This window comes from Blennius ocellaris, assembly GCF_963422515.1.
Source record: "Blennius ocellaris genome assembly, chromosome: 2".
Taxonomy (NCBI): Eukaryota; Metazoa; Chordata; class Actinopteri; order Blenniiformes; family Blenniidae; genus Blennius; species Blennius ocellaris.
Window position 1 is genome coordinate 15,811,057 of NC_137651.1, and position 72,089 is coordinate 15,883,145.

General features: G+C 41.7%; 2 protein-coding genes across 10 annotated transcripts; one reads left to right on the top strand and one right to left on the bottom strand.

The window, feature by feature from the left end:
* The first annotated feature begins 25,651 nt into the window (after window positions 1-25,651).
* fli1 (Fli-1 proto-oncogene, ETS transcription factor) lies at window positions 25,652-55,796 on the top strand. Of its 9 annotated transcripts, XM_080509407.1 has the most exons (11): window positions 25,652-25,767; window positions 27,241-27,348; window positions 36,781-36,795; window positions 36,883-36,992; window positions 37,299-37,450; window positions 38,348-38,551; window positions 45,556-45,624; window positions 52,039-52,098; window positions 52,503-52,562; window positions 53,448-53,495; window positions 53,585-55,796. In XM_080509407.1, the coding sequence occupies exons 2-11, from the start codon at window positions 27,283-27,285 to the stop codon at window positions 54,112-54,114; spliced, it is 1,314 nt and encodes a 437-aa protein (XP_080365533.1). In that variant the 5' UTR covers window positions 25,652-25,767; window positions 27,241-27,282; the 3' UTR covers window positions 54,115-55,796. The 9 variants fall into 9 exon arrangements, with proteins under 9 accessions (XP_080365533.1, XP_080365527.1, XP_080365528.1 ...); XM_080509401.1 differs by having other exon boundaries at window positions 36,781-36,992; window positions 37,296-37,450; XM_080509402.1 differs by having other exon boundaries at window positions 36,781-36,992.
* Window positions 55,797-60,807: 5,011 nt separating this feature from the next.
* LOC308134710 (ATP-sensitive inward rectifier potassium channel 1-like) lies at window positions 60,808-61,939 on the bottom strand (the record flags this gene model as incomplete). The annotated part of the gene is made up of 1 exon (XM_080502483.1): window positions 60,808-61,939. One exon carries the CDS (start codon window positions 61,937-61,939, stop codon window positions 60,818-60,820), a length of 1,122 nt encoding a protein of 373 aa, XP_080358609.1. The 3' UTR covers window positions 60,808-60,817.
* Window positions 61,940-72,089: the final 10,150 nt, after the last annotated feature.

Consider the following 72,089-nt stretch of genomic DNA (forward strand, 5'->3'; position numbering starts at 1 on the left):
GTCTGAAGGTGCCACAGGCTGGGTGCATGCCTGCTGAGATCAGAGACTTTACTGGGGCGGGAGTGGTGTGTGTGTGTGTGTGTGTGTGTGTGTGTGTGTGTGTGTGTGTGTGTGTGTGTGTGTGTGTGTGTGTGTGTGCGTGTGCGTGTGCACACTGATTGTGTGCATCTTGCTCTTTTCCCTTACATTCCAAAGTCTCCTCTGAGAGCGTGGATTTGTGTGTGTAGGTGTGCTCGCTCCGCTAAACTATGTGCATGTAAGTGCACTGAAAGTAGCAGGGCCTCCCTGAACAAAGGCTCAGCTCTTTTCTGAACAATTAGCTTCGCTAAAAAGGACATCTCTTCCTCCATTAGCGGCACCACGTGCCCCCCATCACTCCATTGTGCAGATAATTCAATTATCCCCACCCCCCTCCGAGTCTCTTTGCCTCCCAGATCTCCGTCTACTCGCCATGCCCTCCCCCTCCGCCCTCCCCCTTCCATCCCTTCTCTCTGTTGGTACTGCGATTGCAGTAAAAAGTGCTGCTTATCCTCACTGCTAAAGGGAAAGTATGTCATTCAGCAGTTTTAATTAATTTCTTGACATTTAATGTTATATAAACTATTAATGTTTCAAAGAATTGTATAGTTTCAAAAGAAACTGATTAAACCCCAGACATGTTCCTCCTTTATTTTATTTGTGGGGGGGGTTAATTGTTAAAATTATTGCAATTACACTGAGTAATTCACATTTGCTCACACCAGGGTGGAGTTGGCAAAACTAAAATTGCAAAGACAATAGAACTGCTGTACACTCATTCTAGTTAACAGTATGGGGATATTGCTGAGCTCACAGCTGAAACATTCAAACAATGGGAGTGCTCTCTGGGGATGCATTAAAGCGCCACCTTTCCTGATGAGCTGGCATATGTTGCATCATCACCCATCACTGATTGCATGTCTTTACGAACATGCAGTTCTCAAAGTAGAAGTGGTTTGAAATTAGTCACCGTGCTACCAGGAGGAACTTAGCAGACACTTCCGAGAAGTAAAGCCCGAGCAGCTCAGAGAAAGGGAAGTTCAACACTTGGGCATCGGGCCGAGGCTTTAAAGCAGAGCAACTTTTCAAAAATCTCAAAAGTCTCAAAAGGCTCAGAGGAATGAAAGGTCTTATTTTTCAAACAGATTGGACAGCAAGTAGCTGGTATAGATACATTTGTTCAGGGGAATGGCATATTTGAAATAATATGGATCTAAATATATCATATTGATAAAAATAAAAAAAAAGTAGCATTTTCCTTCAGACTTCAGTTCACTAAAGCAGATTTATGAGTAATTGGATACCAGAGTTATTAAAGACGCAATGCGACCAGCACTTAGATGTCTAATGGTAAAATCCACTCAAATAGCTCCAATTTCTAAAAATAAAATCCACAAATGTACAGTTGAGTGGTAACTGATTACTTCTTTCCTCTGCTTACATGCTGAGAGCTCTTGCTTCAGTGCTATCATAACACCACGCAGTTCAAATATAGGCCCCCAGCAGTTGTGTAGCCCATTCCTCCACAGTTGTCTGTTGCTTTTCCGTGTTTCCCTTCTTGTTTTGTTTTATTGTTGGAGGGGGAAGTGTGCGTCGGCCTGATTAGCATCACCGTTTCCTTCTTTCCCATAACCCTCCAGACCCCCACAGGCTGCCTGTTTACTTTTAGAAATAAAAAATGGGCCTGCGCCCGTGAGGACGTGCCCCTCATCAGAGGCACCCCCCCTCCTCCTCTTTCTCCTCCTCCTCCCTCCACCCCCACATCTCAGATCCTCCTCCTTTCCTCTTCTCCTCCCACCGTCGCAGTCCCAGTCCTGTGACTTATCCCTTTGCTTATCCATCCTCTCTTCTCAAACTGTATTCCGCCCACTCTACTTTTGCTTTCCACCCCGGTCCCCTCCTCTTCCAACTGTCCAGCTGTCAAATCACATCAAATAAAACACAGGCCAATGGTCCCTGAGTGCCAGATCACAGCTGTGTCTGTGTGTACTAAATGGGAGTGCGTGTTTAAATGTACAGTGAACCCATGAGTGCATGGGAGTGGAAGTGCGTGCGTCTGTGTGTGCGTGTGTGCAAATGTTTTATTGAATGGAAGGATGCTGTAATACAATACACACCAGAGTGCAGGGTGTGAATTTAATGAATGAATATGCGAAGTGTGCATCACTGCAGGATGTTAGTGGAGTGTGTGTGTGTTTGTGTGATAGTTGTGTCTCGATGTCATAGATATCATGCAGAAAAATACCCCCTTATTTTTCTTTTTTTTTTCCCCACTCACGCATACATATAGTGAGTTTCCAGAATGGGAGTTTACAAAAGGTTCTGTGGTGTGAGTGTTGGATAGTAAAGAGTAGAGCTGGGTTAGTGTAAACAGCACCATGGCATGGCTGTCGTCAGGAAGCACTGTGTGTGACATTGGGCTTTGGGCCAAACATGCGATGATCCTTTAACATCGAACATCTCCTCCTCACATCTGCTCTGCAGTCTTTCCTTCCCACACCTGCACATTTGAGTTTGCAAGCACCCAATTCATTCACAAAAAAAGGACTTCAGCTGAAACATGCCCACTTTATAATATGAATAAGATATACAGACAGATTTCAGTCTAGTTTCTCTGACAAGTGAATTATCAGAGAAACAACGAATTTGCATTTACTTTTTGATTTCATGACCGCACAATGAAGCCATTTCACTTCTGGATTTTGGATCTGAATTCTATTAGTTAATGACTAATTGAGAATGATTTAAGATGGTTCCTGGCTTGTTGAAACAAAGGATTTGTAGTCTCAATAAGTTTTTAATAAATATTAGGTTTTTTATAGTTGAATTACTTTTCAGTTTATGTAGCTATTACAGTTATCAGTAATACTAGCTTCAACTTTTTCGTAACCACAATAGTTCACATGTATGCTAATTGGTTTGAACATTTTCACTCCATTGTCAGTTCAGTTCACATGACCTGAAACAAGATATTAGAAGAATATGGTGCCTGTGTCCTAACCTAACTGGTTGTTAAGGGATATTAATTTATACAGCAGTGATTTTCAAAGTGTGGGAAAACCCCCCGACAATATTTTGCCGGTAGTCTGCATATGTTTCTGTCAATATGAATCGTGCATCTTTCATTTGACCGCCGGAAGAACTGGATGACACGATTGATGACAGTATGCTCCAATAAAAAAAAAACTTAAGAAAACAAGTCATTTTAATAACCAAAGTTGTGACATTCCTATCCTATTTGTATCACAGAAATGCATGATCAAATAACCAATAGTTCCATTGCTCGTCTCAGGTAGAACAATTATTCAACACTTCAGTTCAAATCATACATCATGAGGCTTTATGAAAAGTTGCACACACACCATGAAGAACCGAAAGGAAACTGTTTTCAGTTTGGCAGAAATGAGTCAAAGGATTGACTCAGGGTGTGCAGACCGTGTCAAAGGCTCTTCAGCTACTTCTGAGGTTAGCAGCAACTCATAAATGCTGGTAGCACAGAAACCTCAATAGCTCTATGTAACACCACTTACTGAGGCTAAATGACTCTAACAACATCTCCAGGTGGCTTAAACGCTGTTAAGACTTGTGTTCGGCGAGGATTTAAGAGACAGACGAGAAAAAAAAGGTCAGTGCTCGGTCATTTTTTTCCACTCAGCAATGTTTATGTCAACGGTTTAACGCTGGGAGGAATGAAGAGAGGGCTCCAAAGGAGTGTGTCTCTGGCAACAAACATCAGCAAATCCCATCAAATCCTGACTCCCTCGCATACAGCCGCTACACACACACACACACAGATACTCACTTAGCCCCTCCACCTCTCCAGAGACTGAGCCAGAGGCTTGGGAAAAAGATGGCCGCCCTTTGGCCTCGTCTTGCTCCCTGCATCCAGCTCAGGGAGGTGACGGAAGAAAGCCTATGCCCCCCAGCACCCCTACCCTGCTCCCGTGGCGTGTGTCCCAGTACACCAGCATCAATCACTTTTGAGGATTACAAGAGGCCGAAGTTAAACATGGGCAAATGGACCGGAAGGAATGTTCCAGTTTAAAATAAAACTCATCTTTAGAACAATAAAAAAAAAAACACACACCCACACAAAACAATGAAAGAGAGGACTGGAAGCGAAAGCATATGCAGCTCATTTGATTGTCACTTGCAAGAGAGTGGGAGAGGGAGGGAAAGGGTGCGGGGGCGACTGCAGGGTATCTGGTAAAGGCATTGCCCTCAGGGTCAGCATCACCAGCTTCTTTTGTGTTGCAGGCACAAAGCAACGGCCAAGTTGAGACTGAGTAAGTACGTAAGTGTGCGTGTGTGTGTGTCCCTACATGTGCATTACTTATGTTATGGGAACTGGGATCTGTTTAAAAGCATTCCCTCAGGTGGACTCAGCACTATTATGGAGAACATAGCCATGTTCATGGTGTAGCATGGTTTTAGGCATTGAGCCGTCTAGCCAATTTACAGAAAAAGACGGCTGAAAAAATAGCAGACGGGTTGCTCAACACCATCTAAAATATGTGTATAATGGCCGTCACTACTTGTCACCATCTAATTTGGCCTTGATTAATCTTTTCTCACCAAAATACAGTGAATCAATAGCTCAACTACACGACTCGCAACTGTTTAATATTATGCCCAGTAATGAGTAACGTGATTGGTCAAATGATACCATGTGGTCTATACATTTTGAAAGGCGGCCTCTGATTGGTTCATAACTCTCTTACTCATCCTGATGCGTTCAAATGCTGGGGCCGAGGGGAAGAATTTGGACAAACTGTCTTTCCAAGATTAGATATGCTGACTCTACACAGGTGGAAAGAATTCTATAGATCTAAGATTGATCTAATTTTTCATTTCCAAAATGTTGACGTATGATTGGATAACTGCACACCATCCATGCTTTTCACTGAAGAATAAAATATTCTCTGCTGTGAAAATGCTGATTTTGATTTAAGTATTGGCAATCATACTTGTTTCAACCAATTTATGTGACACTCATAAATATTATTGGGATGGACACCCAAAACACAGATTTCTGCCTAAAACCATGTGGTGAAGTAACACATCAGCTTGAAGGTTTTGGTTTGGGATTAAGACTGCGGTTCAGCTGGATGGGGTCATGATTATTGTCATGGGTAAGGAAATGAAGGCAAGTTGATGGGATGTCCTCTGAAGTGTGAAAACAAAAGACACTTTCACACAAGCTCTTTGCCCAGAGGAGCAGTGTATGGGGAAGAAAATGGGTTGGACATTTGCACTCCAGCTCATTCTGCAAACACTGTCTACAGTTTATAAGAAGTTGAAGAAAAACTATTTTTCATGGGGGGTTGGGGAAGAAGTGTCTGTCTAGATTGGCAGACATGAATGCAACCACGTGAATGATTGCCCATTTAAAAATCGATATAACACAAAGTCCTTTGTTTCCTCTGACATGTTTATTCACACTGAACTGGTGCAGCTTGTACAGTGTGAGAAAAAATTAAGGGAAATTGTATGTTGTTTTATTCTTACAAAGTTTTTAACAAACAGTTATTATGAATTGGTTATAAATACATGAATTCATGTTTTTTTCCTCGTGAAAGGAATAACTAATTGAGCATACTTTTAAATATTCCTTAAGACTGAATATGTTACAGCAGGCTTGAGATCAGACTGGGAGCTTACCTGTTGGACAGACGTCATGTCCATCAGGCACCTCCTGCAGGGGTATATCATGGGGGTAAAGAGGCTGTGATGGATAGAACTGCTGCTGAGGGTGAACCACGCCTGGGAGCTGAGCTTGAGGGCCGACTGCCACTCCTCCACTTTGTCTCTGGAAACAAACAACACACCATAAAGGCGATGATTATAGCGTGTAGTGGTTTGGATGAAATGGGCATATTGGACACAGGTGACTTTCTCATAAACCCACACAAACAAGAGGACTAACAATTTTAGGAAAATAGTTTAAAGGGGCTTCAACAACTGAATGATTAATTACAGAACAGTACTGCTTGAACTATTCTGTGTGAAAAGAAATGTGAAAGTGTGAAAGGTTAGATTGTTGCTGTTTAACCAATGAAAAAACATTTCTTTACCACCCCAAGGATATAATAAAGCTGAGAAGGGCCCAGTAGCACTGGCCGACAGTGTAATCTTGGCGTTTCAAAACTGTTTTTTCCTTGTTTTCATGCAGAGATAACCCTTGTGGCTAAATTTGACTCATTCAGTTTATCTGTGCTGTGTTGTTTTATCCTGCTTATCACACAAATGGTCACGTAAGAGGCCACACTATGGGGGTAGGGGAGACTGAAGTCAGCACTTGACAGTGGAGCCAGAAGAGATATGACATTCTATGTCGAGAGAGAAAGAAGGAGGGGGGGGGGGGGGGGGGTGTAACCATTTGGCCATATTTAGCTAATCAAATCCACTATTTAATGGCAAACAAAAGCCTTGGTAGATATATTGTTCACAGGAATGCACAAAGCCATTCATACTGTGTCCTGACCTAACTCTGTAAAATGCATAATAACGGTCGCTTTTATAGAACATTTTCAAGGTAAAGGAAGGCCTGACAACACTCTCCTGCAGTGTGGCACTCGTACATTTTGACTGTCTAAACACAGTTCATACTCTCTAAGCACATGCATTTTCTCACACTGGACTTCAGTTTTCAGCTCAATGCTGAACTGATTTTGCATTAATTATTGTAATTAATTTGCTTTAATTGAAATAGCTACTTACTCACAATCATGATTGTACATCACGGCCTATTACATAGCCTTAATTATATCACTTTTATTTGACAAACTCATATCCAAAACTATGTTTTATTAGTAACTGTAGATTTAAAACCTCTCATTTTTTCTTGGGATGGTTGGAAAATCATGGAGCATATCAGGAAGCGGAGGATAAGAAAAAAAAATACGCAAGCAGTCGCTGCAGCTGTCAGGGATGATAGAATAACTCAGCATTGAGTAAGAGTCTGTCTCCGACCATTATCAAGCTGCTTTAAAGCGCTGATCCCTGCATTGCTCAGATAGAAACCGTGTCGATCTCTTACCCTCTTTCTCCTGAAGACAAAAATCAAAACCTGAGACTGCTCAACAAGGAACCTAAAAGAGCATTAAATCCCCTTCATGACAAATGTAAATTATAATTCAGTTATAATATAGTTCAACTCCCAAATAATTTATATATCCAGGAGTCGAGGTTAACTGTAAGGATACAACATGCTTCTTTTCTTCTCACTTTTCCCTTGTGTTAACAGCACAAAGCTATATTTGCACAAATCACTCAAGATCAAGCATCATTTGTTAAATTCTGTTGGCGATGTGTTTCCTCAATTCCTTTTTTAATTATGTCGAGACAGAAGTTAAATTAAAAGAAGCCTATCAAGAAGGCAACATAATGCCGATAGAAGGTTTCAGCCACTTTCACACAAAAGCTTAAGGTTAGGCTCCATTACAGTAGTAGTCAAATGCCTTTAGTCTTATAGGTGTTTTGTTCTTAACTATCACTAAGTGATAAAAAGTGAAAACCTGTAAAAGTTGAACACTATCTTGACATTTTCACATAAACAAGGAATAACTAAAATGAAAATACTTGCTACCTCCTTGAATTTATTCCAATCACATGGATAAATTGCAGGAAATACAAAGAAGCACATATACATTTTAGGCACCAACAAATAATCTAAAACATAGTATTCCTCTTGAACTTTACGCTAACTGTTGAACTTTCCTTTCAAAACGTTTCTCTGACTGTATCACTCTACAAGTAAAATTTCAACTTAATACATTTCATGTTCTGTCAGAGAGAAAGTGAAAGCCGCATCGCCAGACCTTCACATGTCATATGTCATTCGTCATGTGCGTTACTGACAGCCCGGTAGCAGGAGTGACTGCCGATCTGATAAGCAGCCCCCTGTTCAAGCACAGCAGCATTTATCAGTAGCCATCCAGCTTTATGGGTGGGTAATGTGACCATAGGATCTGGGAGGCCAGTTCACAGGGTTTTTTTTTTTTTTTTGGAGGGAGGTTTACATGTAACGCTGCAGTTTCCTATCAAACCAGACAGAAACGGGGGAATTTAGATAGGCAGGGAAGGAGCCACATGGATGAGTTATGGATGAGACAGATGGACGGTCAGAGATAACAAGGCTTGATAACATCGACATCACAACATTATATGATCAGCTTAAGTATAAAACATCTTGAAATGCAGATATCCGTCACTTTGGAGGACATATTTCAGCCAGAGCTTGTACACAGAATGAAACAGAGAGAATGATCTCAGAATCAACAAACACTGTCAACTCCTCAACATTTCTGAATCTCAGAGTTTGGTCAGGTACTTTTCTTAGGTAGTTTAATAGCAGTGAGGCCCATACACTTCAGGTGGCCTTTTGAACTTTGACTCCACTGTTAAGACTTTATAGCAGTGGAACCTGCCTCTCGATCGCTTAACTTGTTTGTTGAGTTTCATCATTCCTTTCTCCTTTTCCACTCATACCATAATTGTGTTGTGATATACCCATTTGTCTTTTTTATTCATTGTTCATTTGCCTGCACTGCTTTTCTTGTTTTGTTCATTCTTGCACACAGACAGACAGACAGACAGACAGACAGATAGATAGATAGACAGATTGATATAGAATAGACATATGTTGAAACTGAAATACAAATACAAAAGAATACATACTTCATACACTGCACATACTTCATATACTGCTCAATCTGCTTCAACTTTAACAAACCTTATCAGTAGTCAGCTACTGTTCAATGAATGTGACAGAAGACAGACATCATCCTCTTAAACATGACTACAGACATAAGTGACATTGTCCATAAAGACATAAAGAGTCAGGAAGCCCAAACACGTACCACATAATGAGTAGCTTGCCAATATTCATAATAGAAAAATAGGATACAAAACACAGATAGCCTTGAGGTGTTCGTGCATATGGTAACAAGATAGAATGTGACTAGAGAAAAACTCAAAAACACTTTCTCCTACTTTCAGTAATAATCCATTCTCTGTCCCTCTGCAAAACTCATATGGCTTGACTGATCTAGTTAAAGATTTGGGAGAAGGAGCTTGCACGTTTAAAAGTTAGTGTGTTTATCATACCATATTGTGTCTTCACATTTAAGCTCCAAATGACCTTTATTGATTTGGAGTTCATTGCTTGTTAAGACTTTAATCTTCAAGCACTTAACCCTCATTGACCTCAATGCCACTAACTGTGTGATTAAAGATATTACATACCATGTTACTTTATACTGTGTTTAGCAAAATGGAAAATCATCCGCAAGTCATTGTTTTCAGGACAATATGCAGTGTTCATAGATAGCCAGCAGGTGTAATTTGTTGCACCTGCCCATTTCTGCGGTAACAAAATGCAAAAACCTGCCACAGACAAGTCTTGAATTGTGATGAAATCTCTTCCGTTGATACCAAACACCGTACTTCATCTCGTGTTCACGACATTGAGCATATGAGATTTATGCGCTATATAGTATACTAAAAAAATACCACAAAAAGTCATCCTCATTTCACGGACACTAACTTCTGCCATTAAACCCACAATGCATTTCCTCACATTTGGATGTAAAATTTACAGTCACACATAAAATGATTACAATCTACAGATACCTAAAATGTAATACTGACATATGATTTAACTCCATTTTATAGTGGAGTGGGTGACACATGAAGGCAAAAGGAATGGCTTTTGTCCTGCCTGCCTTTGTGCGATGACTTGGTTCTTTGACAATGTTTTTGTTTATCAAAATAAAATAAATCTAAAGGTTGATTGCATGTAATTCCTAACCCAAAACATAATTCTCTTGAAAGGTTATATAGATTTTTTTTAAAAAGTCAAATGCTCATTTCTCTGAAATTTCATAAATTACATTTGAACTAACATTACATCTTTTAGCTGCTGGTATAGAGGCTCAGATTGTTTTCTCAACTCGTCCCTGTATGTTGTCTTTGTGGAGCATAGAAGAAAATTTCTGTATATAATTAGCAAACATAAAAAAAGGGATGAGCACACCAGAACCTCTGCTTTGTGCAGATAACTCATGTAAATTCAAAAGAATAGAGCGAGTGAGGTGACACCAGTTCACCTTTTGACCAGACTGCCCCGGTATACAGTAGTCTCAATTTCAAAGGCAAGCCCCACCACCTGAGCCAATTAGGACACAGGGAGCTGTATCCTTCTATGTTTTTTATCAGACCGGGGTGGGGTTGCCATTTGCATGTAACCTCAGTCTATTACCCTAATGTGCTGGTGGTCTGCATACAAATGGAGGCATTTATTTTGCCGCTCCTTGGCCTTCACCCTTCAAATGCTCACCTGACAGGAATCCCAATGTTCCCCACTACCACTGTCTCCGACTCTGTATTCAGCGCTCTCATTTGCAATGCGTTAGGAGCCTTGGTGTTCTCGCAAACACGCCGCTGCAAAGCAACAGCCGGGTGGCTCATCGGAGAAAGAGGTGTTAGTTGGTGGGGATTGTCAGACTCCAGTTTGATTGGTTAGTAGCCAGGCTGCAGGCCTACAGGTCTTATTATTTATTGGTTCACTTTCTAAAGAGAAGTACATGATGCAGGGTGGTTGTGCAACCCAGTGGAACATTTATAAGAGGGATTTTCAAAGAGTGACAAAAAAAGAAAAAAAAATTATCTTGTACAACTGCTCTGTTTCTCAACTTCTGAGGAAATCATGAGGAACACCATGTGCAGATACAGACATTATTAGCGCAATTCTGGCAGACTGAAAAAAAGATGTTCAGATCAAGTGCAACTCTTCAAGGTGATGGAAACGAGAGTTGATACAACATGTTGCAAGACCACTACTGCTACGCTCCTGGTAATTCCTGTGCTGCCAATGTGTCTGGGCAACTAACACACACACACACACACACACACACACACACACACACACACACACACACACACACACACACACACACACACACACACACACACACACATTCCGTCACACCCCCGATCTGCTGTGTGGTAGGTAGGGAGCTGAGGCAGCTTTAACACAGAGATAATTTACGAGGGAGGTCTTACCATTGCGCCCAGACGGTCACAGGGGTGAAGGGCTGGGTAGGTAGAAACTGGATCCATGTAGTAACTCATCACGGATGGCGTGGACAGGAGAAGCAAGGCCTGCTGGAGGGATCAACGTGCGCAAACAGTTGAAGCAGGGTGGAGCAACCTATCTATCACACGCTGTTTACACGCTGTGTGCAACTGTGCGTGCGTTTGTGTGTGTGCGTGTGTGTGTGTGTGTGTGTGTGTGTGTGTGAGGAAGAGAGGAAAAGATTAGACATGGAAGGGGGCAAAGCAGAGAGAGAGAGAGAGAGAAAAAAAAAGAGAAATGTGAGCTGGGTTTCCATAACCTGCAACATTAGCCCCTCTGTGACATTACTGGGGAAAGATCACGTCATCACATCAAACATTGCCCTGATTTATATCATGAGGGATTTTTTCCCCTCTAATAACATCCATTTAAGTTGCACATTTCGGTGAATTAAATCAAATGATTTCACATTAAATTACAGAACTCCCTACAAGCTGAAGGCTTGTCAGCCAAACATTTCTATTGCAGCTCTCTCTCCCTCACCATTACGTTTAACCCTCCTCTTTTCATCCGCCTCACTTCTCCCTCCTTATCTTTTCCTTCCTTCCCCTCCACCTCCACCTCCCATCTCTCACCCCTGCACACTTTGCTTATCACTTAACATTGTTTACTTGGAGCGGCATCAACAAAAGAGACTGATAACTGAGCTGGGGGTTTATATAAGAAGGGTAGATGGGGTGTATATGGGCAGTGGCATGTGTCATACTTGCCCCATCCTCCTCATATTCATTCATATGTTAAGCAATTGGCATATCTAGTTGGTAGCAGCTGCTGACAGACTGCAGCTGGAAGACGCGCCAATGCTCAATGCTTGCAGATGTTCTTCTGCTCAAAAAACATTCAGATGGTTTTGTTTCATGCAAAAAAGTACTCACACAGAGAATGAATAGAGCTCAAATCAGTCTTGTCATTCAAACACTTGCTCTACCTTTCCCTGAATCTTAAATTCTTTCACTTAAACGTCACTAATTTGGTTGTTAAAAATGCATTAAAAAAAAAAAAAGTTCTGGGTAATGCATGTATAGCTGATATTAAAAACATTGGCACAGATACAAGTTTATATTTTGAGGTGAGTTTATAACTTGAATGAAATTAACATATCTGACGCTATATTTAAAATAAAAAAAATTCCCTAAAAGAAATTGTGCGCGTAAAAATTAGCAGATGTGAAACGAGTGATGAGGAGCACTTCTCTATTTAAAAAAAAAAAGCGCTCCACGCTCTGAGAATTCCTGACGGGAAAAAAGAAGAAACTTTGAATCAAACGTTTTCCACCTTTTGCGCATCAAACGAGTGCCGACCACCTAAAGCAAATCGGGTCTTCTTGTTCCTACACTGGGTTTAAAGTTATTTCTGAAGGAGAAACTTTGCACTTACCGTCCGCGGTGTGAGAAGTTTGCAGGAAAGTGGAAGCGCTTTACAGCTGAGTGTGACAGCTCAGCGGTGAACTGCAGAGATGCTGTATACCTGCTCGGAGTGAGTCCCACGGAGGAAGGATTATGCACACTTTTAGTCCCTCCCTCAATCGCACGGTGATCCTCTCAAAATCCCATCCCCCCCCCCCCCCCCCCCCCCCCTGCATACGTTCTCTGGACTGCACATGGAGCTGAGGTTCACAGGTAGATTAATAACCTGTAGAGAGTCTATCCAACTTCCTTACTATTTTCCCACTATATACACGGCAGTCATATCCAAAATCAGAACGTTCGTCCCAAATTTTGATTTATTTTTCTTTTTTTATCATTACTTGGCCTCTTTGGGCTTTTAGAAGAAAACGTAACTGTGTAAAGATCAATATGTTTAATGCAAAATACAACAAAACTTTTCAACACACAACACACAAAATGTTTGTGCAGGAGTACGTGTGTAGTATGGACACATATTGCATGTGAACATGCCTATATATATGTGTATGTATCGTGCAAATATTGTTCATACACACCTTTACAAAATGTACCAAAACATGTTATGGTGTAAATGTTTTACCTGATATAAATTAACTAAAAAAAACTGAACTTGAAATAAGCATGTTCAATCAAACAAACAAACAGCCACGAGCAGAATTTTACAGCAGGGGAAAAGATTGATAAATGGCAGGAAAACGTCCCACCATTCCAAATGTTCCGGTGATATTTTTTCAGAAGTGTGTTTAAAACATACATCCCACATTTCTTCAACTAAAATCCTGATGTTTGATATTTTCTACGTGTCTCCTCCACGTAATCACTTGTATTTTGACACATGGTAAATATCTGAAAAGCGAAATAAAGGCACTGTCAAATCAGTTTTTCTTAAAATGCACCAGGGACGGACCTGCCGCTGCATATTTATTTACTGTACATGGCTGACTATCATATCTCCTTCAGTCCCTAAACCCCGAGCAGCCGCTAATGCATGTGGGACACTGATTAAAGCTGTGACAGAAACGTTGACCACTCTTCTGCGAAATGAGAAGTTGTCCCCCTCCCACCCCCACCACCACCACCAACAGTACAAAGCAAGACCCGACACCCACTTGCTCTGATGGAGGCTTGTGATAAACAGGTAAAAGCACAGGGGTTTATCTATCTGCCTATTTATCGCTTTATTTGTTTATTTATTTCCACGCTGCACGCTCATGAGCTCCAAACAACATAGGACATCATCACTTTCTCTCTCTCTCTCTCTCTCTCTCTCTCTCTCTCTCTCTCTCTCTCTCTCTCTCTCTCTCTCTCTCTCTCTCTCTCTCTCTCTCTCTCTCTCTCTCTCTCTCTCTCTCTCTCTCTGATGTTTCCCCACTCTATCAGTCTAACAGTCAACACTTGCGAGTCATCTGAAACACCTTGTGGCTCCGTGATAATTCCCTGACCCTGGCTCAGCATTTGTTTGAATTAGAAAGTGCACGGTTCAAACCTCCTGACAGCCACTGCGCTTACCAGTAAATCTTGAGTGTGGAGTAAAGAGGTGTGTGAGCATGTGTGTGTGTGTGAGTGGGGGGTGGAGGGCTTTGGGAGGGGCAGGAGGCAAGGGGGGAAGAAGTACCATAAGGGGCTCAGTGGCAGGCAGCCTGCATTTTCTCAAGACCTCATCTGAATCCCTCTGCGTTATGTGGGCCTCAGCAGCCCCTTCGGGCCCCCAGGGGACACAGATGGGCAACACGTCGAGGGCAAAAGGCGAGGGTATGACTTATTGCCATGTGGAGAGAAAAGCACGGGACGCGCCCCCGTGATGAGACCAAATTGAATAGAAGCCAGGATGAATGCGATCCAGATCTTCGGCCGATGCCCCGGCAATGCGGTTTCAATTAGCTGGCTCACCAGTTCAAAGGCGAGGCCCTCGATACACTTCTGCTCCGCATGAAGCTACTATCATCACGCTGCCCCTCGCCTTTCACCTCCCCGTTACAACAGTGCCATCTTTTTTCCGTTCAGAGCCCCCGTCCGTCGGTCTAGCAGCCGCGCTCATGTTTTACATTAAACAGATAGTGAACGCCTGTAAAAGCCATCAGTCAGAATACCTGCAGGGGTTTTACAGCCTTCACTAATACTCTCTTAGTAACAGCTACTCTTGCATATACATAAACTCTGAAATAGACTCGCATTAAGTCATTTTGGTCTGAAGATTAAAAAAAAGGGGGGGGGGGGGGAGCTCAAATTGAGGCACAGATTAATTACCCTTCGCACTTTAATTTCTCCTATCTGACAGCCACATTTCTCACCTTATAACATGGGAAGTTAAAATCTTGACCATAAACCCTGAAAGAAATTATTTGTGACGGGGATCATTCTCCACCTCAAAAGATACAGTAACAGGAGTCATGTAGGGGTCATATTTTTACAGTAAACATCTGTGTAGAGGTCACACTCCTACAGTAACACAGTCAGATTCAAACCAAAATTAAAATACACATATAAATACACTAATAACTGGAACTTAAACTTAACCAGGTCCAGCAAGATTCCTCAGACATTAAGTTCCAGCTGAGATTTTCTTCTCAGTCACAATATATAGAACTGTTTCTTGACTCTTTCTGTTGCCTTGATGAATTTCAGTCCTTGCTTTATTTAGATCAGCGGACCGAACCATACCGCTGTCTGTCCTCCACCGGTATCCTACATCTTGTTGAGCGGCTCCAGACTGTGAATACTTTCGTCTCATTTTCTCATTTTGGATCTTCCAAAGATAGCGCTGACAGGTGATATTAATGGTCTTTTATTAGCATCGTCCTGATTGCCACAGATTTTTGGAAGCAGGAGATAAAGGGAAAGAGCGCAAAGGAGGAGGAGGAAAAAAAGACAGAGAGAGACAGGGAATATGGAAGTCCTCCACCCACCGCTTCTCACAGGAGATCGCCTCACTCTTTGATAGCCTGCCCGAATCTGTTCCCCCCCATACAAACTGCCCTGCAGATGTTGTTGCTGTATGCCGACTACAAAGAAGGAGCCCTTTATGAGAAGAACATCTATTTTGGGCCTCAGTGTTTCCGCGCCGTGGTGCTCAGTGAGAGGAGTAAAGGCCCAATCTTTCTGCTGCTGAAAACTCTGTTTTATTCCCTGCCCGTGATATTTTTAGATAAAAGCGCAGTTCTAATGACTAAAGTGAGGATGTAATATTTTATGACAGTATCAATATGCCATCACCGCGGTGGGCTCGAGCCTCAAACAGTCTGCGTTGCTATTGGCATAGGCAGAGAGAAAAGAGGGGGGGGAAATGGGGCAGTAACCTCAATGAATCTCAGAACACGGAGAAGTCTTTGTATCAGGGCTTGACTGTGTTCATTTAGAAGTAGTTGTGGTTGAGACTCTCACCCTAAACCACAGAACCGTGACTTTGTTGCAATGTTGACTGTGAGGCAAAGGTCTTGGGGGCAATATTAGCTCTTGATATTATTTTTAATTAAAGCACCAATCCCTCAGCCAAGTTGTCCAAACAGTTCTAAATGGGCTCTGTAAATCAGACAAACATCCTCGATATTTGATGGGTTGAGAGTGCGCGCTGCAGCCTCCAGATGGTTTGTGTTTCTCAAGCGTTTCACGAGGGATGGTACAGGACAGCGATCTTCTGTTCAAGTGTGCCTCTTGACAGGGCGAGTTCCTCCAAATCACATGCTGTGTCGTTGGACTTCTGCCTAGGTCGCTCTCTTTCTTTCATTTTCTCTGCTGCCTCTCTTCGGGTTTATCTGGAGGTTATGTATGTGCATGTTTTTGTTGGTGTGTGTGTGTGTGTGTGTGTGTGTGTGTGTGTGTGTGTGTGTGTGTGTGTGTGTGTGTGTGTGTGTGTGTGTGTGTGTGTGTGTGTGTGTGTGGTTTTTCGCACCCAAGTGATGCTACATGGTGAAGTGGATACATTTGGGAATCTCCAACAAAAATCCAGGACAGCGAGCAGTGACAGTAATTTACATGTAATTTGCGTCACACTCCAAAGATTTTCTGAGCTCAAATTGTCTTTAATAACTGTAAATGTAGATACTTGGAAAAAGACACTGACGTTTCACCCCCACACTGAACTTTTGGGAGAAAAAAAAAAAAAAAACTGACAGTGCAGTTGGATGAGAGGAAAAAGCAGTCAGGGAATGGAGGGAGAGAACTCGATGCTAAGTCCAGCTTTCCCCGGTTGATAAGCATATGGCCTGGCGCCAGAACACCCCCCCCCCCCCCCCTAAAACACACACACACACACACACACACACACACACACACACACACACACACACCACACCCAGTTGTGAGCATGAACCCCCCCGCCCCCCCACCCTTGCCTTCCCTCCCTTTTTCTCCCACCATCGCACAAACACACATCACCACCACTCCAGTGGCGTCTCCAGCTCGCTATTCCTCTTCATTAGTGTCCCAGAGCAAGATGCTTGTCATGTAATTAGCAGAGGAGGTTTTTCTGAATGCCTGTGTAACACACACGCTCATTAGAGAAGTGAGAGAAGGCTGGGCAAGAGAGGAGAGGTGGAGAGGCAGGCCTGGGAGGCATGTAGAGGGAGAGCAATCAGTGAGACAGATGGGGAGAGGGGAAAGACTGAGAGACAGAAAGAGAACATGGGAGCGGGGAAAAAAGTGTTTAGTGCTGCAAGAAAAGTAGAAACTTGCATGTGGAGTGGTGAGATTTCTGACTTGAAGACATGCAAAGAAGGGGAGACGTAGTTGGTTTGGTCAGGCTTGGCCAAATTTTAATGACTTACCTCAGTGAACTGGTATTCTCATTAATAGTCCTACGTACTGCAAAAAGCACTGAAGCCTACACGTATTCAAGGTAACTCTGAAGCATTCAAATGTCTGTATAGAAAAAAAATGGGAAACACTACACTTGTGAAGGTGGCCTACCTTGAGACGCTCAGATATTTGGATGAGTTAGCTACCCAGATGTGATTGTTACAGTTACAGTAACTAGGAAGTGCATTACGTCAATGGGAAAGACCAAACAAAGATAGTCCTGCAGGGAAGTGTGAGCCTGCCAATTTCCATGCGTACGTGTGTCACTGCTATTACTACCGAGAACAGAGAAGGATCACACAAATATATTTAGAACAGGCAGGTGGACTGTTGCAGGCACAAAGTAGTGAATGGCCATGTGAATGGTACCATGTGGTGTCCAAATGTGTCTTCATTCTTTATTCACAGAACTAACCCATCAATTCACCCTCTCCACCTTTTATCAAACTGAATCTATCTATATGTAAGTAAAGAGTCTGCCTGGATGTTTTTTTCGGTCACTTTCCACGAGACAGGAGCATCATTAGCTCAACCACCTCACCGTCGTGTTCACACCGATAAAAACATCAGTGCCACTGGTGATGCTGTCGGCTTCACTCAGTTCACTCAGCCCGTGATGAGGTGTGGCTCAGGCTGCAGAGGAGGGCTTATCAGGGTGATGAGAGGGAAGAAGGAGCTGCTTGTCAGTGGCTGCTTTTCAATGGACTCTGTGTTGTGTCTTCCATCTACTCTCCTTCCCTCTGTGACACACTTCACCTTCATTCCCAAGCCAACAGATTATTATCAAAAAGTATTTGAAAAGACACGTGTGCATTTTTTGGGGGGAATAAGTTTGAAGTCTGCTGGTTTGAACAACTTGGAGACATTTGGAGGAATCTTCTTGCAAACACTATTAGCAGCTGTGTCCTTTACACAAATGTTATACCGTTACACCTTCTTGGGGAGGATGTTGTGACATAGTGTAAACCAGTAGTTCATACCCAGACCCCTCTCTCAAATGGCCAATGTATTACAGTAAATTCCAAATGTAGGTGTACACGCACGCACACACACACACACACACACACACACACACACACACACACACACACACACACACACACACACACACACACACACACACACACACACACACACACACACACACACACGTACCTGAAGTTGGGGACCAAAAATATAAACTGTACACATTTCTTTAATTAATCCTCAATTCATCACATTTTTCAGCAAGTTTACACAATCGATTAAACATGCAATGAAGTGTGGTCTGTCGGAACCTACTGTGGTTAAAAATATAACTGAGCAATATAAAAGTGGGCAGAAGCACAAAACTATACAGTACATGTGTTTCCCATCTCTCATGTCTCCGCTGAACAAAACCAAACACAGATTCGAGAGATTGTTTAACTTGCCAGTATTGCTGGAGTCTGGTCAAGATCACTCACTTAATGTTACAAATACAGATTACATATACAACCAAGAGGCACTTTATGTTTGTGGGTATTTGAGGTGTATGGTGTATGTATGGTGTCTACATGAATTTCTTTATTTCTGTATTTTTTTTAAAGGTGGCAACAATAATAATTATAAAAAGTATTAATATTAATATTATTGTTTTTATACTACTACTACTACTACTACTACTACTACTACTACAACTACTACTACTACTACTACTACTAATAATAATAATAATAATAATAACAACAATAATAATTCTTATTGTATTATTTGATCATAGATGTTGTGTGAATGATTTTATTCATTTCAACTTGCAGAACTGCAGAAAGCAGTTGAATTAAATTCAGATCACCAAATGAGTATTTGGAGAACCAGAATGGGTTGACAGAAGGAAAATGATGACAGACTTTTTTTTGGGGGGGGGGGGTTTTCTCTCTTCCACTTTCACTCTCTGTCTCCCTTTTGCAGCTCGTCTCTCTTCACAGTGCTGTCTGGTCGGTTACATCTTCTTTGTTTCTTTCAAGCTTCTCACACATCGTCTCAAGCTCTGAGTCCAACTCCCCACGGCTGGCCACCACCACCACCACCACCCCACTCACCCACCCACACCTCACTCAACCTCGCTCCCACTCCCAGCGCTTAGTGTGCAGAAAAGAGGGTTATTTTTAGAGCCCCGTTGATGGTTTAAGGATGTTAAATCCACATTGTGAGCTGGATTTTCAGTGAGGAAACAGACTGTTTCTCGTTTTGCCCCTCACTTCCATTCATTTCCTATTCTGTATCCTCTCATCCCTTCTGAGAAACCCCTTCTCTTTACGCGGCAGCCCTTTACACTTTCTCTTCCCTCCCACCAGCCTGCCCCACTCTCTTAAAACAAACTGATTGTCAACACAACGCTACCACCATGCTCTCACCTCCCTCCTCACACCTACACAGTTCTCTCGCTTTCTCATTCTCGTCTTTGGTTGTGCTCTTCCTAGCAGTGAGCTTTTTTTTTTTTTTTTTTTTTGCTGTTTTTGGTTCTTCTTCCTCTTCATGAAATCTGGGCCTGTCATCTCTAAAACTGTTCAGCCGCTCTGCACCCTGTGGTCAAATGGAAAAGGCTTTTAGTATGAATTGTTGAACTCTGTGTTCTCCTATGTACTGACTTTGTCAAGTTGAAGAGTGTAACTCAAACTATAAACCAGATTCAGGAATCCACCTCAGCTGACCACATATGAAAGTTTGGGAAACAATTAGTTTGTTTATCTTCAGTAGCTGATGTGAAGTGTGAAAGTTAACTTAACACAAACACAAATTGTATGCATGTTTTCATCACTGCTAAACTCAAAGGTTTGTGATTTGTAAAGATTTTTCAAGCATGATCTGACTCCTTCAAGCGCCTCCTCACAATCTTTTCGCAGCTCAACTGTGCCCTCTATCACTAGAACTCTGAAATGCAGATGCAGTTTGTAGTCTGATTCAGATTTCTTCTTCAAGCTGTGGCAGAAATAAACTGCATATCTGTGTGATTTTTAGAATGATTCTAAAATATGGAACTTTTTCGAAATTCTTACACCAAAAAAACTAATTCAAGTTGCAACTTGTTATTTAGCTTGAGCTGGCATTACCTTCGGTCTGAATGCCACCAGACAGCTGGCATGGCCACCTACTGGCTCCTGTGTGTTCTACCAGCCTTCTTGAATAGCCTGGGCCATGTGTTAACGCTTTACTCCCCTGATACCCATGATGACTGCGTGGCTCTGTCTCTTTAAGACCCAACCTGGAATGCTGTGGTTTGCCTAGGCGTTTGGGGTAGTGCCCTCACCCACACATAAACACAACCCTAAAAGTGACTCATTCTCACTCCCTGTGCTCTTTCATTCTTTCACGCTCTTCTACACCATGTGTTGGGATGTTTTTCTCTGTTGTTTTGTGGCCCATGCTTTTGTTTTCCTTACTCACTGGATTTAAACGGCCTCCTGTCCTCATCTGGCTCTGGCACAGTGTCAAACACACAGCAGGAGCATGAGTCCTGTCTGCCATGTTGGTTTGTGCCGCAGGTGGAAAGGGTATGAGCTGTTATTATAATTGGCCTGGAGGCCTTCATTGGTCTTTTTGTGACATGTTTAAAACAATGCAGGATAGGAAGTGACCATCTTGAGTTGAAGGTGTCACAAACTTGAGGCTGCATCTGTGTTCAGTCTGTTCACTGGGTGTCTGGTTCATGTTCAAAGCAAAGGAATCATCCTATGTTTAGTAACAAATCACCTTTGCATATTTATTGAAATAGTAATTCACTTCACTGCCCAAAGCACTCATGACCAACAAAAAGGGACACAAACATTTCAATGGGCCACCTCAAGCTTGAGCCAGAGAGCCCTCAAGTGGTGAGATGTGGCACTGCTCTTCACTATGAATAGGATCAATAGGCAGGCTCCCTTTATTAGATCCAGATTTGACCGTCTGAAGGCACAGATGAATGATTTTGTAGTCTGGTGAGCAGCCCACATCGAGTTCAGCCTGTCAGACATGTCTGGGGGGGACGTGGGGGAGGAGAGAGAGAGAGAGAGAGAGAGAGAGAGAGAGAGAGAGGAGAGAGAGAGAGAGAGAGAGAGAGAGAGAGAGAGAGAGAGAGAGAGAGAGACACTCGGGGCCTCAAAGTAAAAAGCCTTGAGAATGCGGGACAGGGGTAAACCCTAAACCTGAGAGCTCAGCTCAGGCTAGCAGTCTTCCAGGGAACAACACTTTTCTTATTGAGCCAGCAGGCCAGACCCAAATGAGAGGTGACAGCATATTCATTTCACTCTGTGTTTTTCTTTAAGGGCTTTTTAAAATGCTGTTGAATGATGAGCGGTCAGTGGATTTATAGTTCATGGGATGATTTAGGCCGTCTAAATGGCGCTGCTTTCCCCCTGCTCCTGCTCGCCTTGCTTTTTTTTTTTTTCCACAGGAGCACTCACTTTTAAGGGCTTTATTTCAGCCTCCTGTTGTTCATGTAGCACTGACTACCTCTTGGCAAAAAGAGACTGGTTGAAAAATGTAAAGGGAGTACCTTGGTTTCCCATGCCCAGTCTGGACTGAAGGCAGGGCGTGCCCACATGCTTATAGCTGAGCTGACATCAGGAAGGTGGTCTGGATGATCTATGTATACATACCAAAAGAGATCGGCATTAATTTGTGGAGTTAGGGTTCAGCTTTGAAAAGGAATTGAATTCAACCAGGGTTATATAAATCACGACACTACAAAATAGAGAAAAATAACACAGAAGGTAACTGAAGCATATTGTATGTATTGACAACACTTTGTCTCAACACCACATGTCCTTGCCTATACCCCCCCCCCAAAAAAAAGGTAAAAATACCAGATGAGGTCATGCAGTGGACATATCAGGGCATGCTCTGGACCTGATGAGTGGCAACACATTGAGAGGCATTGGGAGGTCGTTAATTTATAGGGATGCTATTACCTTCATAAATGTTGCCTCATAAAAGGACTGCCTTGCTTTAATTTAATACTTCCTCTCGGTAATTATCACTGCACACACACACACACACACACACACACACACACACGCACACACACACACACACACACACCACACACACACACACACACACACACACACACACCAGTGAGCTGCTGTCTGCCCCCTGCTTTGTGTAAAACTTTTTGAATCGACAGCATTAACTTTGATATGGTTCTTTGAATTAGGCCATTTTACATCCTTGTGGATTTAATCCTCTCGCCTTGCAAACACTTTAAAACGTGTTCCTGGCAATCAAAAAGGCTTTACTTTGACATTTCTGCAATATGTTATGAGCCAAGTGTTCACAGGGACTACAGAGGTTTCGAAACTTCCTGCGAGAACCACCGACATTACATTCCCCAAATCAGCCTCTCTTAAATCATTCAAACTGTAATCCAGTACTCAAAAATGATACAGCTTGCAAGGTGAGATGACTCCCACCCGTTTGAACACGAGCCCATTGCTTATACTCCAGCCTTAAGTCTGGCCATAACTGCCTGGAAGCGTGCGTGAAAAGATTTGATATTCTGCCCTGCCTTCCCTGGTGCCATGCTGCCATTTTCTGCCTCCCTGAGGAGTAAAAATTGGGGGAGTTGAGAATGGGACCAATCTCCATCTCCAGATCATCTCTCAGTAGCCCCTTCAACTAAATAAATAACTCATTACAGTTCAGAGTAGGGAGCTTCATTTACTCCAAGCGATGTAATCACTGATGTCTGTAGGTTGCACACATCATCTCAAATACAAGCGCTTTTCATTTGGTCCAGTCCCTGGAGAGTGCACTCTGAAATGTTAACATACCAGTGAAGAGAGACTGGCAGTTGAACTGTATGTGGTCAAGTACTGATGGCAGATTGTTTGGCACGACTGCAGAGAGGGATTACATCTGCTTGTTGAAGCACACGGGGAGGATTCTGCCATTTGAAAGCATGGATGTTCAACAATCCTGAAAGAACATCAAGGCATACAACAACTATCAGGAAGTTTGTGTGAGTCACTGATGAATCAGACAGGGAAGCTGAGGCTTCTGCAGGTATATATAATGTCCTGTAATAACACAAGGGAGGGCGTTACCACACAGAGGCAAACAATCGGCAATCAAAAGATTTCCAAACATCCATCTTTCAAACATGGAGTCTACGATCCATATCTGCGGGGCTAAAGTCAGTCCCAGCTAACCTAGTCATGCATGGGGAGAACATGCAAACTTTATGCTTAAAAGTTCCCAACCAGACTCAAACTTAGAATATTTCCACTCTGGGATGAGATGGCTAACACTTTCTAAAAGTGTCGATAATCACATCAGGTCCATTTATCCATCCCTAATCACAAGTCTCGCACTATTTGAAGAGCCAACATGTTTTCCACAGATAGTAGTCTAATGTATAAGCACTATAAAGGCAGTTCAACCTGTCTCGTTGTTTGTACAACCTTTGCTTTATATGGATAATAAAACTTTTGGTTTCATGTCTCATGTTTCTCATCAGAAGTTGCTCTCAGTTAAATCTGGACCTGTTTGTGGTCCTCTCAGAAAGTTGTATGTATTCATAATAATAATAGATCAAATAAATAAACCCCCACTCTTTTTTTGTGAGGATTTAGTAGTTTCTGTTCAAATGTGTTAAAGAACTCCTTATACTGTATCCTGAGGAAGGCAACACAGCAGGCGCATGAATGCCACTTTTCAGCCAAACGGATGTTGGGATTTCCGTCCATTGTTTCGTGCTGGGAACACCATTATCAATGTTGTTGTTCTTAATCATTGCATTAGGAAACGTTGCAACAAACAGAAGGTCTAGCCGGTGATGAAAGAGGATCTTTTAACCAGATGAACCCCAAAACAAAACAAAAAAACGAAAGAATTTTTTTTTTTTTTTACTTTACGTCATTTTTGAATTGTATATATATTTTTAACGATTTTTTGTGAATCGAAAAACAACGTTTAACTGGCTGGAGGTAAACTTATTGATGCGCATCAATGGAAATATTTCCAAATGCATATTACATCCAATTAAGCCTTTTTTTTTTAATGCAACACGTTGCATACCACGTATGCTTCACGTTGGTTGCTCTGCTTGAAATAGCGACCTTGATGAGGTTATAAAATGCCACGGTTGGGCGACTTTTCCTCACCGTGAATTGCCCCCACATCCTTTGGTAGTGGTGCAAAGGGGGGGCTCTCCGTCGAAGATGAGGGCAGCAATGTAAAGGAAATGAAGTTAGTGAAGTGATCGGGGTCAAGTGAGCCGGAAAAGACAAACCACGCTGCAGAGGAACGGTTGTATTCCTGCGGGAGTTTCTATCTGCACAGACACTGACAATAACAGGGACCAGTGGGGGTTTATTGATCAGTAAAGTGGGTGTGTATTTAGGGAGAGAACAGGTGTGTCAAACTCGACTCAGAAAAATAATAATAGGGTTTGTCCATAACAGCGATCTTTCAATAATTTTTAATTCTAGCGTTGTACAAAATAAGACGAACCACTCTAGTTTATTTACTTGTGGATTTAACGTAATCGGCGTGCAGCTTACGTTTTTAAATAAGCGAAAACTAACGTCTAAAAAAAAAAACATCGTAAATATATGTATACAAGTTGATGCTTTTGTATGTCTAAGGGGTTTAAAAATCTTATTTGTTTAATTATTTTAAAGAGCGCACTTGGACACATCACAACTGCATCACTCCGCCTCAGTGTGTGTCAAACGTGCAATGACGCCAATACTAAAATTAGCACGACACCAGCGATGTCTATTTATTTACACATATATGTCGCTAGTTGATTAAGGTGTACCTTAAAGGGAAAAGAAATATGAAGAAAGATTTTATTTATCTATTTGTGTTGGTGGAAACATGCTCTTTTCGAGTTGTTGTTTTTTTTTTTTGCTCAAATGAGTATCGGATTGAATATCAGTCGGTATTCTTACATTTTGGAACGCTTATAGAGGACAACAGTAAGTCGATTGTGAAGAAAGCGTTTGAGGTTTGTGGTTGTTTTGAGGCGTTCTGTTTACACTTAAGTTACTCCACCTGCAGCGCGCGTCTGGTTCAGACATGCGTAAAGGTCTTTTTTTTATTTTCGTGCGCAAATTTCTCTCGACTGTTTTTAATCTGCACTTTTCTTTATAAATTGAGAAGAAATGTGAATGTGTGCGCTCTGTTCTCCCCTCATTTCACGGTTCAGTGGCCTCACTGCAGGAGAGGGGAGGTTTTCTCTCTCCGCTCATTGGTCGCGGCTCTCCCATCACAGCAACATTTCCATTCATACACCCGGCGCTCCTTTTCGCCCCTTTCCAAATAACTCACTGTCATCTGCATCATCATTGGGAAAACGGCTATTTCCCCCCCACTATACGGACAGGAGCGATTGTTCTTGAAAAGTAATTGATAAGGAGGAGTGATCGGCCCGAATCGAAAAGCAGATCAATCGAGCTGTAACGACAGGTGAGTGGAGGAGAAACGAGAAACTATAGCGCCGATTGTGTTTCACAAACTCAACCTGCACGCATCTGCTCGGTGTGTCACATTATTATCGATACTTTGACACGGTGCAAAAAAAAAAAAATAGAGAGAGATCGATCAAAAGCGGAATGTTTCGACTGACTGAATCGTTGTGTCATGCAAAATGAAAACCTTGTAAATCGAAGATTTGTAATCGAAAGTTTTTAACATCGGGAAAAATAGTATTAACAAGATAGATCGAGTATCAATAGATATAGATTAACAAAAAAACAAAACAAAAAACGAAGGGTGTATAAGCAGAAAATCAGTTGACTTTCCTTTATGATGGATAACAGCGAGGTAAGATGCTTAAAATGTAACACTAGAGGGGTCCCGGCCCACGGGGCTGTCTCGGAGGAAGGTTCACGCCGTTATTCACCAGTCCTCCTCCGCCTAATTGGCTGCAGATGCGGGATCCTATGCTCTTTTTACCGCGTAGAAATTGGATGCATTTGGGGAACTTTATGAGGCGAGCACTGCGTTTTGCCTGCAGGAGCCGAGAAGACAAAAAAAAAAAAAAAAACAGTGGTTCCCACAAATACTTTCACCGTGCCACGTTCATAATCCCTCTACGATACGGGGCAGGTTTTCAATGCAACTTAAAGAATTGTGGAGCCATTAAAATCCAACAAGAAAGTTTTATTTTTCAAGGTTTGCACGATCCACCAGAATGGCACAAATAAAATGATTGAATTTGATTGAAATTGACAGCCAGCAAGCCACTGGGCAGGACAGAGATATCCCAGAGGCCTTGTTGGAATATGCTCAACTTTTAATGGTGCCTCCTGGATTTTCCAAAATAGAGGTTCATATACTTGATCACGCAGTCTATATAACAGCCATTTGTGATGTCCTGTGCCACTGCCTTCCTAATAATTAGAGAGAGGGAAGGGCTAAAAACACCGTCCTCTAAGTGCCCTTTCACCCTGGACTTTGTAAGCTGCACTTATTAAAGCGAAAAGTGTTTCAATATGTGGTAAGCTTTAGGGGAAAACGTGATGGGGGTTGGGATGGGGCCCTCTCCTTTTCTTGTTCTTTTTTTTCTTCTTCTTCTTCTATTTGCTGCCCAGCTTCTATTGGGCGACTTGGAGTAATTCATCCATGTTAGCAGTAGGTCAGTGGTGTAATTTCCATCTATTGGTGTTGTTAAATATAGGATAGAGGCAATTAAAACCCACCCGGATCTAATACCGCTGACCACCGCTGAAAAATGAGTGTTTTATGAATGAACCTACAGGGAGAAGGGTGAGGAGAGGAGGGGGGGTTATTTAGCTTTTAGTGGAAGTGGTCACACTGTGTGCCCAAAGAGTTCGTGACAAGTGTAACTGACAAAAACGTATACACAAAATAAAAGTGAATAAATACATAAAGAAATGTGATCCTTTTCTTTCTTTCTTTCTTTTTTTTCCGATTTAGAGCCCACTGGACACCCAGCACCCTTGGGCCTGTCTTTCAAAAATGTTTCAGACTGTTCCTGACACGTCGTCTTACGTCAAGGTAAGACACCACCATCCCTCCCATCAGGTAATGTTGGAGTGACAAGCTGGGATCCTTTTAATTTAAGTCTTATTTCCAGCAAGAAAGAAACGAAAAAAGTCTCACTCACTGTTACAAGAATGATTAAACTCGTATTTTCCCTATATTTGCATTATGGGTCACGTTAGTTAACTGATGGCTATGCACTTCCTATTCATTTTATGAAGTAGAAAAATGTACATATGTATACAATAATACAATAATAATAACACAATAAAATACATATTTGTGCAATAAAATATACATTAGCCTATCACCTGCTGCTTTACATACCTACATGTTTACAATGTTGAACTGTTGCTCTGGTGTGGTCTGCAGTGGGTACCAAGATCGATTTCACTTTTTTTTGTTTTGTTTTAAATGCTAAAAGGAGGTACTTATGACCCATTATCATGTTTGACGTCACTGGATTACCTGCAGTATTCGCTCTCTCTCTCTCTCTCTCTCTCTCTCTCTCGCTCTCTCTCTCTCTCTCTCTCTCTCTCTCTCTGTCTCACTCTCTCTCTTGATCCAGAGAATGTAAATAAAGCAAACAGTGAAACAGTGCACATCTGGTTTTCACATAAACGTGTCACACATGGCGCAGCATGAATATCTGTAACAACTACTGCGCATATATATATATATATATATATATATATATATATATATATATATATATATATATATATATATATATATATGCGCATATATATATATATATATATATATGCGCAGTAGTTGTTACAGGTATTCATAACGTTTTGTCGTGGGTTGACTGCTCGGATTGTGCCTCATTAAAATACTCCATTGTGCAGCAGAGGAGAGCTATGGCAATATCTTCATAATCAAGGTATTTTTCCAAGGGCGACTTGTTAATGTTTTGAAGACTTATTCCCCCTTTGAATAAGGGCTCTTTTCATCCTGCAGAGACTCTGCGTTTCAGGGTTCAGAACAATTCTTGATTTGTTGGGGGAGACTTGAATAGCAAGGAATGTTTGAGGAGAAAATAAGAGTTGAAACGAGTCTTTCTGTTTAAAAAAAACAGAAAAAGAGGAGAGGTTAGCGCCGGAGTAAAACGTGTTTTTTTTCTTCTTAATAATGAGCCTCATTTTTACAGTGACTGTGTCTCAGTCTTCATGATTCATAGTAAAAAAAAAAAAAAGAATTATGTTGTGTTTGATCTCATTTGACTGCATCTTTTCCTTTTCTTTCTTTTCTTTTCTATTTTTTTTTTTAAATTGTGGATTCATGCTCTGCGTGTGTTTTTGCGTGCCAGTCGCTGGCTGGCTCGATGGCATCCAGGGAGATGTTGGTCAGAATGTGGCACGCCTCGATACAAGATTTAAAAGAAATATTCCCCATTCAAGCGAATCCGCGTCCCAGCATTTGGTTTTGTTTGGTTAAGGCCAGGCGAGACTGGAACTCTCCAATAAAAATAAATCTCAAATTAATTATGGCCTGGAGCGAGGGGCCAGACAGTTCGTGCTTATGCGCGCTTGCAGACTCCACTTCTTTGCCCTCAGTATTTTGACTCGGGCTGTCTTTTAGCCCGAGAGAAGGAATGATCCGAATACATGTCTGCAGTCTAATAAACATCAACCTCGGGCTCACATGGACTGGGACTGTTTCATCAGAGGAATAACACTGCAGTTGCTCACAACAAGCAAGATGTAATTTCCCAATTTAGAAATAACCAAATGAGGATATTTTTTTTTAATGCGTGTCAATAAGACAGGAGTGACCAGCTTTTGTTGAAAAATGTCAAACACCATCGAAGTACAAGATACACTCTAAAAATCTAGTCTGTTATAAAGCATGAAACAATATAATCGAAACATTTTCATTTAAGAAATATATAATATTGAGTTTTCTTTACATGCACCAAATGATCTCATTTATACTCTTCAGCAAATAAATCCCATTGGGACTGATCTGATCGTCTAAATCAAATTGTCTAGCAGATCTTTATATCGGCAGAAGAAGAAACGATGGGCTGAACAGTTGAAAAGCTGCATAAATGCACCATAGTGTACGCCCACCTCTGGCTTGTTGCCCCAGCGGAGAGACAGAGGAGCTACTGGCTCGTGGTGTAAGAAGAAATGTCTGGCTGTCTCGTTCCAGCGTCAAGCCAGATGTTCTGTGGCTCACTGTGTAAACCAACTTGCATCTGTTTACTGGCCTTCCAAAATGTTTGTTACCACTGTATTCATTATGATCTTTGTGGATCCTGCCCCCTCAGTCGCTCTGATAAGCTCCAGTGTTGGAAAAGCAGGTACTCTTTTAAAGGGAAATCCGGTTGAATGGCAAGGCGCTCGTTTTTTGTTTGTTTGTTTGTTTGTTGGGGTGGGGGTGAGGGGGGGGGGGGGGGGGGAGGGTGTTAAGTAAGTATAATTAAAACAGCTTTGTTTTGGTTTTTTTTTGTTGTTGTTGTTTTCTCCACAAATCAAACTAACGTCCAATGTGCATTTTGGAAACGGCTCAGAAATCTCAACAACCTCAAGGTTGAGCTTGAAGTCTAAAACGATGCATCACCAACCCAAAATCCCATTATAAGCCCTTTTTTTTTTTTAATCTCTTCTTTTAATACCAAACCCCCCTCTAATAAAATGATACAGAAACCCCAGACGCTGGAATGTAAAGAAAAACAAAAAAAGAAACCAAGGCAGCCACTGAAGAGTTAAACAAGGTGTCTCCCTTAATTACACGAGCCTGAACTGGCCTCAGGCAGGAGAAGCCTTGACCCTTAGCAGGATCCAGATGTGGTGGTCCCAAGGGTGGGGGCCCACGGCCCCAGCAGACCCCCAAGTTGAGAGCAGACAGGCTGGCCCTGCTGTCAAGACGCTGCGGCGACGCAGGCTCTGTTTGGCCACTTTTGAGGCCGCTCCCCAAGGCAGACGCACCAACACTGCAAAAATATATATATATATCATCGAAAAGTGTCAACCACCAGGTCTCTTGACACAGCGAAGTTTATTTTGTAAATTATAAATCAAAACGGTTGCAGTTGCATGGAATAGTCAATTCTGAGGAATCTAGACGTTTTGACGCCTCCAAAGTGTAATTTACCTACTTGTGGTCAATTTATTCCACTTGTCTACAAAAAGGCGAAATGTAGTAATGGAATTGTTAGTTGTTTTTGCAGTGTGATCAGTCTGGTGACGTTCAGACCTGGCTCCACGTCCAGCATCTGCACTCAAATTGTTCCTGAATTGATGAGGGCAATTTCATCGAGTAGACTGAGCGGGGGAAAAAAAGTAGTCTACCTATGTGGGGGTGGGGTTTATATGGAAGGTTTTAGGTTTTTTTTCTTCCTCCATGCCCATGTCTGTAGTTAGTACAGAGAGAAGTCAGCCACTGGCAATGGAAGACAAAAATAAGGAAGATGAAAACAAATAACAATAGCAACACGTGTGCGCATCGGTTGATGCAGGCTTTCTTTTCCTCTATTCAGTCCTGCGTGGAGAGGCATGATGCACACGTGTAGCGCAGACATTCAGATTATAGTGCGGTTAAGAGCTGAATGCTTGGGTTTTTATTAATGGTGTCTCAGGGAAACTTCACAGAGGCTTCATTGCAAGCTGTAATAAAAAAAAAAGAGACTGGGTTGCAAAAACCATAGGTGTTCAAATGTCTCCCCTGTTTTGATTTAAAGCTCCATCCACAGACACATCTGTCGGCATACAAAGACAAAGTTTATTTAACGTATCACTTTCACCATGAAATATAGAACAAAACTGTGGATAGTCTGATTTACAGAGGGATGGAGGGCATGGCCAGATGAAAGTCTGAAAGTGTAGGCGTGAACTCAAAAAGCGCTCTAAAACATGCCATCACACAAAGTTAAGACAGCAAACCTCATTCTAGAAAGCCGTCGCGTCAAATGTGTGCAGAAAATAATTCACAACTCGGGACAAAAAGTAAACCCCTCCACACCATCTGTGGCATTACTGGGAAAGCATAACACACACTATTCTAGAGCAAGGCTATACGCAGCAATGGCTGTGCACAACGCAGGCAGCCATCCTGTAAATATTTCCGAGCAGAAAAACATAACAGCGGAGCGAACACTCAATTGTTTTCCCTGCTTATCTCTCTGGGACAGTATCCTGCTTTTTTGAAGGCAGGGCTTTCGGTGACACACAGCTTCCTTCTCAACCTTCTCAACAGTGGTGACTTCACTTCCCAAATTTAGAGGAAAGAAAAAACTCCAATCCGGTAAAAGTGTCTCTTTCTCTCCGCCACATACCGGGGACTGGAATTAATTCAGGAGCGTGTCATGTTTGGGATATTGTCGGGGTCCGCTGAAAATTGCGCAAAATGGACGGAACTATTAAGGTAAGGGTGGAGAACGGGGTGTATGAGTTTGTGGGAGACTGCTTTTTCGGAGTTGCGCCTCCTTTTTTCAAGCAAAGGGCTGAAATGCCTGTCTGTGTCGGTCTGTGAGCTGGGACCTCCAATCTGGCGACGATGAGCGGCTTTTCTCTCTTGGTCTGAAAGCGGTAACCAGATTTACTTCTTTTCTTCTTGTTTTGAATGTATCCCTCTTCCTTTTTTCAAAAACGCTGACGGCTTGTGAGGATGAGTTATGGCGCGGACTTAAAGCGAAATCAGAGTCACGTTTTGGACTTTGTGGCCGAAGCGCACAATTACGCACGTCTGGAAAAGCATAGAAAGTGTTGTGGTTTCTTTTTTTTTCAAGAAAAATAACCTATGTAAAGTTAACTTCCCAAGAGCTTTGCGTCGTCAGTAACTTCGTTGATTTCGTTTTTATTATGGGCAGCGGAGGTTGAGCAATAGTAAAGTCTGGATGTACCGTTAGATCCGAGGTGTGGAGCTGCGCAACAGCGGTGTGGCACGTCGCCGGCTCGACTCGAAGTTCCTGTCGTGGGTCAGAAACGGCCATAATCTGTTTGTTTTTTTGGGGGTTTTTTCCACCAGAACTGTTCTTTCTTTTAGTGTTCCTGTTGACTGTCATAGCTCCCGTCTCTCCGTTGGAGGACGAAGGGTTTTGTCACAGAGCAGAGAAAGCTGTCATTTTTGGCAACTTGGTGCGGTAACTGCAGAGTTTGCAACACTTTAAGCCGCAGAGCTTCACAATGATTCCGTGGTTTGCTCCTTTCGTAGTTACACAACTATTTTGAAATGGTATGCTGGTAGTGGCGGAGTCTACATTAACATTGGCTACTGGCCCGCGACAGTCAAATTCCAGATGCATTATGGCTGCAGCCAGATGTTAAATGGCATGTCCCGCTTAGTTCTGTCCGCGACGAGTCCAGCCTGTGTCACAGTGTTAACAAGTGTTATGTCGGGAAGAATGCACAGGCATCTGTATTTGCTCTTATTGTTGTGGAAACGTGATATGACTTGTTCACTTGTGGAAATTTGAAGTAGCTGGTTTGTGGTGTCTGGGTGTGGTGTGAGATCTGGATGAGTGTCATCGTTGGCCAGACAAAATCTGTCAGGCTTCATATATCTTATATTCACCTAAATCCCGACGACTTTCGCCCGGAGTGCTATGATTGCGCTGATATGCACGTGCATGAGAGCACGATTGTGTCAACCTGTTCTTGTTTTCTTCTTACAAAGCAAGGAGCCGTGGCAAATTATTGTAATCATAATTGAATCCTTGAGTATAAATGACTGGCTGTTAACTGCATTCATGCTCGCAAAAAAGAAAGGAAGGACTCTCTAACCATGAGAGTTTCCTGCTCCACACAATCTTTTCCTGACAGGTTTCCTCTTCCTCCTTAAACAAAAGACAGGAATGCCCCCCTCTGGGTGGCTCCTGCGAGATGGCTGTGTGTGAACGCCAAACAGATACACGTGTAGTCTGGGATGCGGAGCGACTGCATATATCCAGTCTGCACCGGGCGCGTCGTGACGCATTTGGGGAGATAGACTTGGCTGATGTAAACAGAACAGAGGTTGCTCCCAGCAGGTGTCACACTCACACAATGCTTCTAATGGTGGCTACAGCGTCACGACTGAGCTATAATTTATTCACCGTTTTTATTTTCTTCTTCCTAATTTGCAGTGATGAAGTGAAACTGGAAAATATATTTTAAAGAATAAACTGTCTTTTTTTTCTTCTTCTAATTTTAGAAACTTCCTGAAGTATTTGTGGTCAGGATTTAACATATCTTCCTTCAAGAGAGGTTTATCTATAGTGTCTAAAAGGGTCCCACATATTATCTTTTGGTGTTTCGAGACAGACAGACAGAAAAGTGTGTGTAACCGTCTGAAACCCTCACTGGTATTAAATGTGTGTTCCTTGCAGATACTGGAAAGAAAACACAGCAAACTGGCACTGCTCAGTCATCGTTTCAGCTTCTCTGAGCATGGCGCGCTTCTATTTTTAAAAGAAACCACCACAATCTTGATAGGCCCGCACCACTTGCCAATCATTGCTCCAATTGCAGGGGCTGATATGTCATTGTAAATATAACGAGCAACAGTCACAATAGGTCGCAGAGCCTTTATCGGCCTAGAATGAGACATTCCCTCACTCTTTTTACACTTTATCATCCACAGACTCGCTGCTGTGCTCAGCTCTGATAGTGTGTCTTGCCATTGTACAGACTGTGATGGATCCACTGATGAAATCACTGGAAAATCTCATTCTGGCAGCTGGTTAAATGCTCTGGAGAGGTTCCACTTCTATATCCACCCCCAGAAACCTAAAGAGTATTTTTTTTTTCATGAAATCCCCAAAGTTTGTTTGCCATTTGTCATGTTCCATAGGATCAGCCATGTCTAATCGCATAAAGAAATATGTATGACTCAGATTGACTTGATAATTCAGTTCAGCATATTGCTTAAATACAAACAGGTTTGTACTTGATTCACAGGTGTTCCCAGAAGATGATCAAAACATGTGAATAACTGCCACAAACACTTGTTATTTTATCACTTTTATTCTTATTTTAACCTACATTGTGTACACACAGTCAGGTGTCGGACGTTGAAACAGAAGACTATTAGATTAGATTAGATTAGATTAGATTAGATTAGATTCAACTTTATTGTCATTACAAATGCAACAAAATGCAGTTTAGCATCTAACCAGCAATAATATCGTCAGATCCGATCACTGGAGCGATCATTACAAATTGAGGTATTATACTACTAAGAACAAGCATCACACAATATATAGTTCAAGTGAAAGTAGCAATGTCACGTTATCTTAAAAGGTTTCCATCAAAGTGTTTCATGTTTCCAGTGATGTGCAGTAACGACTGAAATGATTTCATCCTGTGAGTTTAAGAACTCTCATTTTACTGAAACATGCTCGGTTTAGAGTTCTCAGATATGTACACTTTGAAATGCAGGGTATAAAGTGCCAATGTTTTGTTTATAATGTACATATGATAAAGTACAATGGGATTTGCAAAGTTTTGAGAAAATTGCAGCATAGACATTTCAGATTTTCTTTACTCTGTATTTATCATTTACTTTTACATCAAATGTTCAATTGTACCAGTGAGACATATCAGCTTGCTGTACCAAAGACATTTATCATTCAAAGTAGGGATAAGTGGAAACTTTCCACTCGCATGACATGTCTTATGTGAGATCCAGAGGATTTCACTTTCATAAAAGTAACATTTTAGAGAATGCAACGGCAACATGCTGGAAATATTGATCAATGAATATCAAGTGGAGTTTTTCCCCCGGAGGCAGATATGTGGCATGTTGGAATGAAATGATTCAGTCTTCAAGGATTAGACACGTCTCGGTCTAAGCTTTGCCATCAGATCCTATCAGATCCAGATGTGCATCAGATCCGAGCCCAGTCCTCAGAGGCACATGACTGTAATGATTTCACTTAATATTTTTGACATATTGGGGGGGTTTTTTTGTTTGTTTTTTGTTTTCTTTCTTTTTTTGCCTATTTTCTTGTGTTCACTGTGATGTATGGGACTGACTCACCAGTCAGTGTCAGGCAGTATAGTTCTGTCATCCTATAAAGGTTTGCGGCTGGCACACAGCTGAGTCGGTGCCGCTGCCCGATCTCTGTCAAACACTTCAGTGGTGACATCGTCATGTTCAGGTCCGACCCGTCAAATATATAATCCGTGCTTTACTTCCAAGACATTACACGGAGAGCGTGTTGAAGCCATGCAATATATTGTCCAGCCCAGAGTTTCTGCGTTTGTTTTCTTTAATAAACTTACATTGCTCCAGCTGAGCCGCTGCAGAGGGGTCAGAGTCGTCGTGACCCCTCCTGCTTCTGTTGAGTCTTCGGCTGTGGAGGGAAGCCCGACGCTCAGACAAGACAGACACACCAAGGCCTGACGGGGGATTTTGGGGTCCTTGGGAAATTATGATGATACTGATCATAAAGCAAATGATGGCAACTGGGGATTCAGAGATATTCAGATTAGAAGATTGTTAATATTCAGTCAACACATATTTCTTTTGGCACTTGTTGAACAGTGGGTGAATATTTATATTTGATGATCATGTAAATTAGCACGTCCTCAACTCAACGTCATACAGCTCTGTCTTACGAGGCAGTGGGCCTGTTTGAAGTTGTACTAACATCAACAGGAAGTTGCAGTTGCTACGTGGGCAGTATACACAAACGAGTGAGGATGCCAGACTGCGATATGACCTGTAACTGCACATAATTGCTGTAAACAAAAATACACAGCAGATCAGAAATTTGACAAGTTTTGGGTAGATGTCTAACAAGAAACGAGTCATAGTTACTCATGTTTGTGAGGGTTAAAAGATAAAATTTAACATTCTTTTGGTTCAATATAAGGCGACAGAGAGACAATGCTTAGCTTTAAGGAAGCAACCAAAGTGGGGTAATCCATGTTATAGCGCAAGATTAAAAAGAAAAAGAAAGCATTTTGACATCCCGTTAAACAAGGTGTGTGTTTATTGATATTGTTGTATTTACATATATATAATGGAAATTGGCTCAGGTTGTAGGAGAATGTATACCTGATTTGATTGGGATGTTTGGGAGCCAATCATGTTGTTTGTATGTTACAATATCTGAAGCCTACACTGCTGTTGGTGCAGAAAACACCAGCGAGGCGGCGTATCTCCCCCATTTGATTGGCCATAGAGTCAGGAATCATGTTGAGGGGAGGATGATTCAGCACACGTTACATTGTTCTGAAGAAAGAGAATAGAAGGAAATTGGTCGTCAAAATAAACCAATTGTCGACAATTATTTGTCACAGATAAATTAATAGGTACCCTAAAGACCCATGATGAAAAAAATATATACATTTTAGGTTTATTGGGCCTTATTGACTTTCAGACTAACTTTACAACTGAAAGCCCATATTATGACTTAAGTACTAGTAAAATATGTAAATTTAATTACATTTCTAAAAAAAAAAAAAAAAACCAAAGTATCCTTTTAAATGTATATTTACTCCAATGGTGGTGTGTAACATGCTATGTCCCATCTTCCTTCAGGAGGCGCTATCAGTGGTGAGTGAAGATCAGTCCCTATTTGAGCCTCCATACGCTGCTGCTGCCCCTCTCCCCAAGACAGACATGACTGCATCTGGCACACAGGACTATGGCCAAACCCACAAAATCAACCCCTTACCACCACAGCAGGAGTGGATCAACCAACCTGTGCGGGTCAATGTCAAGAGAGAATATGAGCACATGAACGGATCCAGGTAGGACTTAACAGGAACATTCTGCATGTGACACGCTTTAAGCCCCTGGATGAGTCTTTTGAAAATCAATCTGTCATTAGACAGACTGGAGAGTTTCTTCCGTTGTCATTTGTCATTCAACAAGTCATTTCTTCACCACAGCTAACCTTCACTTTTGCGTCTAATCTTTGATATGCTTGGCCCAGGCAAGTGGAGGCCCCGAGTGTCTCATGCCAAAGTCAATGGCTAGAAAGAAAAGCCAACAACACCCAATTTATCTTTTGATAATATTTTCAAAACTTGCACGTCTGTGTGATTGTGTAGCAGGGAGTCTCCGGTGGACTGCAGTGTGGGTAAATGTAATAAGCTGGTGGGGGGTAATGACACATCCCAGATGACCTATGGAAACTACATGGATGAGAAGAACGCTCCTCCACCCAACATGACAACCAATGAGCGGAGGGTCATTGTACCTGCAGGTAAAAGCAGTTTTGAAAACCAATATGACAAAACATGATTACTAATAAATCAGTCCGACTGTACAGTATGTGTTCTACTATGTTAGGTGATGCATTATAGACTCACTTCTCTGTTTTGGAATGATTTGCCAGTGTTGTAAATGCTTTATGAGTGTTATTTTTTTTTCTTAGCTGCTTCACTGGGTAAAGCATTGTTCAGCTATTTTACACCACCCATGGGGGTATGACTGAATTGATGCCGGCTGAGGCGTCTGTTAGCATGCCAGAGCACTTTATTTCATCACTTCTTTCACCAATTCAGTCTTTCAGTATGTGAAACAAGAGTGTTCAGGGTAACAAGTGCAGTTTTAGGGTTCAAGTTTTTTCATTAATGTGTAAGCTGATTATAGTGTTAGACATAAGCCTGAAAGCCAAAAATGACTGTATTTTCCCAAAAATGACCACATCTAATTCATTTAATTAAAACTGAGTGGAGCCTTGGTAAACTTTCCATTTCAAAGGCTGTGCTGCTAGTATGAGTCTTAAACTGAGGCAAAAGGCAACTCATCTATTAACCTGATAGGAGCTCCACGTGGATGCACCTCCTTAACCACATGTGGTGAGTTTGGGGTTAAGGTTTCCCAATTGGCTGTGCAGTGTTTTAGACTTTGGTTGAGCAGCATATTTGCATATACTGTGTTTATTTGTCTTAACCAAATAAAAATACAAGATTTTACTGAAGACAGTAATATACAATATACAGCAGTAAAACCATTAAAAAGCAAACATAAACTGTGTTGTTCACCAAATAAAAACAAAGATAGCCTAGACTTCCCAAGCAGCTTTCTCTCATCTGCTGAAAACAAAGCATTTTATACCACTGATAAACCTTCTGTCCTCTCTCCTGTTTTCCTGCAGACCCATCCCTGTGGTCACAGGACCATGTGCGCCAGTGGCTAGAATGGGCCATCAAGGAGTATGGTCTGCTTGAGATTGACACGGCACTGTTTCAAAACACAGACGGCAAATCGCTCTGCAAGATGAGCAAGGACGACTTCCTCCGACTGACCACCATGTACAACGCAGAAGTGCTTCTCTCTCATCTCAATTACCTCAGGGAAAGTAAGTACACATTCAGTAAAATAAGCATAGGGGGAAAAAAAGAGTGAGCCATGAAAAAGTGGTGTGTGTGTGTGTGTGTGTGTGTGTGTGTGTGTGTGTGTGTGTGTGTGTGTGTGTGTGTGTGTGTGTGTGTGTGTGTGTGTGTGTGTGTGTGTGTGTGTGTGTGTGTGTGTGTGTATCAATATTGGTAGAAAACAGAATAGAAAATATTTTTTCAACATATGGACATCTTTTATTTTGTGTGTTTTTTTGTTTTTTATAACAGTAGATAGACAGCAATATTCCTGCATGGAGCTCTTTCTGTTTTACATCCTGCTGTTGTGCCTGAGGTGAAGTCTGCACTCACATCTGTCCCAGCCAAAGTCTGAAAATCAAAATTGACTTTTAGTCAATGCACAAGCTTCTTTCCATATTACATATTTCTTTTACTTTTTTGGGAAGAAAGACTGAGACTGAAAAGGAGCTCCTGTAGCCAGACCAGGGATAACAACATGACACTTTCTTTTTGCCACCACACTATTTATATTACCAACAGTAAACAATGAAACTGCTTTTACTGGAAATTCATTTTCTTCAAAATGGGTACCCCCGTCTTAAGTGGGGCTGTGGAAACCAAGAGGGTTTCTTTTTCCTCTCAAGATAACCATCAACCACATCCCCCCACTACACTTTGCAGCGCCTTATTCCACATGGTCCACAGAAAGATGAAGCCCAGGTGCATTGCCTGGGGAATCACGCTAGGCCTGTATGTTCAGTTCAGCAAAGAAAGTTGATCTGCAATTTGCAACGGAGGCAACTAAATGTGAGCCTCCTACCTTTGAAGAGTGCCCCGGTGTAATCCTGCTTCATATGTTCGGCGGAGAACCTAAGCCTATTTTCTGAAGCAGTATGCAGATGATATTTTAATATAAGATGCAACATCTGGTACAGCGATGTCTGGGTCAGACACCAGGTTTGTCCTCTGTTTGCGATCAAAAATGTGGAATTCATGACGGATGCAATTGTTGCACAAACTGAGAAAAAAATTTTTTTTTCATCTTTGAAACATTTTCTGTACCTCAAAATGGTGGGAGATACTTCTGCGGTTGGGACAGAATACCGTGACTGCACGCTGGGTGGAGTGACTGATGGCTCAACTAAATTTAACATTACTTTAAAAAAAACAAAATGTGATGGGCCTCGATATGATGTAATGGGAACTGCATTTTGTGGGTGTCAACAGTTTTCTCTCTGCACTGTGCCTGAGCAGAGAGAGATGCTTGTCATGAACATAACAGCCTCATTGTGCAGTGCTGCAGCGGGTGGATCTGTCTGACCGCCACTGGGCACACTCCACAGAACAGTTTTCATTATGGCCGCTGGCTGTGGGACCACGGCTTAGGCATGCTGCATCGCGACTCTGCCCGTTGCTGCCCTTATTTTTTTTTTATAGACCTTGTGTGTTTTGGAGATGGAAGGGGTGTCTTGGGAATCCTCTCCATTCGCCAGCTGAAATTGCTTTGGATCTGTTCCCGACAATGGAAAAGACAAATGCTCTCATGCCTGGGCCGAGCGACCTGTGTCGGGGAAGCTGTCCGAGGCACAGGCAGTGCATATTGCTGGCACGGGAAGCTTGAGGGCAACGGGAACTGTGTTTGGAAATGAATGGCGAGAAGGGAGAGGAAGGTGGAGGGCTTTACGCCGACCGTGCAGGGCTGACGATTTGGAAAACTAAAAAGGTTTTTTTTTTATCTTCGTCCCCTACAGCACAAACAAACACAATCATAGATGAGGAGAAACCCCATCCAGAAACGAGACCGCTGGTTTCACTCATGAAAGCCGGAGCAGGGGCAAGCTTTCAAAATCTACAAAAATGAGAAATAGAAAAAAACAGAGGGAAATGGGAAAGACTGAGGAAAGCCCTGAAAGTACAAGTGATTGCAGGGCATGTGATGTATTCATCCATCCCTCGCTCACTATTCTTTTCAATATCACCCCCCTCAGAACAGTCCACGGGGGTGTTGCAATAATTTCATACACATCTGTGTGCACCATGTGTGTGTTTGGTTCTGTTTATTGAACCTCTGATTAACATTCCTCAAAGTCATTAGCCTTGTATGTACACTTGGCAAAGGGCAGGGACACACTTCCCCACCCTACAGCCATACCATACCATAACAAAACATTTCTGCCACGTCATGCGCAGAAGCATCATTCGGACACCCACGCTCCTGTGACTGCAGGCACAACCTGAAGATCTGCCTGGCAGCCCAGCTGTTCATGGTAAAAAGAGGTAGTTGCCCGCGCATTATTCCGGACTCATTGTTGGTCACTTGCACAGATTTTTATAAGTGATGGCCGCCCACACCCCAATGTGCTTTCAATTTAGGGTGCAATTTGAGAATTTGTTCAAATTAGTCTGTCAGGGAGGGACCGCGAACTGTTTGCTTTATCGCACCCATGTAGGTCGTTTTGATACCACATGTGCTGGAAACAGAGCAGGGAAACAAACCACAGACAGCGAGCCAGTGTACTTCTGACACAGAGATGCCAGAAGAGAAGGAGAGAAAGGGAGAAGGGAGAGAAGATGTCAGAACCAAAGGGAGGAAGTAAATGGGAACACGTAACAAAGCAGACAAACAATCTGCCGAACTAGGGGAGCCTTAGAGTAGATATTAATGGAAGAAATATATCTGACTGATTTTACAGTAGCTATTTAAGGAAAAGTGCAGACCAGTATGAGGAGGCGAAACAGTTACAAAGGCGAGTGTGAAATTGGGTAAAAAAAAGAGGGAAAAAGTTCCAAACTGAACCTTCTTTTTAGAAGCATGTGGAAATGGTCCGAGATGGTAATGATTGAGTGCCATTGGAGACTAGCAATGGTTCTGTTTCCCAGCTGTCGCCAACGCTTGAGAGTCTGGATGGATTTACAGTGAGGGAGTCAAGATTGTAGAGCGAGGGAGAAAGTCACAGAAAGAGAGAAGGAAAGTGATAAGTCTGGGCTTCTGCACTGCTGCTGCTTGCCCAAGAGTGGGGGACATTCTCGAGCCCTCAATAGTTTATACAGACCATAAACATCTGGGCTCGCAGGCTGAGTAGGGAAAAAGGAGGTCTGGAGCTCTTTCTCTTGCTGCCTCATTCTCTCTCGCTCACTCTCTCTCTCTCTCTCTCTCGTTCCCCCCTCACAACATTTTTATTGAGCTCTCTGTGCATTAGTTCTTTCTATTGGCAGATTATCACTAGTGCACAGGGGCTCAACAGCCTGGCTCTGCGCCCTTTACTCCTTGCTGTCTGCCATTAGAAAGCAGTCTGCGGCTGCTCTCATGACTGCCAGGGTTCAGACACTGTGCTGGACAAGAATTTATGTACATATCATATTAGCATAAGTGGATGTGGATAATAAGCAGTTACCGTTCCTGTAAACACGGAGATGAGCTCAGCTGTAATTTAAGCTGGATGGATAATGTTACATAATCATTGAACTCACAAACCAGTAGCCAGTTGAGAAGGCTTAGGTTGGAGAATTCTGTACACTGAAGCTATAATGGCCACTTTAGCAGTCTGAAGGCTCTTTACATGATCAGTCGCAATCATACATTCACACACACAATCATTCTCACACACACCAACGATGACGGCTGCCCTGTAAGGTGCTCGTATACCATAGTGGGCAAATTGGGGATTAGTGTCTTGCAGAATTCCACACATGGTCACGGCAAGGTGGTGAACTGAACCGCTAACCTTGGGATTGGAAAGACTAGCTTGTCTACAAAGGAAGCCACATTGGGTAAAGTTAGGGAGAGCCTGTGGTTTTCCCAATTGAATATTTGGCTTGGTGAATGACTGTTTCTGAAACACTCTCAGACACCTTTCCCATCAAATACTAAGAACTTACTTAATTTTCCAGAAAAGATTATTTGAAATTCAAACACACTCCATGTTATGCACATTACAAGGTAACGCCACACTGTCTGTCCAGGGGATTGCGTAGGATGTATTAAAGATACATCACACTTGATACTTCACACTGAAGCAGTGGTTCTCAACCTTTTTCACACGAGTTCCCAGAGATTGCTTCGAACAAAAGTTCCAGACCCCCATCACCAAAGGCAATTGGTGACAGCCCCGACCCCAAGCCTTCACCAAGCAGCCCCCTTCAAAATAAAAGCAGTTTGTAGACTCATTCTGCTCTAGACTTAAGAAAGTTTGCATGGTTTTCTTTTACATATGGAAAGTAATTCTAACAATCCAGGGCGGGCAATGCCCACCATCCAGTCACCCTGTATTGTCTGGTGCCACGAAGGGTTCCCCGGCCCCAGGTGTAGAGTCACTATTTTAAAACATATATTTGTTTTTCAAGATCAAGGTCGAAGTGGAAGCTTGGCATGACATTTCTATGTGATCTTCAGGCACTCACTCAAACTTGCTGTCTACCACAGTCCTAAAAATGTTTTGCTAACATTGCATTCAGTCATTTCTTTGGTGACGTCCACCTTCAGAACAAGAAATCAACGTCTTACTTTCATATCAGACAAATTGAAAAGAATTCAAAAGGAATTCACGTATTTTTTATATGTAAAGAAAACCGAAGGTAAACAGTAGAAAAAGTGTCATTCGTCACAACTCCCAATTTATAGATTTGAGTTTGGCACCATCACATGACTCAGGATTACAGTAGCAAGTGAAATGACAGATTACATATCTGTATTCACTTGGCTAACATCAGTTACTGTTTTACTTCATTATTGGGCCAATAGATTCACTCACTTTTTGATCCAGTCTGGATTATTTTAGCTCAAACCATGGGCAGAAGGTGTGGGAAAGGACTGAGCCAAACAAAGGCATAAATTGAGCATTTATGTGCTTATGTGGATAAAAAGTGCCACTTTTGTAACATAATTCAGTATAGTGTAGAGAAGATAGACTGTTTGTGGACTTGATGATTTAAAAAAAATCATCATTATTATTATTATTGTTGTTGTTGTTGTTGTTGTTGCAAGATTTTTATTTGCTGTAAAAATGCATAGCTGGTATGAAAACAACCAATTCTACAAATCAGTGCAAATTAATTCTGCAGGACGATGGGTGCCAATGTGGTAGCGAGATGCCTAAAAGTGGGCGATAAGTTTGTTGACAAAGCTCGGACCACATGTTTGAGGCAGTGGTATCATATAGCTATACAGAGTAAACAGCAGAAGTCTCTGCAGGAAGTCCATCAGGATTTCAACAGGTTTCAAAGAAAAAACACCCATCAATATTTTGCGGACGGAGGTGGAGGACAGAGCTTTTAAAAAGAGCCCCCAGTTACAGAAAGTAGAGAAAAGAAAATTGTTTGGAGGTGTTATGTAATCTGACAGAGCCTGAGCAGATGTGACTTGAGAGAAAAAGAGAGTGAGGGTCTTACAAGCGGAACACTGGCCAGTCCCCCCACTGTGCTGTCAGATTACCGGGACATGTTTGTTTTCTGAAAGAGGAAGAGGCCGTCCAAATAAATAGGCAACGTGGCCAAGTCTCCCTCTACCAAACTCAGCTGTGGTGTCTCTCTCCCTCTCTCACTCACCAACCCCTACGCTCTCACTTACTCTCACTCTCTCCCCCATACGGCAGTCCTGAATTTCTCTGCGGGATGGTTTGAGGTTTTCTCAGCAATGCTGCCTGTTTGCCTGTCTGGGTCAGCCCACATATGTGGCACACAGTAGGAAAAAGGGTTAACAGCCCCCTTCCTCCTTCCCTCGCTCCCCTCGTCTGTTCATCTTTCCCTTACACTTTCTCCCTCATTCCAGAGACGGCGCTTCGCTGGCTCGTTTGCTCCTGTGCGCTTACACTCCGCGTGTGGAATTATTTTTCTATGGAGAGCTGCATTTGATTGCTGTGCAGGGACTCTTCCCCATACAATGGCTCCCCTGTTCTGTGGCCCCCAGCTTTCCAAACTAGACCCAGAACCTTGGGGGTGCCACGGAGTAGGTTGAAACGGGAGGGGTGTGGAGGTGAAGGGAGCTTGGAATACATTGGTGGAGAACCCCACACTCTTCCCCCCACCCCACCCCAGGCCACCCCCTAAAAAAACAGACCCCTAGTCTGCCACCATGGGCCCCAACTCCACTCCATGCAGCAGGGAGTGAGTTTGGGAAGGATCCAGCATTAAATCCTAAAAAACATCACAAACGTGAAGATTTTTTCCCCCCCCTCCGTTTGTGTTCCAAGCCGTCTTTCAGGTTGGCTCCATTCAGAAAAGGTATCCTCCTCCCCACCCGCCAGCTCCCTGCAGCCGCCTCAGCGCTAAATCTTCCCTGCACTCGCCATGTACTAACGACTCTTGTGTTTTCTCTGTGCATTTTTGGGTCTGTTTTTCCACTCGCTGATTTATGCCTGGGGGCAGCTAAAATTAAGAGAGCATTTTGGTGCCGCCCAGGGTGCCTGTGTAAGTGGAGGAATGTAGTGCTGAGTTCTGCTCCATAAGGTGAAGTGAATAGGCAGCCATACGAGGACTCTTGTCTCCCTATCCTGCTCTATTCAGAAGAAGCACATGTTGCTAAAAAGTGCTGGATTACTCCGGCATTAAAAATGGACTATTTTTGAGGTTAGTTTTATTTCTAAAAATGTAACTCTTTTTCTAAATATTATAATAAAAAAAATTCTGATTTAAAAAAAACCCATTTCAAGTCAAAAATGTGTAAAGTCCTCGACACAATGCTGTTTGACAGTCATTAAGTTGAACAATTTGCTGCCACCTGCTGGCCTTTATGAGACTAGTATTTTGTCGCCCAGACGTCACTGATGAGTGAGCTAAGGTTGCTCCTAATGGCAATTTCCTGCAAAGCAAATTCATCAAGATGAACATTTAAAGTCCAATTTGTAAATATCCTGAAACATAAGAAACACGAGTTTTCCCAAAGCAAACACAAGTGTCTGAAACGAATTACTGCAAGAATTAACTTTTTTCTTATGTTTTTTTTTTTTGGTTGATTTTTTTTATTTGTTAAAAGACTTGAGTATCCCACTGATTTCTCTTCTTCTCTTCACAGGTAGCTCATCATTATCCTACAATACACCATCTCACTCGGATCCATCACCACGCCTTGCTGCCAAAGAGGGTAGGAACACGTGTTTTAATTACCAAGGTTTCACTCTAATATCTGCCTGTCTTGAGATAGATTTGAGTTTATGTAAATGTTGAATACAAGTTGTGATAAAGTCAGAGGGGAACATTTGTATAATGTTAAACACATAGAAGAGCGATAAATGTGGAAAAATAATATAAATTCTATTTAAACATAGAGCTTTACAACTTCCTTCATGTGTTCTGCATGTGACAATGATGAATTTTATTTAGAAAATATGGTAAATCTGACAAACGTTTGTAAGGTCCGAGAGGGAGACAGTGTGGCGTGCATGTGAGTTCAGCTCCTGATATTTGTCATGTAAGACCCAAGATAATGGGGGATACGTCCTTCCACCTCCTCCTTGTAAACCTCACCTTGGGGCCATGGTGAGATAGTTATGACATATAAATGGAAGCATGCAAGTCCATGTAAAATGACCAATTCTACTAGTGATATAGCTTCCTTCAAACTGACAAGACAAAAGAAACTCTCAAAATGTACTTTAGTAAACAGACCTTCGCAAAATCAAAGCAGATGTCCTCATTGATTGCTACCAACAAAGCTCTTGGCAGGTGCACCCTTTGTGTTGTTCAGACAGTACGAGCTGAGCCGCTGCAGCGGATGAGGTGCAATTCATAGAGGCTACCAGAATCACTGTGGCAACACATAGTGGTTCTGAGAGGCAACAACCGCGTGGGGGCATAATGACAATGAGACAGCGACAGAGTGCTGATGACTTCTTTCCGTGGCAGCAGCGACACAAACAGACTGTGAATGCAGTGATTAGGTGAACGAGGATACGTGAATGGGGTTGTTTACTGGAAATACAGACTTCACAGACAGGTGCTGGAGCAACAATGTGCATGGTAAACATGGCAGAGAGAGACCAGACCGGAGCAGAGTACATGTATGCGAGTCTCCACTGAGTGAAATAATGACAGAGAGGATGATGGAGGGTTAACAGGAGACTGACCATAAAGTATGTGCTCGGCCGGCTTGTGTTGCCACTGCTTGTAATTTTGGTCCTTTTACACTTTTTGGACGACAAAATTCCATTTTTGCTTCTTAGGATGTGACTGTTATGATTTTTGATGCATATGTCACTAAGAAACAGTTAACCGTGTGACAAAGAGAAAGCTAAAAGCAGGCCTACATCATCACACTTCACACTTCTCATTGAGGAAAAATATATACATTTAAATTGAACTGTCATTAATGTTGCATATTTATATACACCAATGAACTAATGCCTATTGCAGTATTTGCACTGTTGGCCTTTAAAAGCTGCTGCAGAGTCTCTCAGAACAATGGCCACAGCAGGTCAGGATGACTGTCCCTTTCCTCTTGATACCTTTTCACTCTACAAACACGAGTTTGTGCTGACACATCCTGAATGGACAAACGCAGCGTATCTGTTTAAAAAAAAAAAAAAAAAAAGGAAAGAGCTACACATCCTTTACATTGACTATACAGTGTCACCACCAGAGACTGGAGAAAGGACTGCAATAACAGTGATAGCCTTGCTCACAGGATGAGGGGCCCTATCAAGGCAGTGGGAGAGGAAATATTAGGTCCGATAAGTGTCACAGAATGCCCTTGCTGCTTCTCCCTGTCTGCCCCCGCTGGTGAGAGTTACCAGGCCACGTACTTGTTCTCGCCCCGGCTTCAAACTAATAGAGCAATGGGCAGGACAGATAAGATTCTGCTCAGTCACCCCCGACCTCTTTCTTCCTGGTTCTCAGCACCAGGTATTTGCACTGGCAGAAATTAGAGGGTCACTCCCTTCAACAGCATTTCCCTTTCACAAGTGGTGATTTCTATTATGGGCTCTTGTAACACTGGCTCGGCCTTTTCTGTGTTGGTTAAGTTTCCAGTACAGGGAATGCAGACATGACATCAACGTATAACTAGTTTAAATGTAATCATCCTTAATTCATGCAACTTTTTAGTTACCGCAGAGCGTTTCTTTTTTCTTTCTTTTTCTTTTTTTTTTTTACACACAATGAAGCGAGAACTTCACAAGTCGATTCGGTGTCACTACAGTAAAAGGTATCTTGCTTCAGGAGAAGCCTGCATCAGCATTTGCTCATAGATCAATGCTGCCAGATGTTTGAGTTCATATTGCCTTTCGAGAACAGTCAAATACCGTACAGGCTCTTTGGGGTAGAGTAAGCAGGAGCGTACAGCAGGAGACAACCCTTAATCTGCTCCAGACTCTGTGGTGTAAAATGCAATGTTATGAATAAAAGAGAGCATATAAAACACGGAATGCAGCAGCTATGGACGTGTGTGTGTGTGTGTGTGTGTGTGTGTGTGTGTGTGTGTGTGTGTGTGTGTGTGTGTGTGTGTGTGTGTGTGTGTGTGTGTGTGTGTGTGTGTGTGTGTGTGCTTGTGTGTGTGTGTGTGTGTGGCTCTGTGTGAATCGTCAGCCTGCGTCTACTGTTAGTCTGGATAGACATGTGTGCGTGGGTGAGATACTTTGTGTCTGAGTGCAGCATTTGTGCACGTACGACTTGCTGTTTATTGTGCTATTTGCAAGTGTACAAATCATATGCAGTTTCAGTTGGCTTCACATTTCTCACTATATCATCTGTGGGTATTAAATTCATCAACATCAACAGTTCTGGTGGTTGGCGACTTCTTTTGCTATTTTTTTTTCTCTCTCTCAGATTTAGAACTGCTGCTATGTAAATTTCAGGTTTTATAATTCACAGGAAGGACACTCATATTCTCCCCCGCTTCCCAGAGAATGAGGAAAAAAGATGATTCACCTTCGTGAATGTATCTGTTTTGCCTGCCAAAAGCAAAGCAGTTTGAAATGTGCCCTTATGTGCACAAGTTTTGGGTTTTAATGGTGCATTTCAAAGCAAATTAAGTGAAATCTCAAAGCATCTTTAAAAAAAACAAAAAAACCCAACAACAACAAAAACTGTAAAAGGTCAGTTAACAGAGATGTTGTTGAGTTGTTCTCAGATTTGTGCTCAGCTGGCTCTGAACCACAGTCACCTCGCTGTGTGTATCTCATGTACTTTGCCATCATTCTCCTCCTCTCATGGCTCCTTCCTCACACAGATGGCTTTTAAAGCACCTGTATTATGGGTATTAAAAAGTTTACCCTGTCTGGGTCGCTCTCTCTCTCTCTCTCTATCTATCTATTTAAAACAGTCCACTGCTCGTCTCTCCTTGTCTGTCTCACCCTCTCACCTTTTCCATTTTTTTAAGAATCTCTCCCACTATGTCTCTTCGCCTCTCCACTTCACCCTCTCTCTCTCTCACTCTCTCTCTCTCCCTGTGTCTAGCACGGTCCTTGTTTTGACTAACTGGTCCTGCAGTTGAAGTCTCCCAGGAGCGCGCACCACACCCCAGACCAGAGTGGAAACTGGCTCAAGTCGCAGTCAGAGCGAGGCCTGGAAAAATGAAGGCGGGAGGGTTGGGAGGTGTGGAGTGGTGGTGGTGCTGGTGGGGTGGGGTGGGGGGGGGGGGGGGGGGGCGGCTCTGTGTGTTCGCATTCAAGTCTGTGTTTGTGTGCTTGGCTTCCATCGTGTACCCCCAGTCACTTGGGCTTTGTCTCTTTTACATCTGTTGCCTTCTTCCTTCTTCTGCACTTTCACTTCCGCTTCCTGAGCGTCGTCTTCGCACCGTTTGCCTTAAAACCAACAGACTGTTTCAGTGGGAAGCCTCAAATTGTCGCCACACTTTGGTGTTGTTTTATTCCCAATGAGTTCAATCTTTTTGGAGGTGACTAGTATCGACGACTCGGCTCATTCTGAAGCCATGGACAGACCCATGAAACTGGGTATCTCCTGCTCTGTTCATACCAGACAGTAGCTGGGTTTGCTGCCATTGTTTTCTTTTCAAATTCCTACGTTGTGTTTTGTCTGACTGCGTGTTTTTCTTTTTTACTTTGTGATATTATTCTTTCTCTCTGTACTTTCTCCATCTCCTCTTACTCTTACATACATTTTCACGTGCTTAGTCACTCTGTCTGCACACGTTCATCCGTCTCCTTTTTCTTCCTGCAATTCCTTCACCCACTTTCTCACCTCCCCTGACTCTGCTTCTGCTTCTGCTTCTCCCAGACCGTCCCCGGGACCCTCTCCGGCTTGCAGATGGAGGTAGCACCGTTGTGTTTTTTTTCGGGGTGGCGGGGAGTGGATGATGATGGGGAGGGGGTGGGCTGCGATGGCGGTGAGCAGAGGGGAAAAAAGGGCCAGTAAAACAAAGAGAGGTTGTCTGCAGGCAAAGCAGGCAGGAAACACAAGTCTCCCAGGACTCTCCCCCAGTCACTGCTCCTTGGCTATCCTGCCGGCCCACACCAGATTGAACCTGACAGCCCCGCTGAGCCACGGCAGTCCGCTTGTTATTTGTCCCTCCTTTCCCTCTTTTTGTGTTTCCCTCCATTACTTTTCCCCCTTCTTTTAATCCTTTGATCACAGCTTAATTTATTCTTCATTTTTTTTGTTATTGTTGTAGGAACATCACATCCTCTACTTTAGTTTGGGCATGTACTGTCCTTCATTTCTCTAGCGACTCATGGAGAACAGCTTTTCCGAAAATAAATCAGACTTTAACTTATGTGTCAAAAAACAGAATATAACATGTCAATCCTGAGCATCGGGATATGTTTTCTCATTGGGGCATATTCTGTTTGAGAGATTGGAGGAAATTGCACCACACACACACTGTAATTTGAAAAGAGTTTGAGCTGATCAGAATAAAAATAAACATGTTTCAACGTTAAACACGTACTTGTACACATTTGTATACAGTCGTGATTGAATGATGCTTTGAAGAGAAATGAGAGTTCTTACAGGTGTGAGCCACAGGAGGGCGATGTTGTACAGTGTTTTGAAAAATCCTGCTCTGCAGTCCAAGCAGATGATGGATCTGACGTTCGTGGATGTGTCTCTGGTGTGGTCATACCAGGTCATCGTCCACACATGCTGCTGAAAAAACCCTATTAACTGTGAGACGTCACATCCGGATGCTGTATCCAACATATGTCTTTGTCACACTTGTCCTGTGCACCAAAGAGCTTCAGTTTTATGCGATCGCTATAGGAAATTACAATAAAGTGTAATCAGCAATTCAGTTTTTGAGGTATTAATATACAGGATTCCCATAGCTAACTTACTGGGGACTGTTTTCACAAATCATCTTGAGGCGCCAGGCTGAGGTAGGCGAAACAAAGACATGAATAGTGAGACTAACAAACTTTTATGGGGAAAACAGTGTGTATACCATGTTTATAACTCGTAATAAGACATACAGCAACATCTTAGCCAGGAACCTGCCATACAGGGAAGTCAGTGCCACCTCTTTTTCAGTTAAATAATTATGATATACATACAGTATGTCAACAGATGTTGAAATCATTTTTCAAGTTGTTAACTTTTCTTTTCGCCAATTTGGCCGTGACACAGCAATATTCCTTATTAATTTGTTTCCTGAAAAGCAAAGCATGGAATTCAAACTTCCAGCTTTGACTGCTAATTAGCCTGCTTGTCAAAATCTCGGCCTGCACTGATGGGAAATGGAATTGCCTCTTGACCTTCGAACAGCTTGCTGATCCCATCAACAAGCTCTGTCATCAGCATTACACCGTCTCTGTCTGCTGGCCTCTGGGAATAACACTGCTGACAAAAAGATTCGCCCATCAGGATAACGCTGTGGAAAGCGTATTGGGCACAACACAGTTTGTTGAACATATTCTATCCAGAATTTGCTTCCCGTTTCCCCGTGTTCTGGCAACAGTTTGAGCCGTTTTATCCCTTAACAACATAAACCACGGAGGGAGCTGGCCAGGTGCAATGTGAACATGCTGGGGTGTTTTTGAGACATTGCCAGGGGAGCGATGCAGTCTGTGTTTTATCTGCCTATGTCAGAGTGATTGATTGCTACTGGAAACGGTCCAGCGTCGCATTCAATCGGGTTTGAACTGGAGCAGGTAGAACTCATCCAAACTAGGGGCCTGTTTGGCCGTTTGTCAAGGGTGCATGAAAGCTGGCTATGTGGGGAGGCGAGACCAGAGAGGGTATGATGTTGTCCCTGTGTGTGCCTGCATGTGTCTGTCACGTGTTAATTTTGCATCAGTTCTTTTATTTGCGGTCCGAATGTTGCAAGCAACTCAACCCACCGCGCTCCCTGTCAAAGATTGTGCCATCAACATTTCAACCACCACATTGTGCCAAAACCACCACATAACCATGTCCAGATATCCTGTGAACACTATCTTTAACTGTGTTTTGATGGATTTATTGAAGCTGTTTGGCACTGGGCCTCCTGCTGGCCTTCTGTAACGGTTACAATCTGGACAGATTTCTGGATCACCTAAATACATGTCCTTTATTTTATGACAAGAAAAAAAACGACAATCACACTTTGTCTTCTCTGTCTTCAAATCAGACCCTTCATATGATGCTGTGCGGCGGACAGGATGGTCCAACAACATGCACAGCGGCAAAGGTGAGCACAAATATACTCAAGATGCACCTAACTTGTTTTTTTAACTGTCAGTTAATACATGGAACTTTAATCTACTAACTTTAACTGTCACCTGACCAGTTCAATGGTGTCATCTGTGCAAATTAAGACTGACAAAATTATCGGTAGCTAATCCGATGAAGCCGTGGTCTGCGTCACACTGGGGGCTCACTCCAACCTCCACACAGTCCAGACATGTGGAGTACTCCCGGAGATTACGTAGGCAGGAGAAGTCGATCCACAAGCAGCTACCGACTTATTTATTTTGGACCTCTGCTGACTTGCCTTCAAGATGTGTAGCTTGTTATCTCTATCTAGCCAGCCCTCTGATGTTTTCTCAAAGCCTTTATATGCCTCTTTCTTTATTTTTTCTGCTCCCTCTGCAGGCTCACCAGTGGTTACTCAGAATGTGACCAAGTCCACTGAGCAGCCCCGAGCTCAGCCAGGTAACTACAAACTTTCCTTGGTGTAAGCTGCATAAGCACAAGACTCTGTGATTTTTATGACACTGTAGATGTCAGGTTCAATTTGTAATAATTGTGTTGGCTGAGTTTCTTCCCCTATTTTAAGTTACACTCATACATACGTGCATTCATCCATACCAATGTGTCCAAATTAATGAGGAGCTGGAGCTGATCCCAGCATGCATTTGGAAGAAAGGCAGGCTACACCCTGAACAGGTCTCAGCTCAAAGAGCTATAAACAGACCAGACACATGACTTGATGGTCTTCGGACAAGCCACATCCTTTTGACAGACTGGAAATGATGATCACAACGGAAAGATTCCTGCTGTTGTTTTGACACTTTTGTGAATTTTATGAGCTATTTCTAAAATACTGCCACCGACCACGCAAAACAGGATTTTACAACACTTCAGCTGTCTACTGTGCAGCCATGGAATAATTACTTCTTCTTTGAATTGGATTTTTGCTACTGAAATGTTTAAGTTTGGTGGGTTTATGTTCCGTTTCCTGATAAATGCAAATACTTTCCAAGCAATTTATTCATGGATTGTAATACTGAGCATAATGTGTACTCCTCATTGTTTTATTGCCTTTCAATCACACTTTTATTAGCATGTACAATTATTTTTTATGATTTCCTCAATGAGAATGTGAACACTTTGCTGGAAGACTTTTTAATAATGTTTTATTTTCTCAGATTTGTTCCCCACATGTACACTTTACTACCTGAACCGTAATTGTAAAAAAACAAAACCCCAAAAAAACAGTTTGTTCATTTATCTATTTTGGCATTCTTCCATTTTAATTACCATCTGTCATCACGATAATCACTATGCAGCCTAAAACAGTTCTTCTACTGTGTACAGATCCGTACCAGATTCTGGGTCCCACCAGCAGTCGCCTCGCCAATCCAGGTAAGCTCATGAGCAACATCAAGCATTTGTAATTCACCGTCAGATCTCTGTGTCTGACCGAGGCTTTTGTCTGTGTCCATGTGCCACAGGGTCAGGCCAGATCCAGCTTTGGCAGTTCTTACTGGAGCTCCTGTCCGACAGCGCCAACGCGGGCTGCATCACTTGGGAGGGCACCAACGGAGAGTTTAAGATGACCGATCCGGATGAGGTGGCGCGGCGCTGGGGCGAGCGCAAGAGCAAGCCCAACATGAACTATGACAAGCTGAGCCGGGCGCTGCGCTACTACTATGACAAAAACATCATGACCAAGGTGCACGGCAAACGCTACGCCTACAAGTTCGACTTCCACGGCATTGCTCAGGCACTGCAGCCACACCCCACCGAGTCCTCCATGTACAAGTACCCCTCAGAACTAGCCTACGTGCCTTCCTATCATGCCCACCAGCAGAAGGTCAACTTTGTGTCCCCACACCCTCCATCCATGCCAGTCACCTCTTCCAATTTCTTTGGACCCACTACTCAGTACTGGAGCTCGCCCACTGCAGGGATCTACCCCAATCCAAACGTTCCCCGTCACCCTAACACTCATGTTCCCTCTCACCTGGGCAGTTATTATTGAGACAACCTCTCCTGACCATGCAGCACCCTTGAAAACCTCCCTGTTCCTCCAAAGAAAATTGCTGACCTGCACTCCCAGTGATGCCAAACCAATGAAGACTGAATTTAAAGAGGCATTTTGTCCTCTGAGGAAATTTTGCTCCTGAATGAAGGATGATATAATTGAAGGACTTTTTTTTGTAAGATTTTATAAGCAACTGGATGCTATCGTCCAAAATGGAATACTACTTATCTTTACAGGACTAAAAACTGTTATTGTTTGAGTTTCCTGTGTCTTCTTTTATCCCCATTTTCTTGAAAGCTGAACCTACAAGGCAGTGGGTCTCCCATCTAAAACATTACCAGAGAAAAGTCAGAGTCTATCTGCATCCTTGTCCTGCTACAGAACCAGACATGGGCCTATTACTTATGGGTCTCAATCTACATCCCTTTCAGTACATTATGTGCTTAAAGCTTGTGCTGTTTTCCACCCATCTACAGCTTTGTTGGGGTTTCTAATTCCCAAATCATCTAGCCTTCTGTTTCCACTGTCTCTGTCTGTTCATTTTTGCATATTTGTATGTGTCGAGAGTCTTCTGGAATTCGCTCGTCAGCGAGGGGCTCTCAATGAGAAGGACTTTTCTCAGCACTGAATGAGATTTGGCAACTGGAATATGCCATTCGTTATGCCATTTTTTTTAATTTATCCTCCAAACTGGAAGGCTAGAGAAGAGTTGAATAACAAAGAAGGAAGCGCTGTATGTTTAGCTGACCTGGGTCAACTCAGGTTTCTGTGCGTTGTGAACGGAGTTCAGGAAAGGGCGATGTGTACAGTCAGCTTAATTGTGCCACGGAAGCTGAGTCAAGATGAAATTGCAGTAATTTGCAATCATAATTCAACCCAGGTCAGATGTTTTCAGTGGGCCACACACCGGGGTTTTAAATGTTTGCCATGTTGTTGCCTTTCGGCCATGCCATTTCCAGATGTTTTGTTGCTCGACCATGTCAGTATTAATGTGAATGTCTTGTGGTTTGTGAAACACGTGTTGAAGGGATACCTTATAAGCAAAATCAAAATTTGTCAGATGTTTTCCTTGTTAAAAAAAATATATATCAGATTCATTTCCTTCAAAATTAATATCATGATGGTAAAACATGAAAGCCTTTTTTTCAGATGTGATCATTGCGATGTGTAGAGTTGATGTTCCATCAATTCGTGGATGCTATTTTGATTTTTTTTTCTGGTTTCACTGTTCGTCTCGTTATAATATGTGCTGTTGTGACAATCCAAGCCGTAATCCTGAAGGAGTCAGTGCCAAGCTTTAACTGCTGACTTATGTGCAAATGCGTCATTGAGACAGCACTACATCATTAACAATATACTGGTGCATCTACAAAAAAAAAAAAGTGATCCACATAGAAAACAAATATAGTTTTCTCATAATTTCATTCATCCAACTTCCAAATATTTTTGAAAAAATTGACCTAAACCGAACAATTCATTTTTAAAAAGTCTTAATTTTATGAATTTTTCACATTAAATAATAATAAAATAAGATTCTGTTTGCTTTTTTTTTTTTTAACTGAAGGTAATAACCACAGTACTTCAAATTTTTGGGGAAAAAAAACAACACGCTTTTTGGTTTATGTTATGAGCTTAGAAATAGAAAAACAATTGTCTTTTCAATGATACTTGGTTTTGTTTTTTTGGGGTTTTTTTTTTTGGGGGGGGGGGGGGGGGGGGGGGGGTGCACCTGTATAATATTTCACAGAGATCTGACATTTTTTGATTTTGAAGTGCACTCTGACAACAATGGCTGCCATGATGTGTCTCTTTCCTCTACGTAGGCCAGTCAGGACCGTATAGGTCAGCACAGAAGAGCGACTCCATGGCGAGACTCGTTATTAGACAGTCAAGTTGCATTTGTACCAGGGCTGGATCCTCGTTTGAGAGCAGCATGTGTGTTAGTTGTGAATGTTAGTTTCTCACTGATCTTGAAGCCCAGCAAAATGCACACAAAAATCTCAAATCAGGATTTCATCACCAGTATGAAACAGTATGTCAAAAACATATCCACCTTCAGGTGTTCAACGCTGTTTGAATCAGAAGTATTCCTTCAGAGTAACTGAGAATGAACACTTGAACATAAATTACTTGGGACCAAGTAGTTTAGCAGAGAACAAAACCAATGAAGTATGACAAGATGAAAAACAGAGAAATCCTCAGATTCGCAAACGCTGTGCGTTTGTCAGACCTATTTTTTATTATTTTATAAGCATCAGTCAACTAGGCATTAAAGCAACTTACTGTATAAATTATGCAGAGTTATTTTCATATGTGACACAGTATAAAAAGTCAAGAGAATTAATACGAGTTGACCTCGGTCAAAAATGCAAACATTTTTAAGTCCATTTCTGCTAAGTAGTTTGTTGAGCATTTGAAGCATTTTTTTTTTTTTTTTTTATCTGTACATTTGGGCAATACATTTTAACATTTTTTGTTGTTTTTGTTGTTATTGTTGTTATTTGTGAAATTCGGTCCTAAGTGCCTTTGAGTGTGAAAGGTATTTTCATATATTGCCAAAACTACAAATGCCTGCTTAGATAATAATGCAACAGCCAGGGATTCCTTCACTCTTTATGCAACACGTGGCTGTGATGGTTCGCCATCGGTCACTTTTCAAACCTAATCTCCCTGGAATTGGTCGCTTTCCTGTGCATTAAAGATTTCCAGGTATTTTATGCTAAATAATACCAACAGTATTATTCTCCACAACCAGCTTCTTTTGAAAATGTATTGCATTAAAAGAGAACAAATTAAAGGGGGACAAGTAATTTGTAGCATAAAGAAATTATTGTAATGTACCCTTAATGTTCATGTTTCACAGGCATTATCATTGGAAAAAAAAGGGATCTGTGCTACTTCATATATGCAATGTATTTTGGATATCAAATATATAAATATATAAATATATATATATGTGTGTGTGTGTGTGTCTGTGTTTGTGTGTGTGCGTGTATGTATAATTTTGCAATTAACCAGTGTATTATTTTATTATTATTGTCATTCCTGCAATGTATGAAGTAATACCTTTTGAAAAAGGGCTTTTTGTATAGGAAAATGTGACAAAATAAATGTTTTTACCTCTGAAGTGATCCTCCGTTGCCTGGCTGTGGCTTTAATCAAGTGTAAGTTTGAACATTTTAAAATAAACAAGAATCCAGAGCCACAAAAACAGTACAAATAGTTTAATCCCCTTGTGAGTTTGGACAATTAGCGTATGTGTGTGGTGAGGCTAAAAAAAGGATCTGCCTGAAAACTTGCAAGACAACGCCACATCTTAGAGTTTAAGTCATCAATTTGTCTCTTTTTCTTTATGGTGATACATATATGTGAAATATACATAAAGCAACAAGTATAGCAACCAAGAACAGTTTTTGAAGAATGTCAATCATGTTATTTTATTTTTATTTTTAAATGACACTGGAACTTGACCTGTAAGCATCTCACCTCACCCGTGTCTTACTCACAAAGCATAATTTAGGTCTCTGCAACATTATCTTTGTCATGCCTGAAGGCTTGTTGTCACATTGTCATACGATTACATTTGCAGGAACGTAATAAGTTCTGTGTCTCAGAAGACTTCACTCCCTTACTCCAGCCAGGTGAATCCGTATTAGATACTCTTAATTCCTAATATGATTGTTATTTTTTTAATGACAGGTTTTTGCCATTAAAATCAAAAGGTTTGCTTTTTTACAAAAATACAGTGATTTGAAAAATGTGTTAACACTGTCAATCTGGATTACCTTGGATGTCTTTTGAAATATGAATCATTAATCAGTGAAATAACTCCACAGTGAGTGCTGAGTGAACCTTCAAATTGGAGACAAGAATAGACAACAATTGGATTGACAACTTTTAATAATATTAGAATATTACTTAATTAACTGGAAGCAATATGCCACAGGCTCTCAAACCCTTTGGAGTTCCGACATAATGAGGCACAGCAGAATCTATAGCCTATCAATCCAGTCAAATAAAGACACAATATGGGGCTGTCACAACAGAGTCAATATTTATCATTTATCTGGAATCGTAAGCTTTTTCATTTGTGTTGAGACAACAAGGGCAACAGCTAACAAACTGAGATATACTACAAATATGCAAATGAGTGGGCAAATATTAGGTGAATAAATCACAGGCGACATGCGTGGAGGCGGGCTAACATCAGCTCAAGTCAACACTAATGAGTAAGAAGAAGTAGCATAACATTCAGCAATGCCATGTTGTCGTAAGACTGTGGAGGTTTTGAGGCATCAGTGGCTGTAAATCAATGACAAAAGTTTCTTGCAAATGTAATTTCAAGCTTGGCATACTATATGTGCTACTGTTCTTTACACACTCACTCAATTACTTGCATTAAGATAGTATATAAAATAGGGGACGTAAGATAACACCAGCACAACATCGGTATCTCCTGATAAAGGCACGATACACCAATTTGCGTGAGTCATCCCCGAGCCAAAATATTGTCAAAATGTTATAAGAATATTAAAGAAAATGGTTTCAGCATTGTCCTTAAAAGTGTTACCAAAAAAAACCCCAACAACCACTGTTTACATGTAACTTGCATGAGTTTTCTTATTTTGGTACAAAACAACAGCAGGCCCATTACTAGGTTTGACAAGCGCATAAGAATTTAATCATGATTTAATGTTGTCGGTATTGAGTTCTGCATCAGAAACATAGGTTGATTATGTTAGCATCAGCAATCTGCAAAAAGGTGTTTTAGAAATACTGGCACATCATATTTTGGCACAAATCCGATAGCGTGAGTCCCTAATACAAGGTGTATAAGGATCGCCATAATAATATACAACTTAGTGATCGTCAAGCATTGCATTGGCAAGTGAGTGAGCCTGAATTGTATTCAGTCTATTTAATGTTGACATTAGGTGTGTGGGTGGGGCGTTTGTGTGTGTTTGTGTCTGTATGTGTTTGTGTGGTGTGTGTGTGTGTGTGTGTGTTTCGGGGGGGGGGGGGGGGGGGGGTGGACACCAAGTAAGGTTAGCCAAGGGCACCATCAAGCTGCTTGGATACATTTCAGGCGTTAATGTGTTGATTGTGAATGATAAAACTGTCATTGCTAAGGGCCTTGGTTTAAGTGATCATGAATCTACTGCTGTATAAAGTCCAGAGAAATTTAACCTTCAGCCATTTATGTTGTCATGCAAATAAGGTGAACTTTCTGGTTACCTATTGAATTGAACATTAGATTTATTCACTGGTAAAACACTGGTAAATATCCTTCAGAAATGTGGTAATAAACTCTTTGATGTTTATGTACATGTTTAACTGGTTTTGCAAATGTGACTGATTCAACGGATTACACATTGCATGATGTAACAGTCCTATTATTTTGGATGTAGTAAATCAAAAAAAATCTTGTTAAACATCTCCACTTAAAACATAATATGGAGTGCTTTCATTGTATTATTGTCACTTTACTTCAGTGGCATATTTGTGCGCTGACACGTGCACAAAACTCGACCCACGTGCAGCTTATTAGAGAGGTCATAGTTAGAGGTCAGATTCAGTGAAACCTGTTATTGTACGTGCCGTTATTCCTGAATGGAGAGTTCTGGTTTCATGTTCAGAACCTGTGGGCTAAATAATGAGCAAAAAGCCTTCATCTCTCGAACACTTGCGTTCTGCTCCATTTCGCTCCCAGTTTGCTGTCACAACTTCCCTTTGTTTACAGAAGAGAAGCCATGATGGAGGGTGGCACCTGTCATTATGTTGCTTTAACCTTTTTGATCATTGTCCTTGCGTGATGTTTCAAGACATTTGTATTGAGGGTAATAATGCGGCACGGGAAAACCATTTTTATTGCAAAAATAGCTTTTATTTTGCTGCATTTTCCCCCTGAGGTTAAAAACAAACAAAAAAAAAGAAAACACTTCACAAACAGAATCAAGTTTCATACTAAGTCTGTTCTGCGTGTAGCCAATTCTGAGTGTTTCCTGGGACCTTCGTTCACTCACAATGGCTTCACTCAAGACGAAAACCACAAATACATCATGTGCTGTTTGCAAAAAACTGGTTTCAGAGCCCAACCCTTTTGGTCTTTAACTGTCTCAATTGCCGACTACAATATATTGGCTCAAGTCCAAGTGATAATTTGAGCACAGCAGCCTGCAGGACTGTGCATCGATGAACAGCCACTTCATCTTTTTGTCACCCATGACTCCCGCGGCCTTAAACACTGATTCTTCAAGTAAGATTTACACATTAAAAAGTACTTTGTGCTGAACTTATCAAACTCTTGAAGTATATTGTGAGGTCACCTTGTGTTCACATGAAGCATGACTAGATGATATAGTCACCGTGCAATTTATGTGGAAAAGTCCTGATTCCGGCATCTTGGCCCGGCTTCTCTCTTGAAAACAGGTTTTTGGTCAACAGACAATAGCAGGTGTGGTTTCACATTCAAACAGTAGACAATAACACTCCTGACCACGCATACAGCTTTCTTATCTGTGTTGAACACAAAAGACATACAAATGAGTGGGATTCTTTACTTCTTATTCAAATGCTAAATAATGCATAGTTTCAATTTACGTAACACTTGTGCTTCCAGCTCTTGGCTATCCTTGACAAGTCACTGTGATAAACAAGCTTCTACCAACGCTTAAAGTTAGTCTTTAGTTTCTCCACAGTCTCACATTTTAGTGACAGTCGGGGCATCGCTGATGTCAATGACCTCAAATCCCTGGTTGTCCTGTCCTTCCCTGAAGAGGTGATGATGACCTTTGATGTTGTGGAAACAGTAAGCACAGTGTGCTGTGGCCACCGGCACCACTTTGGAGAAGTTGGAGAAGTCTACCCGATACTTGCCCTCCTTACTTCTGGAGATGATAGGCAAGAAGTTGTAGCCCCACATAATCTCCTGCGGGATAAAAGAAGTCCGTACTTGGCAGGCGGAGCTGGTGGACTCTGCTGTGCCGTCGAGGAAGACGACCAGCTCAAACTCTTGCTTGTGAAGTGTGTCCACTGCCATCTCGAAGAACGGACTGCTCTTGTCGATGATGTGGTACAGCGTGAGGGGGCAAATGAAGAAGAGGTTATCCTTGCCTGCGTCCACCATGAAGTCAATGTTCACCTGGTCCATGATGATCGTCTCCCCATCTGGCGTGTTGGTCGTTCTCAGCAGCTTGCCGTAGATTTGGCTTCCAATCATCAGGGTCTTGCGAAGATTAGCCACTCGGATGGATAGGCAAAGAGTTCCATGTTTAGGGCTTATTACAGCCATCTCGCTGAATGAGATGGTTTTAGCTCTCTTTTTTGGGAGGGAGATTTTTGACAGAATGACACCACACATGAAACAGTTGATAATTGCTCCAAGCAGGGACTGAATGATAAGAAGGGCCACCGCACCCGGGCAGAGCGGGGTGAGCGCCCGCCCACCGTACCCAATTGTCGTCTGTGTTTCAAGGGAGTAGAGAAATGCTGTGGTGAGTCCCACAACATTGTCGACACAAGGTGTGTGATCCGAAGGGGGGTTCTGCCACGTCAGGTCTCCATTACTGCGAGCGATCCAGTACCACAGAAGGCCAAAAATAAACCAGCTGAGGGTGAAGGAGGCAATGAAGAAGAAGAGGACAAAACGCCACCGGATCTCCACGAAGGTAGTCCAGAAATCAGCCAGGAAGGCAAAGTGCTTACTGTACTTGATGTTTCCATATTCAATGTTGCAGCGGCCGTCTTTAGTCACTAGTCTGGACCTCCGACTCCTCCGTTCCACCAGACAGTCCTGAATGCGTTTGTTTAAGGCCTCAATCATTTTCTAAGAGCGAAAGACCTATGAGAGAATGAAACAGAAAATAAAATGTAGTGTGTAAATAAACAGAAAAATGCAAAACCGGCAGAGCAGCTCGGTGAGCAAAAAGTAACTAAAAACTTCTGTAAGTCAATGACAAATGGGATGCAAAGTGAAACACCAGCCCGCTTGGTTGCACGAAGTACAGCAACCGATTGTTCTGCCAATGCAATTAAGAGAAAAGGACTTTAGATGAATGTGCAAGTTTACAAATGCTCAACGAAAACTCCAATAAGGAATGAATAAAAAAGGAATACAACAGCAACTATTAAATCTAAACAAATTATTTACTGGACATATAACAATGTACTCAAAACACTAATACTGAATAAACTAAGTAACTTTAGGCAGCCCTCATTATAAACCAGTGTTTTAAAAACAGAAGAACCAAAAGACTGAGGTGAGAGGAGATGATCAGCATGAAAACAATTTTTTTCCCAGTGAAGACCTGTCCTATTTTTGTGCGAACAATTGTTTTTCAGCATAAACACTGTACTCGTCTTGCCCTGGTTACATAGCCGGGTTTCACTGCGTACTATTCTACACAGTCTCACATGTTCCGAGCTTCACTGTCCCTCAGCAGTTTGAATCATCACTGAAAGGCTATAATCCTGGATGGATGCAGCTCTGCAGTAAAGACCCTGAATTAATGAGGAAAAGAAAAAGTTTCCACTCAAGCGTCACACGACAAATGTTCCAAATAAACCAAATAATTTGGGAACCTTGGTCCCGTGCAAGTGTCTCAACACAACGATCATCTTTGTTTGCTGGGTTGCAAAACTCAACCTGGCATTAAAATAATTTGAGCCAGCCCAGAAAGAGCGAGCAGAGGCGCAGCTGCTCACAGACATAACAATCTTTATTCAAGCTCTGACTTCTCATGAGTCCAGCGCTTGATGGATGGTAACTGGCAATATTGGCTGCGCCGTGGTTTCAAAATAAGTATGGCCTCTGTTCTTGCCAAGTCATGCAAACAAGCGCTTGGATTACAGTGTGCTTGTTAGCGAGTGTGAAGTGGTATAAAACGATCAGTGCAGTGAGTTTATGTTTTTGTTTGCAGCCCATCGAAGTTCACATGCAGTCATTCTGCAAAAAACAAATCTGATAATCACAGTGTGTTGCCTGTTTGCCAGTTGTAATCCTTCAGTAAGTAGACGTTGTCATTCTAAACCTAATCACCGGGTCAGGATGCTTGCATGGGGCAACTAAGTATGTGCTCAAATATGTTAAGTTATCTAGATGCTTTAGTATCACACCCGGTATATTTTTCATTTGAAAACAACAAACTTTAGAAAAGTAAATGACTTGCAGGAAATGGCTGTTTTAAATGTGTCAGGTATATTTTACCTTCAGTCTCAATCTCAATCATTAACTTCCATATTACTGTGATTCAAATGTTAAAAGCTTAACACTGACTCATTGCAATAAAAGTCTATCTGTCTTCCTTTTTCCTCATCTTTCTTGCACTTTGCTGACCCAGAAGAAGGTAAAATGTGGTCACAGAGAGGAAGATTGCGTTAGAAATAAAGAGGATTTTAATTCAGGTCAAACTCACCAAACAGAAGGTTGTCTGTGCCACATTCAAATCCTCGATACACAGGAATCTCCTCTTCCCCCGTCCTTTGTCTTTGATGGTCTCAAGTGATTGACAAAGTACAGGCGTGTCCCCTAGTGTCTGTTGACCAGCACCTGTCTGCATTTATACCACACTGACTCCGTGTGCTTCAAACAGTCAGGTGATGTTTACGCCCACAGACACATCAAGTAACCCCCCCCTCCACACACACACACACACACACACACACACACACACACACGCGCGCACGCGTTTATATGTGCACATTTCGACTTGCATGCAATTGCATCCCCTCCCATGGCTCTAATAACTTGTGTTCACCCCACAGATGCCTGGCACCAGGACACCAGGGCCCCGCTGACCTCTATTATACCATCCACACTCCCGCTGTACTAAAGTTCCTCCGCTTTTGGTTGATCCTTGTTAGATTTGCAGCTTTCTGTGTTAATACTGTAAATACCAAGTATATGCAGTGTATGTTATTTTATTTTGTCCACGTGTAAGAATCCGCTTAGCAATATGAACAATTTATGTTAAAGAATGTGCAACTTTTCCCATCTCAAAATGTATCATTTAATTTTTTTCTTGAGAGTATACAATTAAAAAGGGGGGGGAGACACAACTTTTATGTTTTCATGCCTGTATGCCAATGCTTCTCCAGAAATAATCATTATTAAAGACATGTTCAGCACATCCAACCTCAGCATTTCACAACTCACAGCCATCATTTCCCGAGGACCAAACGCTTGCCTCTCTTCCACAGCCACAGAGCTGTGCTGTGATGAAATATGACAAACCATAGAGCATAAATAGGTGATGGTCTAAAACAACTGAGGTTGCAGTTATGAAAAAAAGAACATGCTCGAGATCCAAAAGAGATATTTTGCTCTCAAGGGGGTCGGCAGCCATGAACCAAACGGGTTCGTGAACTGACGTTTTGAATGCTGAGGGAAGAAAAGTTGTGTGAATTGTTACGAGAGTCATTTTTCAAATCTATTGTTCCCAGTAAAACCAATGGAAAATGCCGTAGTATAACCTTACACCATGCACAAAGTGTATTCCTTTGGCAGCAACAATACATCCATGTTTACTTGCAACAACATTGCGTTTGCTCGGTTTAGCAAAATTAAACCTCTTATGAAGGATTAGTAATCCTTTTTTTTGTGTTTCAGGATTTTACAACAGATAATTTGCCTGCTTGTTTAAACAACTTGCTTTAATTTTTTTTGCCTTTTATTGTTCACAAAGGCCTGATGAATAAGCAACTGACCACACAGTATGCTGATTGTTGGACTGGTTGAGCAGACTGAAGTCCCTTTTGGAAAGGTGATTCCTACAGGTGCAAATTTGAACTTCACTGTGTAGAACAATTCGAGAAGGATTAGATTAGAAAGATTAGAAAGTATTGAAGAGGCAAAGTAAACAGGAGCAGTATCTGTGCCAGGTAATTTGAAAGCTGAATGACCTCCAGTTCACACACTGTGAATGGACATGGCAGTAAGGTAAAGCCATCATTTCTCTGCAGTGACTTGACTAAAAATAAATAATCTTGTTAAAATTCTCAATTTAATGTCATCTTGAAGATCACACAAAAGCATTCAGAGTTCGCTTAGAGAAAAAAAAAAAACGTTCTCCAAAATATTTTCACTAGCCAAGTAAAGAATCTAAAGGCACACTTTGCTTGTTTTCAATGTGATTACCACGTCAATGTCAAAGCACTCTCAATAAACCTCTTATTGTCACTGCGTACGTGAAATCTGCATCAAACATACAGTAAATAAGAAACTAAAGGTACTTTAAATCTTTTGTTAGACATTTGTTAGATGAAATCTTTAAAGAAAACTTAGCTTTTAAGGCAAAAAACAAGTCTTATGGGTGAATAAATGTGTGTCAACATTAGAGAGCAATTAATAATTGTAGATATAATTGAATGAATTAACTTATGTTGATGTACCTGACAGAAACAACAGTCTGCAGTATGAATAGGTTTCTAATGCATGGATGAGGGTACCACACTTACGTGTTTTGATAACAATGCAGCTCATGGCAACATGAAACAATGGGGGTTTCTGCTGGTTTCACAGAATTTGCCGGCAGGCGTTAGGGAAACGAGACAGAGCCGTTATCAGAATTCAAATCAGGTCATAAGTAGCAAACAAAAGGATTCAAGGAGACGTGTCTTGACATGTTGCTCCTCACCTTTCTGTCATTCAATGATGTCTTTGTCTACAGAAGTCTCTTTCACTGTCTTGAAATGGTCTTGCAAATTTGTTATTACTCAAAGTTTATAAAACACTGAATTTAGATAGAGATACATGTCTCAGGAGGCCAAAAGAAGCAATATATAAACACTTAAATATTATCAGATTTAATCGGATCTTCAGTCATTACTTTCAGGGTGAAATGATTATAGGGCTGCTTACTATATTTACTGTTGATGTGCCATGTTGGTCCCTGCCTTCTGATTTTGTTGTATATTTTGTTTAACTTGTTTTCCTTTGTTAGTTATTGTGTGAAATATATGGGAGCACCTGACAATGAAATGACACATGCTATGCCGGAACAGTGAAGTTATGGATCATAAACTAAAAAACCTAAGGATACACCGGTACTAATGACGTATGATGTTATGCAGTATCAGCAAGTCATATCAGGGATGTCCCCCCCCCCCCCCCCGAGTTACGAGTACTTAGTGCAGAATCCCACCCAATGCCCAATACTGGTATCAGTATCAGTGTCAGTGTCAGTATCGACGCATTGCTAAGCACTACCATGACCAGCCTGCACATATCGAAAAGTGCATTTACATAATGTCACAATGAGTTACAAATATAACTTTCTTTAGCATTAGTTATGTGACGTAATGCATCTGAATAAGGTTCTTAAACGGGCGTATCGGTGCTTGACATTCCTGATATTCGTGGAGCATGTTTTTGGCTGCCAAAAAAATCTTCCAAGAATAACAAAACTCGCCTCGATACATGTTTATACACCAAGTTGTGGACCAGGCTTGTTTTACACCCTGGGTGAACCACTGCGCCTCTACGACACCGAATCTGACACACACACACACACACACACACACACACACACACACACACACACACACACACACACACACACACACACACACACACACACACACACACACACATACACTCACACACACACACACATGATTGCAAGATACCTGGAAGTCAGACTCAACAATTTTGGGCTTAACTCTCTATACTGTTCAAGAAGTTTGGTCATGCTTTATATTTTTTTCATTTGGTTTGATTTGATTTGAGTGTTGTAAAGGGCTCTATCAATAAATGTTGATTGATCGATCGAGTGATCGATTGATATTTTCTGCACGTCCTGTTTTATTGTTGTTTTTTATTTGTGGTTTCACTTGTGGAACCAGGTTGGTCAACCGCAAATTGAGAAGCTCGGCACCTTGAGGCTTTGAGTAGATAATGGCAAAGGACATCATTTGAAAGCTTATTTTATTAGATTATCTGTTCATATTACCACTTTATATTCTATTCCTCTTTGGAATATTTTGAAAAGTGAAGTTTATCATAAGAATCCTTTGTGGTCCTAATTAACCACAAATAGGGTGAAAAGCACCAGACAAAAACCTTTTAATCAATTATTTCAATTATTGTCTGAATAGGAATAAAGACTGTTCAGCCTGTTTCGTTTGGTTTTTCTTCTTTCTTTTTCATTTGTGACTCAGATTTCCTTGAGTAATATTCACACAGTTTTTACATGTACAATACTATTTGGTTGAACAGAATTGCACTGTGCCACTGTGCTTTGAAAATAAAGTGTGTGTGTGCACGCGCGTGTGTGTGTGTGCAAGTGCTGGTGTAAAAAGACGGGGGCGGGGATATGTGCACTGATGGCACCCATTCTGCTTGGGTCATCATGTCACTGAGCATTCATATTCCATATCCATCATTCCCGGAGTAAAAATGGCAAAAGTGCTAAATGCCAAGCATTGCAAGCTCAAACTGTGCAATGCACGTGTGAAAGCGTTTCTCTTTTATCATAATGAAACTAAAGGTAACAAATGTCAAACATTTGTGTGACACCGTGCCATTTGGGAAACGCGGACGATGAAGGCAACACAGGAAAGAAAAGTGCAAGCTGAGTCCACAGTCTTTGCTTCTTGTATTGATGGCTTGTAAGGGGGTAAGGGGGTGCTACAGGCTTTCCACTCATCCCACTATTCACATTAAAAAGAAAAATAAACTATTTTGTTTATATTTTGTCATATCTACACAGACAACACATACCTTTTAAATTGAATTGTATTTGATCCTGCAATAAAAAATGTGGTTGCATAACAATAACATCTCAGGTGGATTACTTCCAGAGATCTTTGTAGTTTACATGTTCTTGTATGTTTTTGGAAATATTTCACAATCCAAAGACATAAAAGTTTACTTAACTGGTGACCTTCAATTGACATTATATATATAACCCATAGTTATATATTCACATATTACTTTATTTGACGGTATAGAAGGTTGTAAAATGGATTTAATTCAAAGTCCGGGACATGAGCTCTTCATTCAGGAAGTATTCTCTCCCCAGTCCATAGATATCTATGCTTTCTCTCCTCGATTCAAGGCTTACAGATCATCATCTTATCTTTGCTTTATATCCACCAGTCAAAGGAATTCAGCCCGATTAAACAACTTGAACATTTGAGTCAATGAAGTCGAAAAAAGTACAACCTCCATTTTTTTAAAGCTTGAAAAGCTTGAAAACTGTCAATCACCTTCTTTTCACAAGATTCTGCTGTGGCGCACTCGGCAGCATGTAAGTATTCATTTTATTTTCTACCACGTAAAATGATCCCCTGTGAAGATTAAACAAAAAAAACCAAAAAAACAATTACTCTACTTGAATGATTAGAGTGTTTTCTTATTTAAGGCTGGTACATAGCAATCGCTTTTTGTGCCTTTTCACACTCCTTAGTCCTCCTTTTATGCGAACCAAATACTACGAGTCTCACAGAGTAATTCTAAATAGAAGAAAACGTATCATTGGGTTACAAAGATTGATCTCTGCTCTTCAGGGGTTACGTATAATGACAACCTGGCAGTGCATGCAACCACATTAAAAGTGTAGCACTGTCGAAGAAGACGGTGTCTCTAGACTTGCTTTTAAACCCTCTACATGAAAGTCTTGAAGCAGAAAAGCACCAGAGATTTTTCTTTTTTTCCTTGGGCCTACAGCAAACCTCAGAAGGTACAAGATTTTGTCTCTGAATGAGAACAGATCCTGACAGCAGTTCCCTGCAGACTAGTTTTTTTTTAACACATATTCATTAGAGGAGGAGGAGGAGGTCGTCACAAGGCTTTCTGACATCGACGGCCTCGGACAGAGACATGACATAGACTGCAGGGAAAATCAGCCGCGGGCAATAGGCCTGGAAAAAACAAACACAGGTTGACTCTTTTGTGTTTGAACTGGGAATTTGTTCCCATTTTTTTTCAGCAGTTTTGAATTGATAGTTTATCTATTGAAACATTTTTAAGATGGTAATTGAAAAGCCAACAAGCTGTAATTAGCCTCATTCAGAGTAGTGGGGATGCTGGGGGGGGGGGGGGGGGGGGGGGGGGTTATTTGGACTCCTTTTCCTAGAAGGATTATTTTCCAATTATTTCCTGAGAGAAAATCCTGACAAAAGAAAATAATTGGATAGTAGAACAGAATAATAATATTATATTCAAACGTACACTTTTATTACTCTGTAAATTTGTTGTAAATGTGCTGAAGAGTCGTTAAAATCATTACATATTTCTCTAAAACTTTTAGTGCAACAACAGTAACTGAGTTGTATGTAAATGATTAAGCTTTTTATTTCCTTTGAATCCCAAAGTCAGTTTCTTTTAATATCATACAATGTGACAAAGATTCAGAAATTAGGAATTCAACTACCCAACTTATACTTGGCATGGAGGTTGGTGGGTTGGGGTGAACATTGTAGCGCACACTGTCTCGTGGTGGACTCATCCACCCACACCTTCTCATGTTGATAAATCAAAAGGCTGGACTGCAGACAAAATTGGGACTAATTTCACTCACCACAGCTACATATTACACCAAAGGTCATCAATTACACATAGCACTCACGAGATGTACTGGAGGTGTGTTATCGTGTGTTTGAATTAAATGAACCAATTAACTTGTTTCAAGTGAACTTTTGCAGTTCAATTTAATTTGAGTTAGGTCCAAAGCAGCGCAGTCCATCCATTTTAACAATTTCCGCTGGCATTGGGCAAAAGACAACAGGCACACGGGACAAACCACTCAGAGACAGACAACTACATGTACAAATGTACACTTATGGACAACTTAAGACTACCAGGAGGAAACTATTGCACCCACTAGGAGACATACAAAAGCCAGATCGAGTGGTTCTGAAGCCCTGAACTGAATGGAGAATACAATGGCTGTGAAGTCACAGTGCTCACCAGTACCACACCATCTGTGCGAGGACAGCTCAAAGAGCTTATAACAGACCGCAGACACACAGTATGTGATTGTCTTTGGAGGAGTTGATCGTCACTGACTGCACAACAGACAGATTTCTGTTGATGTGTGGACAACAAATGATAAAATTATGTTTTCTCCAAGTTAGTCAGGCTCAACACCCCCATAACTACCAAGTGTGAACAATTCATATGAAACCAAACTTGATTTTTATAAGATCGCCCTTTTTTGCAGCAGTTCAACCAAGAGCAGAAAATAACTCTCTGCAATGCATCTTTCCACCACACAGTGTCGCTGTGCCTGGGCCACGCAGTAAAGCTGACAGGATGAAAAGTCATCTTCACCACTTGGAGTAAAACCCGCAATGGAGCATTTATGACAATGGCTTCTCTTTCAAACATTCTGTCTTATGCAACACCTGTACAGATCTGATTTATTTTTAGAGTTTCCTCTGTGAACCAGTTTCGAGCACAGGACAAAAACATGTTACAGTATTTCTAAATTATGCATTCATATATAACCAGCACAGTGCTGAGCAATGGACGTTCACACTCACATGATTTATAATTAAAATTTTAATAGATGTCTTTAATCCTTTAAGAGAAGCATTTTTACAGCAATAGTGCACACACACATACACACGTATGTAAAAGGAAATAGAGATAATATTTGTTTGCAATGCCACTAATTCTCGATTTGTCAATATGAACATGCTTGAACAGTGTTGACGCTAATGAATTTGAGTTAAAGCTGCAGCTTGCTTTGACAGATTCTTTAATAATTCACACTTTTTCCATTGCAAACATACCTAGCCTCTTTAAGCATTCACTAGTTTTCCACACTATTAAATGCAGGGTTACAGTACTGCTTAACACCAAATGCGAAAGAAACACTTGAACAGTTCAATATTTTAGATGTGACTACATAACGCTGCACCACAGACCAGGGTTAGGCCTCAAACTTCTGGACTCACTGCTTAAATTCCCACTAACATATCCTGTTCCAGGGGTATTCTACTCCAGCTCTTTTTCTTTTCTTTTTTCATCTGAGCTGATATGCAGTTCATCGCCATGCCATAAAGTCTGACAAGAAGATCAATCAGAGCTAATGAAGCCTGGTAGGAGGTGAGAGAAAGATGAGCGAGGTGAAGCTGATAGGGGGGACTGGATGGGGGGTTGGGTCCATTGGGTTTGCAGAAGGAATAAAGAATACAAGAGCGAAGGGAGCAGAGAGAGGATTAGGGAAGAAGACACTTCCTTCTCACCCTCTCAGCCCCCCACACCCCACCCCTCTCTCCTTAGCTATCATTGCTTCACCTGAGAGCGGCAGTCTCACAGTAAGGCTTCCACTAACAGGTTCCAGGTTTGGCATTATGGCTTACTGGTTCACTGTGTATTTCCCTTTTGCAGTCTCTATTTGTGAAGACTAAAGCCACAGTTTGCACAGTGCACGCAATGGATAATTATATTTCAGACTATAAGAACACCAAGTATGGCAAATACCATTGAGCAAGTATGTTATTATAGGAAATAGCGCTTACTTTATTTGATGTGGACATTTCAGCCTTGGTGAATACTAAATCAGTCCTGGAACATATGTAGCACTATATGTATTCCATTACTTGTTTTTCCTGCAGTTCAGTTTAATGGAATAATCCAGTTTGATAGCTCTAATGCAGGAGTGTCAAACTCATTTTGACCGAGGGCCACATCAGCATAACGGTTGACCTCAAAGGGCTAAATGTAGCTGTATGACAGTATAAATGTAACTAAATGTAACCAAATATAATGTAAAATAAATGTAGCTACTCCTCAATTTACAAAAACTCTGACTTTATTACATATTCATATTACAAATATCCCAATCATTTGCATAGATACACAAAATATATTTGGAAATTGTAAATGTGCCAGACTGTAGCAAAACTGCTAATTTACATGTTTAGTATTATAAAAATAATACAATCGGTATTCATTGCGGGAAATGTGGTTTATGTTCGATGCAGTTTTACAAAGATGTGGTGAGCGTGAAGAAACAAACCTCACT

What these genes read in the sequence shown, in the direction of transcription:
- fli1 (XM_080509401.1), top strand. Translation starts at nt 27,283, where the DNA reads ATGTTTCAGACTGTTCCTGACACGTCGTCTTACGTCAAGGTAAGACAC. An exon ending in ACCACCATCCCTCCCATCAG is followed by an intron (nt 27,349 to 36,780) that starts GTAATGTTGGAG and finishes ATCTTCCTTCAG; the next exon opens with GAGGCGCTATCAGTGGTGAG. An exon ending in GCAGCCCCGAGCTCAGCCAG is followed by an intron (nt 52,563 to 53,447) that starts GTAACTACAAAC and finishes TACTGTGTACAG; the next exon opens with ATCCGTACCAGATTCTGGGT.